The sequence below is a fragment of the Pyrus communis genome, chromosome 4 (assembly GCF_041283825.1).
Source record: "Pyrus communis isolate YQ-2024b chromosome 4, ASM4128382v1, whole genome shotgun sequence".
In the NCBI taxonomy this organism is placed as follows: Eukaryota; Viridiplantae; Streptophyta; class Magnoliopsida; order Rosales; family Rosaceae; genus Pyrus; species Pyrus communis.
In genome coordinates, this window is record NC_142568.1 from 11,760,487 (window position 1) to 11,832,575 (window position 72,089).

A 72,089-nucleotide genomic window follows, 5' to 3' on the forward strand; every position below is an offset into this window, starting at 1 on the left:
CAGGTTATACATAGTCTCCAGAGGAGTCCTCTGGGGAGGGCGCATCACTGTTTGAAGGGCTGTGGCAATCACTTCCCCCAACTGAGTAAGATCAGGAAAACTAGACTCATCTGAGCGACGTGGTTCCCGACGAGGCGGCATGATTCTGACAGAAGACACCAACTATTAGAATACTCACAAAGACACAGGACTGCCAAAACTAGGCTCTGATACCAAGCTGACACACCCCGACCGAGATCAGGGCGTGCTGGCCGTCACTCGAAGGTGACGTAGCCATGTGCGCGTGCGGAAGCTAATTAAGAAGGTAATATAAAAGTACGAATAATTAAAAACCTAATAACATACAAAGTACTAGTGTATGTGAGACACAATTCAGAGCAAGTCTACAACAGTCCAAAAGGAAAAGATACGACATATGTACACCCGAAGGTGACCCTACAATGGTGAATGTCTGTCAGAAATTGCCGGGACGCCCTCTGGGATAAACCACCGAACCTTCTAGACCACTAGAACCTGGAGGGGCGCAAAAACAAAAGCGTGAGTGGGCAAAAACAAAGTTCTTTGAAAACTCTTTAGCAAAACACATTCTAACCCCTCGCCGTAAAACCTGTATACTTCCCAGAAAATGAACATATATACGTATGTATAGATATGTCAATCATGTTCCACATATGCCATTCATGCTCACAATATGCCATTCATGCTTGAGAATATGCCACAACAGAATATCATAATCAAATATAAATGCTCAAGCGTAATTCACATCGAATATATATAATCTGGCAGCCGGGAGTCACCTAACGTGACCTGTACGGCTGAATCTAGAGCTCCACTCTCAACTCAATAACTGAATCTGCACACGAGTCGGAACCACCTAACGTGGTCTGTACGACAAGCTGGGTGTATTATATATATGTATGCTCTAGTGCTACGATCACGTGAAGCTGTGCGATAATCGCGGGTCACCTACAAGTCGGAACCACCTAATGTGGTCTGTACGACAGGGTTGCACCTATCTTGGATCCAAGGCGAGCATGCGGTGCTGGTGAACATACACGTGAAGGCTGTGCCCTGGCCCTGGGCGGGAGCACTAACACCGGGGGTGCAGATTATGAGCTCTCTAAACCTCTCAAACTACCATTGCATAATAAACAGGAATGTATAACCACATGAATACCGCTTACCTGGCACTTACCTGTGCGTCCACAGCACCAATTACACATATATATATATGTATGCCAATTACCAATGCACGTGATGATGCGTAAACAATATTCAAATGATGCATGGCATAAAACATATAACCTTTTCTATTCTATTTCTGGGAATTTAGAGGTATATAGGTATATACGGAAAACAAAAGCCCACTCACTGATAATTAGAAGGGTCGTAGCCCCCCTGCCTCGAGTGTGTACGCTCGTCCTCGGAAAACGAATCACCTATACGCGACAAAGTTACGAAAACATTAATTTAAAAGCACCTAAGCAACTTCTCGTAATAACTTCTCATACATTGCTCAAATTGGACAATTGAATATACCAACGTGACCTACACAACCTCAGGATCACGCCCATATTTTTAGAAAATTTTTTGGACCACGCACGCGCCCCCACGCGCCGGCCAAGGCACGGACCTACGCGCCCCCCACGCGCGGCCACGTGCCAGGCACACTGACGGTGTCAACAGACGCCGTCAGGAATATTCCATTAACTGACGGAATATTCCGTCAAATCTAACCGGATTCCGTCACTGCCGTTAGGAATATTCCGTTAGACTTAACGGAATATTCTCCTTTCTTCTCCGGCGAGACGCCGGCGCCGGCGACGGCGCCGGAAAACTGGGTAAATTTCTAACTTTGTTTTCTCCTTCGTTTTTCAACCATTTTTCACGTTCTTTATACCAAAATGAAGCTTAGGACTAGTAGAATCACGTTAGACTAGTTTTAAGGCCTAAAAATTAAGGAATCTCACCTGCAACAACGATCCAAGTTCGGCCAACTTTGCACAGGACGATCCCGACGTCCAAACTCACCCAACGAACCACTCCGAGGCTCCTTGGGACCTCACAAACACATCTACAAGCTTAGAATCTCCTAAAACAAGCTAGATTAGGTTTGCATGAATAGTGCAATAATCGGACCTCGTTGAAACGACGTGAAAACATCTATATTCTTACCTGAAAATGGCACCTTTGAACTCCTCTCAGCTCCACGAACACGATGGCGGTCTTAGTTTCTTGATTGGTGAAGGTTTGATTATGCTTGTATGTGTGTCCGTGTGTAGAGGAAGAAGAAGAGAGGACTCGGAAAGGAAGAGAGAGAGAGAGAGAGAGAGTAGACAGAGTGAGGGAATGAGGGAGGGAATCCCGGGAGAGTGAGGGTGATGTGTGAGTGTGTGTGGTCCTACAACACCACACTACACAAAACTAATCTGATAAAAACGAATTAGGGGGTAAAATCGTAATTCCCATGTACGTTAAAATGAAATTTGGGACGGGATGTTACACAATACCCCTCTCACGTGTGGGGAATTTTCAAGCCTAACACGTGGACAACATAACAAGGTGACATGGAGCACATGTGGCCATTTGGCTTCACACATAAGACAACCTGCTTTGATACTATAAAGAAGTTGAGATTTCACTATAAAACTATTTGACAATATAAAAAATAATTCAACTTACATATAAGCACGTAGAAAGTCTATCTTCCCGTCAACATGGAATTCATTTTGAACAGATAGAGCTATTGTGTTGTAGCCAAATGGTGGGATGACTTCCAGTTTACCATACAATGATCAATGATGGTGCCCCTCACCATCCCCATCTGTTTCCCGTCACGCATCACATTCACAATTTCCCCCTCTTTTTGACCCATTTCTCGACCACACACCTACTTCCTACTAGAAAATTCCGATTATTATAATGTCTTATATTTCCCCTTCTGGAATTTCAGATAGATAAGAATCCGGATTCACCCGATTCTGAGAATCCCGTGAAAATCTTGGAGATTCGTAAATAGTATATTATGCGATTAGAAATCATTTTAAATATTTTTATTTAAAATTAAATATAAATAATACGTGACAAAAACTAATTGCATGATGTACAATGAACAAACACGATTTATAAATTTCTAAGATTCTTACTAAAATGATTCGAAAAGGATCTGTTGGGATAGATAATAATCATACTACAATTCAACTAGTCATTCTGCTATATCTTCTCTTTCAAGTGACCCAGATTCAATTTGAAATTGTTTAGAATTCTTCAGCTCGCATTCAACAATTATATTTAGTAACACGTTGTAAATTGATGTACTATAGTATTTTTGACGCTAAACCACATGGGCATGGCGTTTGTATTAAACATGTATCTGCCCGTTTCATACATCACTCGATCTAGAAGCTCCACCGTGTTGAAAAGATTGTACGTGCAACCAGTTGTACATATTTTATTTCACGTATAATTACATATTGCTAGTCATTTTTGTTCTTTTTATTTACGTCTCTACGGTATAAAAATTTAAAGTGTAACCGAATGTAGAATCATGGGTGTCGTGTCAGCTTATCTGACAAAGTGTGGTGTGTGTCAAAAGAATCGATTCCTGTCGTACCAATGTGGGACAAAGCTTTACTGCACAGAAAGAAAGAGTTGAGACAAACAGAACCCTCCTAATATGGAACATAAAAAAGATTAAGAAACAATAAAAAACAACAAAGAAAAGGAAAAAGGAAAGAGAGAAAAGAAAAGAATAAATACGTTGGTAGTTGTCTGGCAATGGAGTTCAGGTATAATAGCCGTTTTTCTTTAGCTTTTTCTCCTCTCTTTCTTCACCTCCTTCCTTCCTTCGCCTTCCGACTCCAAAAAAAAGATATAGCTGCATTGATTCTCTCCATTGCCATTACCACCTTTCCTTCTCTCTCTCCTCCCTTATATACGTTTCTTTCTCTCTTCTTTTTAGAGAGAGAAAGAGAGAGAGATTGACAGTTCAGAGAGCAAAAGCAGCCATCATCACCCCAGAGAGGAAGAGGGAGAGAGAGAGAGTGATCTGAAATGGGTTCTTCAGGGCAGAGCAGCAGCAACTACGATCTGTCGTTCAAGATCTTGCTGATAGGAGACTCCGCCGTCGGCAAAAGTAGTCTGCTTGTTAGCTTCATCTCCAACTCTGTTGACGATCTTGCCCCCACCATTGGTATTATCAATCTTTTGAACCCCATCTTTTACATTTCATTTGGGAGGTGATAAAAATGTCATTTTGTTAATTCTTGTGTTACCGGTCTAATGAGATCAAATGTTATATATACATTTGTATACTGTTGGATCTATATTTGTACAAGGTAATGCTAGGGAGACCACTGTTTAGCCTAAATTTCGTAAATTATATATATGTCGTGGTTTGTTGACAATTAGATTATTACTCAAATGTTGATTAATGTGCTTATTTTCTATTGGTAATCCCATCACATTGTTTACAAATTTGGTCTGAAAAGTTGGTATAAATAGCGTTGTGATTAAGAAGAGAATATTGCAGATGCGGGCTAGGCAAGTTCGCCAGTGTGCCCACACTTGCACACAAGTTCCAATTCATCTTCATGTAGATTAGAGTAGTTTAGAAGCTCCAATTCATCTTCTTGTAGACTAGAGTAGTTTAGAATATCGTATTCAAGAATTTTCCAAGGAATGGGCTCAAAGAAGTTAGTAGCTTGAAGAACTTTGGGCATCTTGTGCAGAATTTGGTTTGATTGGGACAACCGGACAACCATTTGTAGTATATTTGATGAGTTTTGTTGCATTGTTCATAGGTGTGGATTTTAAAATCAAGCTGCTCACTGTAGCTGGGAAGAAAATCAAGATGACTATTTGGGACACAGGTAGAGAGAGCTTCACACCCAAATTTTCTTATCAATTTATATGATAAAATTTTAAATGATAAATTGGGAACAAATAACATTGTGTGTTGCAGCTGGACAGGAGAGGTTCAGAACATTAACAAGCTCTTACTACAGAAATGCCCAAGGAATCATCCTTGGTACGTTATCAAAGCTTTCGCCATTTTGATCTCGAAATCTTTATGTTTTCTGTAAGGAAAATGTGGCATTGCTTTCACCTCGGAAATATGAAGCTACTTCTCCTGCTTCTCTTAGTAGCGTCTGTTTTCGTATCATGGAACTATTACCTAATCTTAAGTTCTTAGAATACCTTGCATCCAACAGTTGCCTGATTTCAGCTAACGGATGACTCCTCCGCTTTGTTTTAGTGTATGATGTGACTCGGAGAGACACCTTTACGAACTTATCGGATGTGTGGGCTAAAGAAGTGGAACTGTACTCGACTAACCAGGACTGTGTCAAGATGCTTGTTGGGAATAAAGTTGATAGAGTAAGTTTCGTATTCGCTGTCTTATATTTTAAAACTTGATCCCAGAGAATGAACAAGAAGTGATTGATAGTTGTGGGGTGTTGTCTCTCGTAGTAAGCATACAGCCCGAAAAGGTCTTATTAACTTAGCTCCGTGTTCGTCCTATATTATCACAACCAAAGCAAGAAACGGATGAAATAGCTTGCGGTCCTCATCTCTATTTTGATCTCTATCTTTGAGAGATTCCATGTTTTTAGAAATCTGGTGAATCCTCTTCTTATTATCTCAACTTCTTGAATGAGTTACGAATCAATTCTTTGCAATTCCAGGAATCAGAAAGGGCTGTAAGTAGAGAAGAGGGGATTTCTCTTGCAAAAGATCTTGGATGTTTGTTTCTTGAATGTAGCGCTAAAACTCGAGAGAATGTGGAGCACTGCTTCAAAGAGCTAGCGTTGAAGGTACTTCCTAGAATGTTTTTCTTTTAAACACACTCGATAGAATTAGAACTGAAGTTCTCGTGCCAGATGGAACTGTATTTTACTTAAATGACAGATGCATATCCCTAAAAACTTGTTGACATAATTTTAGCAGTACAATTTTCTAATCATATTGCTAATTACTCAAGCTCAACGCAGTCGCCCTACGATTTTATTCCACACAGTATGTTTTTTTCTGTTCCTAATTCTAATCAACTGGGACTGTGCAACAGATAATGGAGGTTCCTAGTCTCTTGGAAGAAGGTTCGACCATGGCAAAGAGAAATATATTGAAGCAGAAACAGGAAAATCAAGCACCTCCTATCGGTAGTTGTTGCTCATAAAATGCCACCTTGTGCACCTCGTATGAAGCTCAACTCACATCAAGAACAGATCTTGTATATGTAATTTCGATGTTTTTTTCCGTCTTACTGCATAATTGTTTGTTTCAATCGTATAATGCACAAATTGGCACTCATACAACTTATGTATTAGCTTGTGTAAATGTAATTTCCTTGTTTTTCAGCCATGTTATGGAAAAAGAATTGCTTGTATTTTTATATAAACAGAGAAGAAAAAGAAAACAAAAAAAAAATCATTAGCAACATTTAATCCATAAACATGCCCATAAGTTTTCTGTCATTAGCAACACTTAATCCATATACATGTCCATAAGTTTTCTGTAGATCTCCACATGCTGAGTTCTGCAAGATCATTGCTATAAGAGAACTTTCTTACACCCGCGGCACGAAACGGATGTTTCACATTTATGGTCATATGCTCACACGACGTAGCAAATGTGAGACATCCGTTTTATGCACGTGGTGCAGGGAACATTTCTTTTCTGCCTTTGTTAACTATAAACGGTTTGGTCAGAAACTCAATAACCAAACTTGTTAAGATTGAGAGCTCCTCCTCCATGTTTGAAATTGATGCTATTGCTCAATGGTCCTTCCATGCTTTTGAGAAACTCCAGGAAGGTTTTCTTTCGCATCACGTGGAGCGATTCAAGTGAGATCCAATGATAGAAGCATATTTATGTGACTTAGTTAGCTTGTTTTCTTACATTTATGTTGTTAGTTCCTAGTTATTTTAGTATTTTAAGCTATTTTCGTGTGTTTGTAGGTCCAAATGGTTAAAGTGGCAAGAAAGTGCAATTTGGAGCAATTTGGAGCAGTTTTGGGCTTGGAATGGTTAGCACATGCTTGGAGCAAGGTGGATGGATGAAATTGAAGACCAAAGGAGGCTAGGAATCTGCTAAAGAGGTGGACGAAATTGGTTCAAGACTTGGAAGAAAAGGAATCAATCACAAAGAAGGAAACATAAGTCAAACTTTCTTATTTTGACTTAGTCAATCCTAATCTTTTCCTACTTATGTTCCAGCTATCAAAGGGGTTCCTAATCAATTTAAGACACCTAAATATAAATTCTAGAAGCCTTAATCCCAGCCAAAGAGGGATGGCGCACCTCCTTGCCCTTTCTCTTTTCCTTGCCGTGCAAGGCTTCACCTTGCCCTTTCCTATTTCCTATTTTCTGTCCTTGCCGCAAGTTTCCTATCCCTTTTCCCTTGGGATTCTGACTTCAATTCTCCTTTTCCTTGTGGATTTGGGGTCTAATTCTTTCCCAAAACATTTAATTAAAGTCATGATCCTTGCCCTAAAAGATATACATCCTGCCGCACCCATTCACACATAGATACAATCATATACATAATTCAGCCATCATTCATCCTTCTCTACACACACAGTCGCATCCTTCCATTCAACCATCATCCATACACACTTCCGCACCCTATCATCCATTATACTTCCCTGTCATTCATCAATCCTTCACCATAACACACCACAACCCAATTTCACACCCTTACACCCTTGTGCCGCAGCCTAGCAAGGAAAAAGGAGAGGAGAAGTAGCCTTGGACGTTTTTGCATTCAAGTTGGATTGTTGGAACGTTTTTAGGTGTAATCTATCTTTTGTTTTCAATGTCTAATTTAAATTCTCTTTGTTTTGCTGTGAACATGAGAGGCTAAACTTGTTTTAGCTAGAGGAGACTTTGAAACCATAATTATATTTGCAATATGAAGTGATTAATTCCAGTTGTGATTTCATAAATTGTGAATGCAATTTACTTAACCGTTTGATTAAGAACTTATTCTTGTATGTTGATTAAGGAGGCCTACTTAGTTTGCATGCATGAATTTGATGCTAGAATATAAGGGAGTTTCACATAATCGTTACAAACTTATATTTACAAGTACTAAAGGTTGCGTATCACAATCATGTTAAGTTAAATTCCTGGCATGAGTATCATGATGTCATAGTTACGAATGCCTTGTCAATGCTTATGATCTTTGCTTGTGTCTCTATTATGCAGTTCATGTAGGGAACTTGGAAAGAATAATTTGGTTGCCGATGTGTTGTCCATCCAATTCAATGACTTAAGGAAAATCTGAGGGTTAATTAGTGATGTCACGGTTAATCTGGGGTGTTGAGGTTCATGGTTTATTGAAAAAGCAACTGGAAATCAATTTGTATGCAAGTGTGTCATGTGTGGAAAAGGACCCTCTAGCTAGCTTATCACCCATCCATTCACTCAATTTCGTGCTAAACTTTGTTTAAATCTTTAAGTTACTTGTTTTTTACTTTAAATTCGTCAAAAACCCAATCCCTTTTACTTTGTTGTGTCAAATTAGCTAGAATCTGTCCAATTTGTGTTTTTAAGTGTTTTGAGTCAAGTTAAAGTTAGAATTCGTCCAAATTAAGTCCTAGTGTCTAATTTGAGTCTATTTGATTGTTTTATGCTGTTTTGAGTCTTTTTAATATGTTTTCAGTTCTTTGAGTTTAGTTAAGTGTTTTTAAGCCTAGTTTTATGTTTTTGAGTCAGTTTTGAGTAGATTACCAATCCCTCCTAATCCCCGGCCTAAAACGATCCCTACTTACATCTTTACTACAATTGTCAATAAGAAGGTTTAATTTGAGTGCTATCTTTTATCACATCATCCAACATAGATCCAACTTTCTATTGACTCATGAGATCCAACCGGTCCAAAAGGGACAACCATGACTCCTCTCTTCTTGAGAATCCCTACATCCTTTATCAATATATGGACAGCTCTCCCTCGAGCACAAGTTTAGGTTTGGCCTCAATGGGAAAATAAAACGGAGCACCTAACAACATTTCTTCACAGACCAAAAACTACAAGATCGCCCCCGTCTCAACACAAATGTACCCGACGGAATCATTCTTCAAGCCTAAGTAAGAATCCAGTTAAGACAAAGTTCTTCATGCTGTTCCCTCCCAATCCTTAGCAATAGGCATTAACAAGATTATGATCCCCCTTTCTACCTAACCCTCTTGGTCACGAAAAACCCATCAAAGATCAGGATTCAAGAATACATCCACTTTCTTTGATCATATGGCTGAAAGAGAATCTAAACTTGCATAACAGCGAACCTGAGTTTTTACAACAATCCAACTTGTTCCCGAAGGCTGTTCCAGTCTTTTGGGTTTGGAACTGTTTTGGGTGTGGAAGGTGGTGTTTCAAGGTTTAGGTTGACATGCCATAGCAGAGCTCCCTTCACATTTGGCAGGAAATCTGGGATGATGTTATTTATTTTGTTGACAGTTGGATCGAATGAAGTACAAAAATTAATAAGGGCGTGAGAGGTAAAAAAAGGCGTGAATAACACTATTTTTTTGTTTTTGTAACGTTATCATTTTTATTTCAAGTAAGTTGTCTTTTTGTCTTACTTTTCTCAACTTCCGTCTTCTGAAATGAGCAAATTACATGGGACGTGTTGGCTTCAACGTGCCATTTGAAAACAATAATGCATTGCCATGAGAGAACAAAATACACAACAATGTATTGTTGGATGGGAATGCAACTCGTTTTATGTAAGTCATTCTCCTTTACAAGATAACCAATATTAATCACAATACATGAATTAGTTGATGATGAGAAGCTCGCAGAATTGTATATTATACAAACTAATAGAAAAGCAAATGGCTCGTCTTCGTCAAGGATCTTCTTTGGTGTTACGATCATTTACACTAAACACAGGGCTTTACACCAATACTTCGTGGAAGAGTTCGGGCGTAATTGTGCAGGAAGCTTTTTGTTGAACTACAAGATTACGAAATTGTGTTCTGATGACTCTCGCTCAACTAATGACCAACAAAAGCAAAGAACATTGGGATCCTTGAAAAAAAATTCCGATAATAAAGCCTACTGGCACGCCATACCAGCAGAGGCAGTGTCCAAAAGTCTTCTAGCTTCTGGTAGGTCACTTGGGATCTGCCCGAATTTTCAATGAGAAAATCCACAACAGAGACTATAGCAAAATCAATTAATAAGTATAAAATTTCAAACACAAACCTTTCCATATAGGTTCGCCTTGGTAGGCAAAGCTCCAGATGCCAACAACAGTCTTATAACATCAGCATGTTCACCTCTTGCTGCATGATGAAGAGGCTGCAGAAGGTTTTTCAAAAAAATGACCACAAACATTTATGAAAATCAAGCCCCGTTACAACATTTAATACACAGTTCCCATTTGAAAGCAAGAATTCATTTTACCATCTAATTGTAAGAGTATATAACTGAATTAGTTAGATTGTGCCATCTGTCAGTAATACAGTGGCTAGATTGAAGACTATGGTTAGGACAGTTCAGATATGATAAGGTCAAGGCAGTATATAATATAGCTTGTGTAAGAAGATTGTAACAATGCAAAAATAATAAAGAAAAGAAGATTTCTTTCTCTCTCTCTCTAAGCTTCTCTGATTCTTTCTCTTCTCCCTTAACTCTTTTGTCTTTCTGGATTCTATGTATGGTATGGTTAACATGGTATCAGAGCAAGGTTTTACTTCTGGGGCTTCGTCATCTTCAGATCAAGGTTCTTTCTCAAATGGATTTCACAATTCTAATGGTTTTCATGGGAACTCTGGTCAATCTTCATTCTATAATGGGGGTCACAAGTCCAAATTTAAGGGTAAAGGCAAAGCTACGTATAATCAAGGTCAGAGATTTGGTTCGAATCAGGGACAAAAGTTTTATCATTCTAAACCTACCGTTCGGGATTTTGCTCCTGGTATACTTGGTAGTCCTTCTCAGGCTCACAATGGTAATTCTCTTTCCAATGTCATATGTCAAATATGTTCTCAACATGGACATTCTGCTGCTACATGTGTGTATAGATGTGCTGAATCTTCTGAGAATTGTCAAATCTGTGATAGAAGTAATCACACGGCTAAGACATGTTTTTACAGAAACAAAGAAAGGAATTATCCATCACAAATGACTGCTATGTATACTGTGTTTCCTGGTTCAATGCAATCTCAGTATATGAGTGCTATGCCTCCTGTGTCTAATATGTCCTCTGTGAATATGGTTCCTTCCATGAATGCATCTTCTTCCTATGCCATGAATGCATCTTCTGCCATGCCTAATCCAGTTTCTTCTCAAGTCTGGCTCACTGATTCCGGGGCAACCAATCACATGACGAATGAATTGAGTAATTTGTCCGTTGCTTCACCATATTCTCAAACTAACACAGTTCAAACAGCTGCTGGTGAAGGTTTGCAAGTCTCTCATATTGGCGATTCCCTTTTAAGGACTTCTCCACAGTCTATAAAATTGAATTCTGTTCTTTATGTTCCAAAGCTATCCCATAATCTGTTGTCAGTTCATCGTATTTGCCTTGACAATAACTGTTGGCTAATTTTTGATGCTGCTTGTTTTTGGATTCAGGACAAAGCCACAAGGAGAATCTTGTTTAAGGGCCTCTGCAACAATGGATTGTATCCCATTTCTTCATATCCTGTCATTCCTCATATTCCTCAAAAACAAGCCAATCAAGTTGTTGCTTGTCTTGGACACACTGTCACCTCAAACTTGTGGCACTCCAGACTAGGTCATCCCTCCAATCCTATTGTCTCTCTTATACTTAGGAAATCTAATGTTGCTATTAACAAGGATGTGTCTTCTATAGTTTGTCAAAGTTGTCTAGAAGGCAAATTTAGTAAACTTCCTTTCTGTTCATCTACTTCCAAATCTGTAATTCCTTTTCAAGTTGTACATAGTGACCTATGGGGTCCTGCACCTTGTGTATCTGTGGATGGATTCAAATACTATGTCATATTTGTTGATGAATGTACACGGTTTTGCTGGCTGTTTCCTTTGCGAAATAAATCAGATTTTGTCTCAGTGTTTGTTTCCTTCTATCAATATGTTTTTACCCAATTTTCAGCTCGAATTAAGATCTTGTAGAGTGATGGGGGGGGGGGGGAGAATACATTAGTAAATCTGTTCAATCTTTTCTTGCTCAACAAGGCATTCTTCATCACAAATCTTGTCCTTATACCCCTGAACAAAACGGGTTGGCTGAGAGAAAGCATAAACATATTGTTCAAACTGCCCTTACTATGTTACAAACTGCACATTTGCCTTCTAAATTTTGGACATTTGCCTGTCAAACAGCAATTTACTTAATAAACAGAATGCCATCGCCTGTTATTCATAATAATTCTCCCTTTGAACAATTATATTCTGTTATTCCAGATATTCATCATCTTCGAGTCTTCGGGTGTGCTTGTTTTCCATTGTTAAAACCTTATAATAGCAACAAGTTTCAACCTAGATCTACTAAGTGTATATTTTTGGGATATGCTTTGAATTACAAGGGGTACACTTGTTATGATCCCTGTCATGAGAAGACCTATATATCAAGACATGTTATTTTTAATGAGATAGACTTTCCATATGCCACAATGGTTGTCAAACCCAAGCTTTCTGTGTTACAATCATCTACTGCCTCTACAGTTCCCTGTTCCTCTGTGCTTCCTAATCTTGCTAATATCCTGGTTACCCCTTTCACATCCTGTTCTTCACCTCACTCCTCCAATCTGCACCATTCTCAGCCTAATATCCAATCTTCCTCTCAACCCTCCCCTGCTCCTCAATCCATTATTGTGCAAGATTCTTCTGTGGTACCTGAGTATAGCTCAGACACTTTGCATGTGGTTCATGACATTCCATCAATGAATCTGCACCCTATGCAGACACGTTCTAAAAGTGGGATTATCAAGAAGAAAGTTTTCTTGGCTTCTGTTAACAGTGCAGCTGAGGTTGATTTAACTACAATTGAACCAGCCTCTTATAAGTCAGCTTTGAAAGTTCCAGTCTGGTATTGTGCAATGCAAGAGGAGATTGCAGCTTTGCATTCACAGAATACATGGAGTTTGGTTGATCTGCCACCTAATAAGAATTTAGTTGGCTGTAAATGGGTGTTTAAAGTAAAAAGGAATGCTGATGGAAGCATTGCCAGACATAAGGCTCGGTTGGTAGCAAAGGGGTTTAGCCAGGAACAAGGTTTGGATTATGGGGAAACGTTTAGTCCTGTGGTCAAGCCTACCACAGTTCGATTAGTTCTTGCTCTTGCTGCTCAGTTTAATTGGCCCTTAAGACAACTTGATGTTAAAAATGCCTTCCTTCCTGGCATTTTAAATGAAGAGGTATACATGTCACAACCTCCCGGGTTTGAAGATTCTAGATATTCATACTTAGTATGCAAGTTACACAAGTCTCTTTATGGCTTAAAACAGGCTCCGAGGGCTTGGAATGATCGATTTACTCAGTTTTTACCATAGTTGGGTTTCAGCAATACATATTCTGATTCTTCACTGTTTGTTAAGTATGTTGGTGCTGACATTGTGATTCTTCTGTTGTATGTTGATGATATAATCATCACTGGAAGTGCAGCTGCAACAATTCAACAAGTCATTGCACAGTTAACCAAAGAATTTGAGCTTAAGGATCTTGGTCCTTTACATTTTTTCTTGGGTATTCAGATCACTAGAACTGCCTCTGGTTTGTTTCTATCTCAGGAAAAGTACATTCAAGATTTGTTGAAGAAATCTGATATGCTGGACTCCAAACCTGCTGCCACTCCTTGTTTGCCTTACCATAGGCTTAATAAGGATGATGGCCAACCGTTTAATAATCCAGCTCTATACAGAAGTATAGTTGGGGCTTTGCAGTATCTTGTATTTACCAGGCCTGACATAGCCTTTTCGGTTCATCAAGTTAGTCAGTTTATGCAGGTTCCCATGCTATCTCACTTCACTGCTGTCAAACGAATCTTAAGATATCTTAAAGGTTCTCTCAGTCATGGAATTAGTTACACCAGTGGAGAGTTGATCCTCAAGGCTTTTAGTGATGCTGACTGGGCAGGGGATCCTAATGATCGACGGTCCACTACTGGCTTGGTGGTATTCCTTGGCAATAATCCCATTGCTTGGTCCTCTAAGAAGCAACAGACTGTGTCTCGATCGTCCACTGAGGCGGAGTACAGGGCTTTATCAACTACTACTGCCGAGTTAGATTGGGTGCAGCAACTTCTTGCCTTTTTGAAGATCCCCCTCGAGTCTACTCCTGTTTTATTCTGTGACAATATGTCTGCTATTGCTCTCTCTTTTAATCCTGTCCAACATCAGCCTACAAAACACATTGAAGTCGATGTTCATTTTGTTCGAGAGCGTGTGGCTCACAAGCAGCTTCTCGTGCAGTTTGTCTCCTCCTCAGAACAGTTTGCTGATATTCTCACTAAAGGCCTCAGTTTCCCATTGTTTGCTACTCACTGTTCCAACCTCCAGCTTGGGTCCTCCCAACCTGAGCTTGAGGGGGGATGTAAGAGTATATAACTGAATTAGTTAGATTGTGCCATCTGTCAGTAATACAGTGGCTAGATTGAAGACTATGGTTAGGACAGTTCAGATATGATAAGGTCAAGGCAGTATATAATATAGCTTGCGTAAGAAGATTGTAACAATGCAAAAATAATAAAGAAAAGAAGATTTCTTTCTCTCTCTCTCTCTAAGCTTCTCTGATTCTTTCTCTTCTCCCTTAACTCTTCTGTCTTTCTGGATTCTATGTATGGTATGGTTAACACTAATCATCTATCTAAACTCCCACGTAAAACACAATAAAGATGGGATTCGAGTAATACTCACAGTATCACCTTCGGCATCAGCTGTTTCTAGCATTCTCTTTACACGGTCAGCATCATTAGCACTGTTACTCAAAAGTAGAACCACTTCGGTGTATCCTACATCAATCATTTAGGAAAAATAAAAAAATTGCATAGAAAGATAATTCACACATCGTAATAGTTAGAAAGTTTTTATAGCCTACCCATCATGCAAAGGAATTGCTCCATCTTCATCCTTAGCCTCCAAATTTGCTCCTCTCTCCAAAAGTAACTACATCCGAAGAATTATTCTCAGCTCAAAGTATTACTCAACAAAATGAAAACAAAACCACATACTAAGCAGACGACTGATCTGGACACAAGAAAGATTACCATATAGACAGGCCAGATGGAGAGCTATGTCTCCATCCTCCACTGCGTCATCGATGCTACCGACTAAGTTATCTGTATACAAATAAGAAAGAAGGGGATTGGGGAATACATCGGTAGAAATTAGATAACGCCGAGATATCAAAATGGAGCAATTAAATACCCCAAGAAAACAAATTTAATAAATCATGAATATTAGTACAATGAAATAAATAAAATGGGCAGGTATTTAAACGCATAAAAATCAAACGGCCCTTACGATAAACATTTTGCTTTTAGTCTTTGGTTACGATTTTTATATTAAATATTTGAAATTTAGAATAGAGGGGAAGTGCATAGAAGAGTAGAAGAATGATGGTCGGATAGATGTAGAAGAAATGTATCAAAAAATGATGGGAAAAGTGAAAATTCAAAATGTGTTGGGTATCCCACATTGGTGGCAAAAAGAAAAAAATAATGAGTTTAAATATGATTACCCCACTCTAACTAATATTGAGGTCTTTTGTAATAAAACTCCACTCTTTATTTAACAAATTTATTTATTTATTCTTTTAAGTTGCCCACCACCATCATCGTGGTCAACCTATTCCGAATAGGAGCAACCCACTCTATGACAACCCTTAGAGCAGTTCCACCGTGGTGTTTAGCCCGGTGGATAGGTGATGGAACAGTGCTAGATAGCCTGGCCTTGATGCTCCAGCGTGTGCCAGCTCGAGAGCCCGAATGCAACCTGACGCATGGCTGACGTCGCCTAGACATCAGCCACTTTTTTTATTTTTTCTGTCAGGTCTCAAACTCCTCCAACATCGCATTGATCTCGTCCACTATCCCCATCCTCTCCACCTACAGCGATGGTCACGGCGGAGGAGGATAAGGAGCTGACGGAGGATTCGGAGCATGCGATTCCGGTGTATGCGATGCGAGAGACGAAGACTGCGCAGCGGAGGACATGGCGGTGGAGGAGAAGAAGGGAAAGGAATGATAGGTAGCAGAGTAGTGGTTGGCAAGTAGGAAGAGGGAGAGGGAGATGAGGGCAATGGCCGTAATTTTGATGCAAGTTGGAGTCTTTAGCATGTCGGTGGCGGTGGCCACGACAGCCGTCATGATCGGATTTGATTTTCTCGGGAATGCGAAGTAAACAACTGGAAAATTTTGAAGGGAAAATAGAGGATGGGTGTTAATGGAAATTAAGTAATTTAATTAATTAAAAATTAAATGGAAAATTAAATAATCGCGGAGTAGACTTTGCAAAATTACAAATCTTATCCGAAATTACAAATAAAATTATTTTGTATTATTTTATAAATAAAAAAATAGTAATATTTTATTGTTAATTGTCAGGGCTATTCAGTGTAGGGGTGGAGATGCAAAAGGCGATTCCTGTTCATTAAGGGCAGTTACTGTTCACTGGGTGGATAACATAGTGGATAGCCCTAGGGGGCCTCCACCACGCTGGAACTGCTTTTAGGAAAGATCGAGTTAGATTTGTCCCGAATCATCAGTCCCTTGTCTTAGGTCAGACTTTTTTGTTTTTTATTTGAACAAACAATATTATCTACACTAAAAGAGAGGGAGGTGAGTATAGCTTTAAAATGAGCTAACAATGATATAGTTCAGGCGAGAATTGAACTTAACACCTCTTACTTAGAAATAAAGAGGAATACCACAATCAATATTCACACTCTCCAATTTTGGGTTGGTTTTCAGATTGTTGCACGAAATTTTTTATATTTTTGTATTGCACTACAAGGTATTGAATTTATATAAATTTATGTCTTTGGTCTGATCAACTATTTGATCTTTTATTAAAAGAAAAACTAATGAAAATGAGTAAATTGAATAGTACCAGAATTGACTTTTTAGTGTAAAAATATAATTTTTCGTTAAAGCGAACAATACCGATAACTTTTCATTAAAGTTCCATTTATTAAATTGATGGTATAATAAGCATGAGACCTGTATATAAGCTGACATATAAGCCATATTCATGCCACATAGACAAAGTAAAAACCTCAACACTTTGATGGAGGATTAGACATTCAAATAGACTAAGGGCTGGTTTGGTATTGCAGTGCTTTGAAAAAAAAAAGCTGCTTCTGCTGTGCTGTGAGAATAAGCTCATTTTTGTTGCTTTACATTTTCATTTTTTTTTTTCACCCAAAAATATGAAAATAAGCTGTTTTTAAGTGTTTACCAAACACCTTTTCGAGCTCAGCTTTTTTTGATATCCACTTTTTATAAAAGCACCTCAGTATCAAATCAGTACCAAATGTCTAAATTGATACAAATTCAAAATCACATGTGCAATGTGAAAAAATTAAGATATCATGGCTCATATTGAAGAACACATCAAACCTCGAGAATGTAAAATGTAGTTTGCCCTAAATGCTTCCTATCCACATTCTTGATCTATTATCTGATCTCAGTGGGGAGATGATGGCCACCGACGATGTTGAGAAGTGTCGTCGGTGCTTGGGTTGGATTTTGGGTTCTAATATTTTGTTATTATTTGGTAAATTTGAGAGTATGCTGGAGAAGTTTATTAGTTAAATCTTGAGGTACAAAAAGTTGAATTAAAACAAAATTTACTTAATTTTTTTTTTAGTCAACATTTACTTAATAATTAATATAGTCATAATTAACATAGCTGAGAAGTTTTATTAGTTGAGTGTTTGGTATTTAAGCGGGTACTTATGTATCATAAAATAAAAGAAGAAATACCGAAAATATATATATATATATTTTACTTTTTTAATAACATGTGAAACACCCGTGAATACCAAGTAACTTAATATCAAGTGGCTGGCCTCCGAGTTTCAGAATATTAGTTAGAACTTGGAATCATATTTTCAGAGAGGCGAATTTTGTAGCTGATGCTTTAGCCCATGTGGGCCTTACTTTAAATAATCCTTGCTTATGGGATTATTGCCTTGCTAGTTTTAGCTATGGAAGCTTTTAGATTTTGATCATTTGGATTATTGTTGTACTAGAGGCTTTCAGCTTTAATAATTTTTCTTTACAGATTAAAAAAGAAAAAACCGAGTACCCAAAAAAATCTCTCTCTCTATAATGGCGGTGAGCGAAATCCGAAGGAAAACTAGCTAGATAAACCTTGTGACTGGCAAGCATCTATCTTTCAACCAAGGTTTGAGAAAGCCTAGGTATGAACTCTTTTGTCCATGTCAAGCGTGAACTGATGTTTCAACACAAGCAAAGGCTTGTGTCAAACGTGAGTCAAAACACTATTAAATTAACATGAAAACGCATCTCGTGCGTAAGTTACAAACATGTACATCAAGTTAATTGAAACCTTTTGAACTAGTTCTAGAGTACTTTTTATCCATTCAAGTCCCACAAACAAGAAATGCATTTTGCATGCCACACAACCACATGGTTATGCCTAATTACCTAGTATGCGATGTACCAATGGTACATTAAAAAATATTCTGGCTCGCTAATGAGTCGTTTGATAACCATTTCATTTTTAGGTTTTGTTTTCACTCCCTTCAAAAATGAATAGCTTTTTGTAACTACTTTTAGTTTTAAAAATATGAAATTTAAAAACAAAAAACTGAAAACTACTTTGTTGAGTTTTCATAAATTAGCATTTAGCTTACAGCTTTCATTTTTTTTATAATTAAAAAATGAAAATGGTTACCAAATAAGATTTCGGTTTTTACTTTTTAGTTTTCAAAAAAGTAAAAAAAAAAAAGCAAAATGGTTAATTATGAAACGGCTTCTAAATATATGTAGTATTATGATATATCTTTTTCGTAGCAGTTACATATTAGTGTTCAAATTTGATCGTTCATTTTTAAGGGGGATTCAATGCTCTATTGCATAGTAGAAAAAAAACAAAAAAAGAAATATACGATGTAAGACTTGAATGTATTACATATAATATATATATATATATATATATATATATATATATATCACATTTTTGATGATATCGCTAATCATTCTTAAAGATGCATCACATTTGCAAATAAATATCACCTCTTAAAAATGTGTTGTGTATACACATACAAACTTTAAGGGTGTTCTATCCACACATTCTTTTTTACTTCTCACACATTTCTTGTTAATTTCTGTTATTTGATTTTCTTTAATTCATTTGATCGGACAATCGAAAATTAAAAGGATGTGTAAGAAGTTACTTAAAAAAGGATGTGTGGATACCATACCTCATAACTTTAGTGTTATGATTTGAAAGTACAGTTTAAACTTTGCAACCGTTGTAACCGTTGCATGCTTACCAATTAATTGCGTTTCAGCGGTACTGTTTACAAATAAATGAGTAATATTAGGGAGACTAAATTGTAGACCAGATTTTGTAAATTAAATGACATGAAAGTTGATGATTGGATTATTACTTAAGTGTTGATTAACATGTTTATTTCCTATTGGTGACATATTATTCAATTTACAAATTTAGTTTTCTTAGCATTACTCATAAATATACGAGTAATGTTATTCATACCATATTTTTATACCACTTTAGGTAGCATTTGATGTGGACATGCACATCATTTAAAAAATTTACAAAACCCAAGGAAATGAAGGAAAAGACTCCTCGTATACCACAATCATCATTTAATTAACTAGTTTTTCTTAATTATTAGTTTATTAAATAATGAACTAAATTTAAAAATCTAATTAATTCAAATGATGTGGTTGTCCACATCAAATACCACCTAAGATAGTATGAAAATATAATACAAAAACATGGTATGAATGTATTTCTCTAAATATAGCATCATGCTCGATAGTTTTAATTGGATAAAGTAACAAACGGCCACGGAAGGGGATTTTCTTATATATTACCATTATTGCCGCCATGAACGGCCATGGAGATGATAGCTCTCCCCTGGGTCCAATAATCAACGACATCTGTGCGTTTCTCAGTGACCTTTCGCAAACAAAGCTCCACTATGTCAGACGGGAGGAAAGCCAGGTGGCTCACAGGCTTGCTCGCACTGGAGTTGGAAGTTTTCAGGAGTTAACATGGCTGACGGAACCTCCAGACTTAATTTTGGATGCTTTATTTGAAGATGCATTAAGTTAATTTGTATTTGCGATGTGAGGATAGTAAAAATTTGTTTATTTGTGCGAGATGCTCTTTTTCCTTTTGACCGGATTGAAAGTCATGGCAAAGTTTTTATCGAGATCCATGTTAGCAGACTATCCACACTTTGTACGAATTCCCCTCTTGTCAATGAATATTGTACTTTCTATAAAAATAAATAAATAAATAAATAACAAACGGAATAAAAGAGCACGCGTGTGGTATACCACTTTCTTATATAAATGGATGGAAAATGCAAAGGTAGATCGATCCATAAAAGATGGGCGGTTAGCTTAGAGCTACTGGCTTTGCTTCCCATCCGTTTAAACTTTTATTTGCATTTTGTCAGTTATATGAAACAGACAGACAGAGACAAATGCTTTTAGTTTTCTTGTAAACCAAACAAGCGAACCTAATCCCTACTTTCGGTTCAGGTTTTGGTGGTGCCAAACTCATTCCAATTGCCATGCCTTATACCCTTCTTAAAACTCTAAGGTGCTCTGAAGTGTAGAATACGCCGGAGTATATATTCAGTACAAAAACAACGTAGCCAAAAATTTAATACACAAGTCAGTTAATTCCCCAAAAGAATTGATCAATTTCAACTATATGATTAAATTTTGGGCATGTATAAAGAATCAACAATGAATATTGAATAAGTAACAAATAATGTTAACTATTAATTGGGCCACATTGATTTTGGGGGTTTCTAGTTAGCTAGCTGTGTTTTAGTAATGGCAACCCATCAAAGGACAGGCAGAGAAGATGATGACTTGTTCCTTCTTGGGGCCAAGGGGAAACTTATTGGTTTCCTGCAGGCGCTCTTCTTCTGGCGCAGGAAGATTAAGATCCAACTGCAAAACATTTCGTGGTCTCTTTGATCCCGATTGAGACTGAGGAGGACTACTCATGGTTGCTACTGCTGTTGTTGTTGCAGCTGTGTTTATGAATGTTCTATGCCTCCTCATATGACCCCCTAAAGCTTGACCAGATGTGAACTCCGCGCCACACACCGAACACTCATGAACCTTATTGGCTTTGTTGTTGTTGTTGTTGTTATAACAAGGACTAGTAGCACTGCTCAATGCCCTGAAAGCCGTATTCGAAATTTGTAATGACAACATGGTGCTTGTGTTGTTAAACCGATCAAATTCCTCCGCTTCTTCCACAAACGACAACGCTTTCTTATTTTCTTGCGTTGTGCTGTTAATATTAACCTGCTTACCAGGTTTCTTGTGACTGGCTCTATGTCCACCAAGCGCTTGAAATGATGGGAAGCACCGGTCACATGTCTTGCACTGATACAAACATAACCCGGTCGAAGCTGCAGCTGAAGCCGCCTTATTGTTGTTAACCAAACTAGGGTTTTGGGGTTTGGGGATGGAATTGCCTTGCGCCAAAAGAATCAAACAGTTCGCCATGTCCTCCTCTTCCTCCGTACTGATCTCTGTGAATTGATCAGCTGAGCTGGCTGGTGAGGCTGTGGGACCAACAACATCAGTACTATCTCTTCTGGGACCTACAAGGCCTTCATTGTTAAAATGCTTGAAATAAACATGTTGGAATAATGGTAGGCTAGTCAATTTTCTTGTTCAAAGTTAGGCAAGTTACCATAGTCAAGCAAGTTAGGTAAGTTAGGCAAAATTAGGTTTATGTTCTTTTTCTTCCCTATATATATGTTTCATCTTGTAATTGTTTCATTAAGCAATTCATCTTGTAATTGTTTCATCAAGCAAATATACAAAACCATCTTCAACACTTCTCTCTCATGGCTTAGGGTTTTGTATTTTATCATGGTATCAGAGCACCGTTTCTGGTGACTCTGAATACCCCACCTATCTTCAACGCTTCCGCACCACAACCAACAACATCGTCATCATGAGTGATTCAGGAACCAACACAAAACCATTAGAGATGGCTACTGATCTCTCGAACCCGTTTTTTATTACACCCCTCTGATCAACCTGGGAACATCTTGGTCTCCAAAACCCTTCAAGGAGACAACTACAACACATGGGTTTAATCCATGAGTATGGCCTTAACGGTCAAGAACAAACTTGGTTTTGTTGACGGGACGATCAACAAACCAAGTGAGGATAATTTTGAGGAGCTGCAGCAAGGGAATCTACTGCACAACGAGGTATCTCCTCTATCTATCTCCACCACTCGGATCAACCTAGTGCAATCCTCGTACCACAACCATTGGTGGAAGACAACTACAACACATGGGTTTAATCCATGAGTATGGCCTTAACGGTCAAGAACAAACTTGGTTTTGTTGACGGGACGATCAACAAACCAAGTGAGGATAATTTTGAGGAGCTGCAGCAAGGGAATCTACTGCACAACGAGGTATCTCTCACTCGTCATAACAACAGTTTGCAAGTGATGCATTTGACAAGCCATAGGCTGCACAACGAGGTAACTCCTCTATTAAATGCTCATATTGTGATAAAAAAAAAAAATATCATACCGGAGATCGGTATTTCTATCTCAATGGTTTTCCACCGGGGCACAAATACCATGGCAAAAAGACGATTCTTCCTAACAAGAAGATACCTGCGGCTAATCAAACAAAGACTAGCAGTGAAGTCGCCACAGTCACGGATCAGCACCGTCATGAAACCAACGGTGACAGCCCCAAGTTCACTCCTGAAAAGTACAACCAAATCATGGCCATGCTCAAGGAAAACAACTTGGATGGTAATCCTCACCATTTTGCAAACGTCACAGGACATGGCTACGAGGAGGACGATTGGCCTGGGCAAGCGATATAATGGGCTCTATTACTTGTCGTCAACACAAAATCCTCATTTAGCTCACAATGTCAACCGTCATTCAAACCTTTGGCACCCACTAAGCTCGGCACAATTTGAGGTCTTAATTAGCAAGTTGAGTGTCATCGACATTCACACTCCAACTTGAGGGGGAGTGTTAAAATGCTTGAAATAAACATGTTGGAATAATGGTAGGCTAGTCAATTTTCTTGTTCAAAGTTAGGCAAGTTACCATAGTCAAGCAAGTTAGGTAAGTTAGGCAAAATTAGGTTTATGTTCTTTTTCTTCCCTATATATATGTTTCATCTTGTAATTGTTTCATTAAGCAATTCATCTTGTAATTGTTTCATCAAGCAAATATACAAAACCATCTTCAACACTTCTCTCTCATGGCTTAGGGTTTTGTATTTTATCATTCATGTTGAAGATGATCATGATCATAGCCTACACTTGATGAGCTTGAAGCTGTTGTAGCTATGGCAGAAAGCGGGGAAGCCAAACGTTGCCGTTTTGTGCGTTTTCCCTTGATGATCATCATCTGAGCCTGATCCTTATAACCCAAAACAGCTTCATCCTGATCTTGGTGATCTGAAGCTTCCATCATCATCATCATCGATCTCGATCTGTTGCAGCACCACACCAGCAACCCTACCAATAAAAACGTTTCGAAAATTTGAAACCAGAGAGAGAGAGAGAGAGAGAGAGAGAGAGAGAGAGAGAGAGATGGAATTGAAGAAGCAACGTTAAGAAAGTGGGGAGGGTGCAATTATAGTGGTGAGATAGAGCGAGTTTTAAGTAGTAGAGGAGTCTAAAAAAAAGTCGCCCAGGTGATGAATAGTATAGTAACCTTGAGTTTTTGTGCCAAGGTTGGCGCTTTTAATTTCCAACCTTGGAAGTTATATATAGAAATATATAAAACAAGGCATATATATATAAATGTATTTGTGTGTGTGAGTGATCGAATATATCTATCTTTGAAGCATTTATACAGAAACAATACAGGTGTGTATTGAGGGAGGGAGGGAGAGAGAGAGAGAGAGATTAGCTAGATGCAATGTAAGTGTGAGGAAGCGAGGCAACGAGTGAGATTCGGTTGGCTTTGAAGCAAACCCATTACTTTTTTCAAACGATTCCTGTCTGGAGAGGAAGAAAATTGGTTTGCAAGCCTGTGACTGCCACAGAATTTGTGCTTCTCCTCCCACCCTTTTTTTTACTCTTTTTTGGTAAATTTGCTTTTCTTGCTTGTGTGTGTTTGTTAAATTATTGCCTGTTTGAACTATTTTTGGGTTTTTACAGTGTAGTTTAACAAATCTGACACACTGACCATTTGTACCATATTTATCGACCATCTTACTGACTATATTATAGGTGAGAGAGATAACAATGAGCAATGCTGTATTACTTACTCTTAACTAATTAACTAATTTAAAAACTTATCACCCAAATGTTTGAAATTTGGTGGTTGGAGATCTTTGTGACTTTGTGAGGATGGGATTTTGATAAGTTTTAACTATTAATAGATTGGAAATTCATGACTGACTTAATCAAACTGGCTTAAACAATTCATGATGCAGTTGACCCACCCACTTCATATTATACACTAATCTCACTTCTTGGATGGACAATAACCCAAGAATCACGCTGGGCCTATGCTATGATCCAATTATTCGATTGACATTTCATGCTCCCTCGAATCATTAGGGCAGCTGCACCAGGGTAATAAAATAAATAATTAACACTTTCTTAGTATAACTTAGCAGCAGAATTACATGAAGGCTTATAATTTTACGAGGCAATCAAAGTGCAAGCATTCCTCTGCTAAATTTCTATCTCTGGGGACACAGTTAGATTTACTACCACCATGTATCCGCATTCTGACCGAGTATCGAACATATCTCAGTCTCCATACATCATCTTACAAAGCACGCAAAAAAAAAAATTAGAAATATCCAACTAATTTTTAAGATTTGGGAAGAAAAAAAATGTAAAAGTTATAGCTATCAGCTAATCTGGTTCATGAGATTTAATTAGTTAACCCTAGTGGCACTGGAATGAAGAGAGCAAATGGTACCTAGATTGTAAGTCAGCGTTGTCTAATTAGATAATTATCTTATTAGATGAGCTGCTAATTATTGATGACTTGTATATTATGAATTAATGTGACATAAAAAAAAAACAACAAGATGACTGGTGCATGCATATTCTATGTCCAATGATTGACAATAACAGCAAGAGTACAAGTACAACCAATGCCAAATATTAGAGAGAATGCTAATATTAATATATTCTGGAAAAAGGAATGTTGGAAAGAAAACTTTTAAGTTTTTCCTTCCAATACATAACTATCATCCCATTATTTATTAATTAACAATTAACACCTCTCCGTTCCTTCCTTCGACAAACTGTAATACCTCTCTCAAGTTAGTAAACACCATAATCTCGTTTTAATTTTTTATACTGAACTTATTACAAACTTTCATATACGTCGGTTATGTATAACAACTAGTGAGACCATACCATACATATATATTTATAGTATATTATATATTTAAGAAAAAGAGTTTATATATTTTGGGTCATAGTTATGGGTGATTACGTGTCACTTTGTTACTTGACAAAGCCAAGATATATACCAAAAAAAAAAAAAAAATTTAAATACTTTGGACGGTGACCAAAAGTAGAGGGTAGAGTATTGTGGAGTAGAGGGTAGAGAGAGGAATGGGTGTGTAGGGAGAGATTCTTGGCGTAAGGAATTGTAGGGTGAGGAGGGGCTGTGTTGTGAGGGGCACGTAAATGCCAAGGCCAGCATCAGCAGTAGTTAGTGACCCAAAGTAAAGCATCAAATTCAATTATTTTTTATTATTTTTTAGGGATTGGTGATACTTAACATGGGGTTTGCTTCATTAATTTTCCTTTGCCCTACTCTTTTCTTGTATGCATGATCATGTCCAACACACTCACATATAAATATTATATACTAGGCATTTTCGTGTCCTTGAGATTAATATAACTACTCACTTTGGTTCCTGGGTTTAAAAGTGATAGATATGGTCTCTGAATTTATCTACCGTCAATCATTTTGGTAATTCCATTAAAAATTTCTGTTAAATAAGGATAAAATGACAATAATACTCTCAATTTTGTCAAATCATTTTGACTCATTGTTTATTAATTAAGGTTTTTTTTGTCATTTTGGTCTTTATTTAACAGAGATTTTCATGAAAGGACCAAAATGATAAACAATGGACAAACTCAGTGACCACTTTTATCGATTGCAAATCTCAAGGACCAAGTGTAAAGTTATGCTAGTCTTACGGATCATTTTGTGGCTAAAATGCCTTTTATATACTACTACTTCTCATCCACTCCTTATCCTCAAAAGCTTTTATGCATCTAAAATATTAGAGTATTTGTTAGAACTAAAATAGAGAGAGAGAGAGAGAGAGAGAGAGAGAGAGAGAGAGAGAGAGAGAGAGAGAGAGAGATTGGGAAGGAGAAATCAAAGTAAATAAAGCTTGTGAGAATGACTTTAATTCAATGCCATTTCACATAAATATCAAAGCTTAAAGCAAAGCCCATTGTAAATAAATTGCTTAAAATAAATAAAACTTAAAGATAACTACTATTATTATGGGAAGGGCTACAGTGTTGCACAATTCATATTATAATAATGTATAGTATATAGTATAGGATGTGCTATTATACTGCACCAATCATATTAATACCAAAATTAATGATAATAAGGAAAAATTAAATATTAAGTTATTATACTTCCTCTCCCCTTTCTAACGTGGTCATGTACAAAACCATAATATCTGTAAGATCCTATTAGTTGCTCAGGAAGTAGCAGTAATGGATCCATCAAGTTTTGGAGTCAAGAGTAGAGATTGAGAATTATGGGATGACCAAACCGTTGGATCTGACCCAAAATTTTATTTCGGATTTTATCCATTGTATTGGGTACGGATGAAAGGATAATGAACAACTTCAATGAAGGAAGCATTTCCATCCAAGATAAGGAAATTGGACTTTGAAAAATGCAATGATTTTACCGTTGGATCTTTATGAGATTTTAACATATTATGGGAGAGAATACATGAAACAACTTTTATGAAGGAAAAGTTTCTATTTGAGTACTAGAGGTTGGAGTTTCAAAGTTCGTAACACGACTGTTGAATTTTCTGCGATTTCAAGTCTGTATTTCTTTTTTGCTTCTACCAATAATAATATAGTCATACAACAAGATATATACTTCCTTTAAGAAAATTAGTCGTACTGAGGTAAGAGTAGGGATGGGCAATTGGTATGGCGGGCGGGTAACCAAGGTTATTTACCCATAACCGTTTATGTTCATACCCACGTAACCGTTTACCCAGTGGGTAAATGAAGGAAAATTTGTGAAAAACAAGTTCATTTGAGCAACATCAACAACATGCAATTAACAATTAAAAGGCGGAATCATGTTTATATGCACTCAAAAACAAAACTTAACCCATGAACTTCAAAGCCTAGTAGATAGGTGAACCAAGACTCAACTCAAAACAAAGTGAGTTGAGAAATCAATACCTTTGTAGATTCCTCTTTGCATAAGCAAAGGCTAATCACCCAAAGAGAGGGCCTTCATTCCTTGCATCTTAGATCCATGGATTTGGATGGATGAAAAGGTTTCTCCAAGTTCCCAAAATTGAAAACCTCTAAGTCTCCACACCAAGGCATATTGTAGAAGAAATGAGTGACCTTGGAGGAGTTTGATTGCTAGATGATCCCTCCAAGGTGGCTGAAATTTTAGAGAGAAAGGAGAGCTTGTGTTCTCATCATTTCCCCAAAAATAACCCTTAATGAATTTTGGCTATAAAGTCATACTTATTCCTTAATTCATTTGAGTGGCAAACTTGTAAATAAGTCCAAAACCACTCCTTCTTTAACATGGGATTTATTGGGCTATTTGGGCCTTTGTGAATCATTATTCATTAAGTTGTCACACAACTTAAGTCAATGGACTTGACGTTCGAAGCCCATTGGGCCTTAAGGTCCAAAACTATCCCGAGGTCTTTTAACGAACTTATTCGTTTGATTAATAATCATATTAATTAATCCTTGCCATAAATAATTAAACCATTTAATTATTCTTACTCATCTCCGTTGAATCTTCAATCTCTACCTTACACGGTGTACGATCCATTAGGTTCCTTTTAGCGAGGCAGTGGGCGATTCAAACTCTTTCAAATCGATTGTGAATTGGAACTTACTTTCAATTCTCCCGTTAGTGATAATACACTTTTAGGGCTTCCACAAACCATGGTTGACGCCTAGCAGCATGTCATGGTTACCCAAGCTAATCAGAAGAGGTGGAGAACCTATTCAGTTTTAGGATTACAAATGCAATACGGTCTTTCTCTAATACAATACTCTTGACCACATTGTTTGGTTTGATAGTTTATTCATGTCTACTATCCAATGTGAGTCTTGTGCTTATATGATTACCTTGAATGTGATTTGGAACACATTCCTAAATCTCATTCATACTTTGGCCAAAGATTCTTAATCATATCATAGAGTATTCTCCCTCAAACAGTTTGAAGGTTAGAGATCCCTTGTTGCGCATTCACTTGCCTCCATGGCTAAGTGGCTTAACCCCAACGATGCCGTGGACACCCTCCTGATGGAGTGACTTTGACATAATCAAAGATTAAGGACCTAACCACAAGACAACTGTGATGCCTCAGGTCAAAAGACTAATTTGCATTATCCCAATCATGAGTTCTCATGTGACATGAATATGAGAACTCTTCGTTGATCGTGTTCAGTGAACTCATTCTCTATTGAGCACCTACGTACTTGTCTTGATGTCACACACACCAATGACTCGAGACTAGTCACTCTCCCTGAGAGAAGACATAGCACGTACTGATCTTAACGGACTGTCAATGCCCAATTGACAATCCTATGATCATGAACGTTTAGGATGTGTCAACGAAAGAATGGTCTCATGAATCTAACTTCTTTAGATCGCATTCTTCCAATCACATATTCCTTGGACTTATCGTTTAAGCATATAACATTTATATGAGATGGCTCAAACAATAATCTTTGCCCTTTACATTTAAACTACATTAGTTTAACATTGTGAAATGTCCGTAAAGTATCATCATATGATTGGTTTTAGGGCACATTTCCAACAGTAAATGCATAAACGGTTATACCCATACCCATAACCATTTATAAACGGTTAATCATATCCATAATCGTGTACCATTTACCCATTTAACCATAACCATACCCGTTTATCCTTTTTTTTACCCATTTACCCCTTTTTCACCCGTCTATATACTTTTTTTTTAACAACTTGAAAATTACAAAAGAAAATTTTGTCATAATTTTCGTTTTCTGACAATTAAACAAGTTTGCTTATCCGGGTGCAACGAGGAAGTACATCCGTTCTAGTCAATGTGGCTACGCTCATGCCAGCATGTAGTAACATATCTTAAAAATTGACAAACACACAAATTATGAAAATTCTCACTTGAAATACTTAAACTTTACTGACTCAAATGTAATTAAATTAAGGAGGAAACAAGTGATTGATCAAAGCAAGTTGATGATATTCATGGGGTTTGCACGTTTCAGGCAGGGAATCAAAACGCATCGCATCAAGCAATAATCAATAACTAAACACGACATAGACAAACTCGTGTTCACCTGAGCTCTGATCAGCTGTGTTGGTCCACTCGGAATCCTTGCTGAAGTCATCTGCTTTGCTTGTTGTTGAGATAGAGAGTGAGCTCTAGAGAGGGGAAAGGGTAGCGAGGAGGGAGAGATGAGCGGGGACGGGGCGTTTGAGACTCTGAGTTTGGTGGAGAGATTGAAAATTTAGGGTTTTTAATTTTTTTTTTTAATTTTACATATATTAAATTAAATGGGTAAATAGATACCGGTTATAACTGCGGGTAATACCCATAACCAATGGATACCCGTTATAATCACGGGTAATACCCATAACCACCCATTTAAATTTCATGGATAAACGGTTATACCCATAATTGTTTGTTCATCTAAATGGTTACCCATAATCGTAACAGTGAACTTTAAATGGGCGGGTAACCGTGGTTACCCAAACCCATGAGTATTTTGCCCATTCCTAGGTATGAGGATAAAATGAAAGAATTTTCTTATTTTTGATATTCCAATCAATAGAGGTGAGAGGTAGGTAGTGCTTTACGGGCTTCATAGCGTGCTTTTCATTGACATGAAAGCTTATTGTGCTAACAACGTGGTGTGAAATAGACGATCCATATAGTGGTAAATAAAGTAAATAAGAAGCAATATTAATGAGGTTCGCAAATGTGCCTAAATCCTCGGAACAACATCAGTAGTTCTTTTCGTCATTTCAAATGCTAAGAGTACAAATATAACTCTCCCTATTATTATCTCTTCTCTCTAGCCTTAGCATAGCCGTCTTGCTCTCAAATATAGATATGATAATTGATGGTATTTACAAATAAGCTCTCCCCACGTATTTATAGTAAATAGTGTCGAGTACAAATGACTTTTGCTAAAGCAAATTATACACCCATACATAAATATTTACATCAGTGTTTTGGCATGAAATGAATACAGTATTACTATACTCGGCCATTCACATTTCCATCCACATTTGCAAATGCAATTACATTTTTTAATCAAAGAGTTGCAATAATTACGTTGGTTAGATTTAGATAGGCAAATGCTGCCGTGTCGCCTCGTCATCAGTTTCATTTTCTTATCGGACGCTTTCCTCAGCAGCTTCGCTTTCACGAAGGCTCTGCAAACCGCAAGGGGTAGGCCTTCTCCTTTGGGCCTTCCTCTTCCCTCGCCATTTTTACACCTTCAAGCTTCAGTTATCTCTTCTGGTTTACGTAGTTTTTAGTTAATCTAGGAGAATGAACCGCGGATTCGAGCCCCAGGTGTCCATTGACGACCACCATTCCCACCAGAAAGTCAACTGTCTCACCGATATGGAATCTGGGAATTTCGGGTATTTCTCCTTTTTCAAAAATTTTGAATTTTTGAGCTGAATTTTGTGATTAATTGTTGTTGGTATTGATGTATTTTTGAAGGTGCGCGCATTACAGACGGAGGTGTAAGATCAGAGCACCATGCTGTGATGGGATATTCGATTGCAGGCATTGCCATAAAGAAGCTAAGGCCAGTTTTTATTTATTTTTCTTCCGGGTTTTTATTGATTTCGTGATCGTTGTGAAATTCAGCTTCTGATGATTTGGATGTTTTTGTTCTTGGAGCAGAACTCATTGGAGTTTGATCCTTTAGATCGCCATGATGTTCCTCGCCACGATGTGAAATGGGTTAGTTGCTTTTACTTCCTCTGATTAATCTTGTAAATGTGAGTTTGATATCAATTTGTTTGTACCATACTTGACCAATCCCGAAACTACTCAGCACCAGTCAACAGCATACTGTTAAGGACCCACAAGACTTTTCCTCCAACAAGAGGCCAATCACAACACGACACATGTTGGTATCAAAGGCCAATCACAGCGCAACACGTGTCGATATCAGATGCCAATCACAATACGACACATGTCAATGTCAGAACAAAGCTAGAAACTCTCTTCTATAAAAGGGGATTATTCTCCCACAATAATCCCTAATATCATTTGTACTAAACTATTCACTAGAACTCACTAAAAGAGAGCTTGAACCTATGTATTTGTGTAAACCCTTCACAACTAATGAGAACTCCTCTACTTCGTGGACGTAGCCAATCTGGGTGAACCATGTACATCTTGTGTTGTTTGCTTCCTTATCTCTATTCATTTACATACTTATCCACACTAATGACCAGAGTAATCTAGCGAAGGTCACAAACTTGACACTTTTTGTTGTACCAAAGTCCTCGCCGATTTTGTGCATCAACATTTGGCGCCGTCTGTGGGAATCGCACTTATTCCTACTCTCTCCAGCTTTGTCAAGCTAGTTTCCACCATTCGCACACTTTCTTTCAACCAGACACCCCTCTCCAACATAGGAAGTGAAGGGAGCCACAACATGTAGAACGACACCCCCCTCGCACTTAGTGCAAAGCAACGAAACAATGAATGAAAGAGGTTTGCTCTTCAGGCTAAAGTCGATGAGCTAGAGGCTCAGAACAACAAGATAGCGATAAAGAATGAGATCCTCTAGGAGCAGTATGAGAAGCTCTTCGGAATGATCTATGAAGCTAGGCATACTCAAACACACGAACTCATCGCCCTCGGGGAAGTCAACCACCACCTGGGTGCCCCCCAACACAGGGGATCACCTGCCTTCAACATGGATATCCCTAATGGGGAGCGAGTTACTCATCAAGGTATTGATCAACATGAGACCTTTCTCGACCTAGTTGCTTCGACCCGAAGCAGGAGAAGTGGAGGAAGGCACATTCTTGCAGAAGAAGTAGAAGGATCAAAAGCCGTTTATCGCGACTGTCGGGACTTCCTGAGGCAACGTCGAGAAAACCCCATTCACATAAGCTCGAAGGTCAATGATCCAAGGGTTTCTAAAAGGTTCGGTGCTCTTCCATGCCCTAAGCCAATTGCCAATTTAGGGAATGAACGACATGTCCTAGAGGAATATGAAGGTATGGGGGACTTGAGGGCGTTTTGACAGGCTCGCCCTGGAAGTCAGTATGGTGAGTCCAAAGAAAAATCCCATGCCCTTGACCAAGCTTTCCTACTTCTAAGAGGAGATGGAGACTTACGGAAGAAGGATCCAGCAGTACCTGACTCCACTCAGGACCCCCTTGTCCTACAACTCCTTGAGGAAGTAAACAAGTTGAAGGCCGAACGACAGGCCGAAATACCTGACTGGAACCAACCTAGGCCTGGCCCTCTTACAAGGAGGATCCTCGACACCCCCTCCAAGCAAAGACAAAGCAGAAGCTTGGCTTACAACTCTACACTGGAAGGGAGGACCCGGTTGAACACCTTAACCTCTTTGAGTCCACCATTGCATACCGGATGCACACCGACGAAGAACGACGTCTTCTCTTCCCCTCTATCCTCTCTAGCGGAGCTCTGAATTGGTATTGCCGTCTTACACCTGAGACAGTAGACTCATTTGAGGAACTGAGGAAATTGTTTGTCTCTCAAGACATCTTCCAGACAGATCCCTTGCATTCCGCAGATGACTTGTACACTAGTAGCCAGAAGCCGAACGAGTCACTACGAAAGTATGCCGGCCGTTTTAGCCATAAGTATTCTCGCTGCACTGAGGTAGATGACAAGACCGCCATCAAAGCCTTCACGGTAGGCCTACGTGATTGTTTCTTCAAGTACATGATCAACGCCAACACTTGAAAGACTTACTCTGGAGTGATGGCACAGGCTTACAACCACACCTCCGCCGAAGCAAGGATATACCAAGGGAACCCTCATATGGTTAACCCCTATCAACAAGTGGGAAGTGGAAGTCAAGTTCTACCAAGTGAGGAGATCTTGGCCATTCAGACACCCATTGCATCATCTCCTGCCTCATTTAGCTACTCGCTAAGTCACCAAACGTATTTGTCTCTTGGTAAGAGGAATAATTTTTACTCTCAGCAAGCATATTACAACAAGAGGGATAAAAGTTCGTATTAAGACAACCAGGGGTGAACATACCGTTGACTATTATGACTATGGGGCCAAGCCTCACTTTTTCAAAGTGGATGACTGGGTACTGAAGGAAATGCCATTATAAGAAGGCATACAAATTACAAATGTTTTGACTCTCAACCACTTGAGATCTTTTGTCACACAAGCCATTCGGCAAATGTTTAAAGAAGAGAGAATTCAGACAACTTATTCTGAGTCTTTTGCATTCCTAGCACTAGAACACTTGGTCTGCGCTGACCTACCCTTATACTCCAACTCAGAGCATCAACATGCGTACTTTGACACAAAGTATGTGATACTAAGTGTTACAACCAACATGGTTCACATATCGAAAGCATGGATCCCATCATGCATAGCAAAATATTTATAAGCATCACTTATGCCAATCAACATAAACATCATATATTCTAACACATTCATATATAAACATCATACATTCCAACACATCCATACATAAGCTAACTGTGCTTCGAAAGGGTTCAACATACATTGTGTCATTCGACACTTGCTATAATGTGGCTCGACACCTTGCCCTTATTCTCATCAACCAAGTGATGAAATGTGAAGAAAGAACTCATCGTCATGCCACCATCAAGGTGATGAAATGTATAACCCGTACTCTCCTTCATGCCACCAACCAGGTGATAAAATGTACAACCTGTACTCTAATATCATTTGGCAACTTGCCACTCATGGCACCAACCAGGTGAAGAAGGAACTCATTTTCATGCCACCAAACAGGTGATGAAATGTACAACTCGTAATCTCCTTCATGCCACCAACTAGGTGATGAAATGTACAACCCGTACTCTAATATCATTTGGCAACTTGCCACTCATGCTACCAACCAAGTGAAGAATGAACTCATCTTCGTGCCACCAACTAGGTGATGAAATGTACAACCCGTACTCTAACATCATTTGGCAACTTGCCACTCATGCCACCAACCAGGTGAAGAAGGAACTCATCTTCGTGCCACCAACCAGGTGATGAAATGTGATGAAAGGTGATAAAGGAACTCATGTTCGTACCACTAACCAAGTGATGAAAGCAACTCACCATTCATTCCACCAACCAGAAGACGAGTAGTACAACTTGTACATGTGACTCCTAGCATTCACAAATAATAAAAAACCCTCAAGCTTTACAACTCAACTAGGGGAGCACTTATGCTTAACAAGAGTTATAGTCACCAACAAAGTCTTATTGCAAGCCAACAACGGCTTCAGTGCATGGTATACGAAGATCAAGCTCTTCAGCCCTCTTACATCTGCTTCAGACATTTCTCGTCTGTAACAATGCAAACACTACAGCTCGTAGAAAGCTTCACATACTTTTGATCAAGACCGTTCGAAGCAAATTCAATTTATATGGTTCATCCAAACCTTCGACTACTACAAGGTATGGCTTGCATCACAATCTCTTGCTCAACAGTGTGGAAGGAAAATTTGTATATGTTGTCTCTCCCACATTTTCAAATCTCTAATTTTCCCAAAAAAAAAAAAAAAAATTGGGAAATTCAACAACTTCAACAAATGGAGGGTAACTACAACTCTCAAAAGCTTCACACACTCTTAATCAAGATAGTGTGAAGGAAAATCAATTCATGGTGCCCAACAAAGCTTCAACCTCAAAGCTTCACCTACAAAGTTTCAACATCAAAGCTTCACCACAAGAGCTTCAACAAATGGAGGGCAACAACAAATGTCAAAAGCCTCACACACTCTTGATCAAGATAGTATGAAGCAAAATCAATTTATGGTGCCAACAAAAGCTTCACAAGTGAAGGGCAACAACAATTCTCAAAAGCTTCACACACTTTTGATCAAGGTAGTGTGAAGCAAAATCAATTTATGGTGCCAACAAAAGCTTTAACAAGTGAAGGGCAACAACAATTCTTAAAAAGCTTCACACACTCTTGATCAAGATAGTGTGAAGCAAAACCAGCTTATGGTGCCAACAAAAACTTCAACAAGTGAAGGGCAACAACAAATGTCAAAAGCCTCACACACTCTTGATCAAGATAGTGTGAAACAAAATCAATTTATGGTGCCAACAAAAGCTTCAACAAGTGAAGGGCAACTACAATTCTCAAAAGCTTCACACACTCTTGATCAAGATAGTGTGAAGCAAAATCAATTTATGGTGCCCAACAAAGCTTCAACACAAAAGCTTCACCTACAAAGTTTCAACATCAAAGCTTCACCTACAAAGTTTCAACATCAAAGCTTCACTACAAGAGCTTTAACAAATGAATGGCAACAACAAATGTCAAAAACCTCACACACTATTTATCAAGATAGTATGCAGCAAAATCAATTTATGGTGCCAACAAAAGCTTCAACAAGTGAAGGGCAACGACAATTCTCAAAAGCTTCACACACTCTTGATCAAGATAGTGTGAAGCAAAATCAATTTATGGTGTTAACAAAAGCTTCAACAAGTGAAGGGCAACAACAATTCTCAAAAAGCTTTACACACTCTTGATCAAGATAGTGTGAAGCAAAACCAACTTATGGTGCCAACAAAAGCTTCAACAAGTGAAGGGCAACAACAAATGTCAAAAGCCTCACACACTCTTGATCAAGATAGTATGAAGCAAAATCAATTTATGGTGCCAACAAAAGCTTCAACAAGTGAAGGGCAACAACAATTCTCAAAAGCTTCACACACTCTTGATCAAGATAGTGTGAAGCAAAATCAATTTATGGTGCCAACAAAAGCTTCAACACAAAATCTTTACCTACAAAGTTTCAACATCAAACAAAGTTTCATCAATGGAGAGCAACGACAATTCTCAAAAGCTTCACATACTCTTGATCAAGATAGTGTGAAGCAAAATCAATTTATGGTGCCCAACAAAGCTTCAACACAAAAGCTTCACCTAAAAAGTTTCAACACAAGAGCTTCACCTACAAAGCTTCAATACAAAAACTTCAACTATAAAGCTTCAACACCAAAGTTTCACCTACAAAGGTTCAACTCTTAACTACAAAGCCTCAACACCAAAGCTTTAACACAAAAGCTTCAACACCAAAAACTTCACCTACAAAGGTTCAACTCTCAACTACAAAGCTTCAACACCAAAGCTTCAACACAAAAGTTTCAACATCAAAACTTCAACATCAAAGCTTCACCAAAAAAAAAAAACATTTTCGAAAATTCAAAAATTCGAAAATTCAAAAAAAAAAAAAAAGAAAAAAAAAAAAAGAAAGAAAGAAATGAGCCTAGGCCTCCCTTTCTTTGGGCCTAACAACTTTCATACCAAATATATATGAAGGAGGAGTTTTGGGCAACCACTTAGAAAGGAAAATGGTGAAGTTATGTTTGGAAAATTGCCTACTAGCAAGACACCTCCCTCGACCGGAGACTTGGGGGACTCCTACCATATACCACTACACCTTGGTACTCAGAAATTTCACGACTACTTAGTGCCTTGGATTTTTCAAGTCCCCAACCGAGAAGTTTTCCTCACTCAAGAAATTAAGAGAGCACTACTTCAACATGCAAACTTCAACAAAAAAAAAAATCCAAGCTCGGCATCATTGCTCTAATTGAAGAGATCGAGAAGCCTCAACAACCTTTTGCTAACACTGTTGTCAAAGAACAAAGTTTCGTCATACCACATCTACTACTTTGTCAAACAGCAAAAGTATCCCATATTATCAGGATCGAACATACTCCAGGTTTGACGGACTTGTTTTGACCCTCAAATTCTAGAGTTGGCTCGCTCCTTTGGAGGAAACTAGAAAACCCTCCGGCCCAGTTCAAGAATACACCTGTGGAAAGTCAAGTACAACAAAGCACATGCCGATTCGTCCGTCTTCTCCAAAAACAAGAGTACCTCATATCATCTCTTCTCCTTATTTCTTCTCTTTATCCTTGTTGCTGAATGAGAGACAGGGAGAATGAGTACAATCAGCCGGAACCCAAGATCAACCTACCGATTTGAGACTGATTGCTTGGAACCCTGATTGCTTACCTTGTCTGTCACCTCCTTCAGCAGATCTCCTCGCTTAGAGACTTGGGGGACTCCTACTATATGGTCTGTATCGCACTTGACCAAACCCGAAACTACAAGTAAGCTTCAAATGAAAATGATACATTACCTTGTGCGTCAACGCTAACTAAAGATACCACTCTTGGATGAAGGAAAAGTACTTCTAAGAGAAGATGCCACATCTACTTACAGGACAGAGAAGGCAAGTGAAGGCGACACCACACTTCGGTACTTGGAAGTTTCGTGATTACTCAATGGCTTGGATCTTGCAAGTCCCCAACCGAGGAGCTTCCCTCACTCGGGAACTTAGGGGAGCACTGTTTGTACCATACTTAACCAATCCCGAAACTACTAAGCACCGGTCAACAGCATACCGTCAAGGACCCACAAGACTTCTCCTCCAACCAGGAGGCCAATCACAACATGACACATGTCGGTATCAGAGGCCAATCACAGCGCAACATGTGTCGATATCAGAGGCCAATCACAACACGACACGTGTCAATGTCAGAACAAAGCTAGAAACTCTCTTCTATAAAAGGGGATCATTCTCCCACAATAATCCCTAATGTCATTTGTACTAAACTATTCACTAGAACTCACTAAAAGAGAGCTTGAACCTATGTATTTGTGTAAACCCTTCACAACTAATAAGAACTCCTCTACTCTGTGGACGTAGCCAATCTGGGTGAATCATGTACATCTTGTGTTGTTTGCTTCCCTATCTCTATTCATTTACATACTTATCCACACTAATGACCAGAGCAATCTAGCGAAGGTCACAAACTTGACACTTTCTGTTGTAACAAAGTCCTCGCCGATTTTGTGCATCAACATAATTCATCCTCCCACCTATCAGTGTAAAAATATCGGTCTATATATATAAGTTGAGAAGGAAAGAACGGAATTTGGAAAATGGAATAGAATAGAAACTATTGTTGGATATTTTTCATAACGGAGATTTGATTTCATCAGGGTTTTGCTGGATATGAATGTACTTTCCATTTATTTTTCTGCAAATCATGTGTAGCATAAACTGGTTAACATCAGAGGATGTGTTTCTCTACGGACTGTGGAATAATAATTACTTGGGACATATTAAGTTGAATTGGTCCTTTTCTTTCCTTTTTGTTTCCCTCTAGCTCTTCATGCCGTTATCGTTTAAAGATTTTTTCAATGGTTGAAATGCTACTGATTCATTTTTAATTTGTGTGCCTTGTGCCTTTCAGATCATTTGCTCCTTGTGCAACACCGAACAAGATGTAAGATCTCTTGTAGACAATTCCGATGATGGTAATTATGACAAAAAAAAAAAAATCTAAGGACTGAGGTTAATGGATTCTCAATTTCTGATATCTGTTTCAGGTTCAGCAGCACTGTGTCCAGTGTGGGGTTTGCATGGGAAACTATTTTTGCTCCAAATGCAAGTTCTTTGATGATGATGTAAGCCTTGAATTCTAGTCTGATGAAAAAGAGAGACTCCTTAGTTCATAATGTCATAATTATTGAACCCTACTTTGAAAACACTTGTATCATTGATAAATCCAATTTACATATTTTTTGCCAGGTTTCAAAGAAACAGTATCATTGTGACGGATGTGGTATTTGCAGGTTGGACTCTTTTCTACACTTCTCTGTTGTTCGATTTGTCGTTTGAGCATTCAATTTTGTCGTTTGCATTCTTGTTGTTGCATTCTTAAATTTTTATAATTACATGTTACCTATCATTATCTTACTTCTCAAAAAATGTCTTCATCGATAAGACATTTGCACGTGTCTAAGTCTGTTCTAATTGTTGTTACAGAATGTTTTCCACTGTAACAAGTGTGGTAAGATGTTAACCCGATCTTTTTATTTCTATTAAATTCTTTTAATCAGACTTGTACAAATAGCCTGAATTGGAATATCTCTATCTGTGTTAGGATGTTGTTACTCAAAGGCGATGAAGGATTCAAACAATTGTGTGGAAAAAGCGATGCATCATAATTGCCCTGTGTGCTTTGAGGTAAAGTTTGGAGAATACTGTGTCTAATGACTAAGGGAAATTCAGAAAGTTAACCTTCCTTCCGACAAATTAAGGATTTTTGGCCTCTTTTTCCAACAAATTAGTGCACCAACTCACATCGGTTATTTCTGCAGTTTCTTTTGGATACAAGGGAAGACATTACTGTCTTGCGATGTGGACACAATATTCATTTGGAATGTGTAAAAGAGATGGAGCAGCATTACCAGTAATTCATCTGACATAGGTGATTGTTATAAATGGTAAAGAAACTGTAGCCATATTAATTGTATATAACTGTGCAGGTATTCATGCCCAGGTTGCAAAATCATTCCGCGATATGTCCCGTGTATGGGAAAAACTTGATGAGGAGGTAAATCAAGGATTCAATGTCTCCAATTAATGAGTCGTATGACTACCTCTTAGTTACCTGTCTTTTCTAGTTTACTGATCTCTTTCAAATCAATTTTAGGTGGCAGGGACTCCCATGCCTCAGAAGTATCAAAATAAGATGGTAAGTGTACGCAGATGGTCACTTTCTGTTGCTTCTGCAACTATTGGGTAATTAAAGTTTGCACACTTTTGGTTAGGTTTGGATCCTCTGCAACTACTGTGGTGAAACATCTCAGGTTAATTTTCACATTGTGGCACACAAGTGCCTCAAGTGCAAATCCTACAATACAAGGAAAACACGAGAAGGGCCAGCGTCATTCTCGTCTAGGATTACTGCAAGGTGAATAACCTCCAGATCAAAATTTATGATGTATTTCTTCCCAAATTATTTAAAAATGATCAGCTTTTAGTAGTGAGATAGGGAAAATTGGTATTGCCAGTCCCTTTGTGCTTAGGCCAGTAAGTTTCTCGATAGGTTTTGTCATGGAAATTTTGCTTATACTTGAGCCAATTTCTGTCAGCTACTGGGTAGGGGAATCATTTTGCATTTGACAGTATGGGAATGTATTGTATGCGGCTTCATCAATGGAAAATGATACAAAGTTTCAGAAAACTATCATGAAATAAATTTTCTGAAGTACATATGAATTTATTTAAGAGAATGAATGAATTTTAGCGGAGCAAAACCGAAAACAACCATATACCTTCTGAGATAGACTCGAAACACACAGCTTCTGGAGAACATATAGAATTTTCCATGCATCTTAATCAAAATGTGCAAGCGCTAGTTTATTACAGCCGAAAAGTAAAGTTTATTTTCCTCAAATTTTCAGAGGTCGTTAGTTTCACCCGTCTCACTTGACGAACGATGAGCCGTGGAGCTTGACCTCCCGGTAATTGAGAGGTTGTACCGGTCTTGAATTCATCTCCGCATACTGCATTCAAGTTAACCAAGAGGAGTTAATATTTGTTAAAGGATATTTACTGTGGTGTAGCCAGTTATCTAGAACTATTTCACACGGACAGGGTAGTCACCTTGTAAACGGCCTTGTGAAGCAACTCCACTTGTGATGGTGAAACAGTATGTACCTGTGGACAGTTTGTAATCAGCTTGGTTTTCATTTTCGGGTAAGTTTCGAGGGCTGATGAAGAAGCTGTACCTGTTTGTTTATGGTCCAAGTAACTCCTTCGGTGCAAGGTGGGGTTGTGTATGATCCTGTGTATCTGTAAAATTTCGAGGTCTTCTTCTTCATCTTCCTCTTCGCTGCATCCTGATGCGCTTTCTGAGCCTTCTTCATTTTCCTTGGATCGATTACTCCCAACGGTACCTCCTTCGGTTTCTTAATCATAGACGATATCGCCTTTTTCACCTGTAAGTATGAATAACACCATTGATCTCCTATATTTTGCCTTTTTTAATTTAACCGAAACGAGTTTTTACCGTGCAATGGTTGAGGCTTTTACCTCTGAGATAAAGGGATTGGGTTTGCCAATTTTGTAGAGGAATCCAACGACAGCTACACGATTTTTCTTGTCTTTGTGAATCATGTGCAGCTCCGCATCATACCTTATGCCATTCATGGTGTGCTCGGAGGGGGCGTGCCAATGGCATTGGTGGAGAATGTATTCTGTGCCGTTGATCATGACTCCTCCTGCATCGCCCTCCCATACAACCTGCATTGTCAAATTACAACACAAGCAGTAAAAAGAATCATGCATCTGATGGTAGAAAAACAAGAAAAATAAGGATTTTCTTTCACTTTCTTACCGATATAGCATGACCTTCATTCTTCATCAAGGCTTCGGTAGGCTTGTAACTGATTGAAAGCTCATCAAAGGTTGAGGTAACTTTGAGGGCAATATCATCCCTCAAATCTATTGGTGATTGTAGTTTTCCATACTTACATGTACTCCATTCTTTCTTGAGGTCTCCCCAATGTTCCGGTCCTCTATCCCCGTTACCAAATTCAAACTCTATGGGATGTCCTGCACCAAAAAAAGGGAAACACAATAAGACTGTGACGATGCAGATGTTGGTTAGGTCAGTCAGCCACGTACTATGCCTTTTTAGTACCCAAATCAAATCCCCATCGGTTTCTACAAATTAGAGCAGTTTAGAATGTCACTTTTTAAACAAAGAACATTTAGATGATGATTAAAAAATGCGCCTGTGTGTGCACCCACACATTACACATAATGTTATGTATATGGCATTACCCAGCTCATTGGTAAATTTGGAAGCTGCAATGGGTGATGCATCCCAGAAGAGAAGAAAAAATGTGAAAGCAATGAAGCCAAGGTGGATTTGGTTTGATACAACCATGTTTTGAGAGACAATTGTCACAAATTGTTAGACCCCAAGAGCTCCTCCCTCCCAGGTTTTATAGAAATATATATGTTGCAATTGCCAGTAGAGGGATCTGAATGGGGAAACAATTCACAATTTATCCACGATCAATGTGTCTGTGTGTCTGTGATTTACACCCAATATATGGCTCTTGTAAAACCTCTAGCCAGTACGTAATTAGAATCTCTCTCTCTCTCTCTCTCTCTCTCTCTCTCTCCCTCTCTCTCTCTCTCTCTCAAAATATTCGTGTCCACAAATCATCCTTGTTATAATTAGCTCAGATTTTGGGGAATCTGAGAGGTACGACTAAGAAGTAACGAAACCCGAGCGAAAAATGTCGTTAACCAACAAAATTAGCTATATATGTTTTTAGGTGAGGGATTTGGAATTACTTAAAAAAGATAAACCACAAAAGATAGAGGGTTGGAAATGCTCCTCCTCGTGAGCATTACAAAGACATATGCAGAAAGATATTTATAAATATAACTCGTCCTAAATAGCAAATAATTGAATGAGCTAATCAATGAATGAAAATAACTTGATGGATTACTTTTCTTTTTGTTTTGTGTCTTTCTTAAACTTGCTGAAAAAAGGAATTTTATATGATCTTCACACGCATGCAAAATACTCAATAACTACCCAACTAAGGGATGGAGGCCATGACACACAACTAGACCAGGGCAACATAAATATATTATGGTTACAGTTATAGAGGCCATGGCTTAATGGATGTATTTGATGTATTTCCATATAAGAGTAATCGTTCATGATATTTAAACTTGATGAACAAGCTCTCTCTATGGACACTAGTACCCAGACTGTCAATACATGGGCGAACACGCCTATTACTATGTATATATTGTGGAGATATAAATTAACTACCTCAAATACGAGAACAACATGTGGACTATTAGCTCAATATAATGAATTTACTCTTGACGTCGTAAGCAAACTACACTGCACCTTAAAAGGTTAAAAATGTGTTCGCCCAGTAGGTCCTGTGCCTTCGGGCTCATATACATATCAAGCGTCCTTCGGGCCCATGATATCCCCATTTCTACCGCTGTGCTTTTTCCGGTTCAAGGAGGCAGGGGTTGACTCTTCGGAGTCTCATTTTGGTGTCTTGTGCTCCCATGCATCTAACTGTTAAAGGCCTACCATCAGGGACTTCCCCATAGTTTGTTGAATGTGCCTTGGATTTATCCAATATAAATCAGCCTTTAAGTGGTCTGCTACATGTAATAGGAATGTAATATTGGAGAATAATGTACATTGTGATTTGATCTCTTAAGATATCAATCTTATATCAAGTGTCTTATAATACAATTAGGATTGATGACGTCCTTAATTACTTGTGATTATGATACTTTTCTTGGTAGCTAAGAAAGTGAGATTACGTTTCCTTTATGGACAGAACCCCTAGCCCTTAGTTTGTATAAATACTAAGGTCCCTACAAACCCTAGATACACACAACATAATACTTCCCATAAAATACTTGTATCTGGCTAGGTGTTTGTACAAGACTTTGGTGTTGCCGTAGCCTTCATCTTCCTTGTTCATCTTCCATGGTTACTATGAGAATCAGGTTCGCCATTCCTTCGTTTGTGTTTTAATTATATAACTATGTAAGGTTAACAGTTGGTATCAGAGCCATTGATTATATGATTGAAAACTATTTGCTAGGTTTGACGTATAATATTTTCATGAGCTGCGTTTTTAATCCAAGTTATGATTGCATATACTTGGCAACACCACCGTGTTGTTTCAATCAGTACAATGGACGATTATTAATGGCTTGTATAAATCATGGTATACAACCACCATGTTGTTTCAATCAGTACAATTGATGACTATATATCAATCCTTATATATAAATCATGGTATCATTGCCACTAAGTACTATGGTCTAGTGGTATTCCTCTTCACTTGTAAGTGAGAAGTTTTAGGTTCGATTCTCACCAAAGACGAATTTGAACAACATTATTGTTAGCCCATTGTGAGTCTAAGCTCACCCCCTCCCTGATAATTTCGATGCTATCATAAGTATTTTACGGTGGAAGCCATGGGGCATATTTTCTATTTCTAATATAGTTCAAAGTGATTCCTTTTTTACCAACCATACTAAGCCATGGAAAATAGTTTGCGCCAGGGACACACGAAGTCACAAGTATAAAACTACGAGCAAGGCCTATGTTCCTACATTTCACTCGTGTGTATACTGTTTTGGTACTTTCTCGAGCTTAAGTGGGAAGAAGAGAGAGTACTATACGAACACCTAGTGGTTGTTGTTGAGAAAAATTAGAGTACGCATCTCTTAAAGTGTTGGAGAGACAGAATAAGTAAACAAATTACTTGTATCACACACACAAAATATTAAACCACAACAACTCTCAAAGACACAAGAAGTTATGACACTCTCTCACTTTCTAGAGACAAACTCTAGACCCCTCACACTCCTTACAAGACTACTCATTTACAAGACTGCTCTTACTTCTTGCTTCTCACTTCTCGCTTGGTTGCTTGCCTACTTTCCTCTTGGTTGCTTCACTTACAACAACACACCTATATTTATCATGCACTCTACCAACATAAGCTATGCATAATAGCCTCACATCTTGCTAGCTTCTAGTATATTCTAAGTACAAGCAGACGGATGAGGATCCTCTTTGGAGGATTCTAAGAATTAATTCATCTTAGCCATTTATTGTACATTGTGTGGCCAACTTTCGTTAGGTACTCTTTGTGTTTAATTTTAAATAAAAAATTTACAATGATGTCTAGCCGCATGATGACTGATGAACGGATATGATGGACTAATCCCTAGGATCCTCACAAAAAAGATCTGGATATGATCCTATTCCCAAACAAACATACTTAATCATTGCTAGAAATGTAGAACATCTAGTTCCTTTGTACCGACTGCGTTTAATGGTTTGGTGTGTTGTGCTAGGATAGCACCAAACCAATTGGAAACTAACTCAAACTAACCCATAAGAAATATATCAAATGAAATGCAAGAACAAAAAAAAATAAAAAAATGACACCAAGATTTTAACAAGGTTCTTTAACAGTCAGTGTAACTAGGGTACATCCTCGGAGCAGTAAAAGCTCACCCAATAATCCATTATCAACCAAATGAGAGTTTACAAAGTGTTGGCAATCTCACAACCCAAAACCCCAATACACCAAATAACTCTCACACACCAAAGAAACAAATAGAGAAAGAAATATAATGAAGGGTAAACTGTCAATTTAGTCCCTAAATTATCACCTTAGTGGAAATTAAGTTCCTAAACTATTTTTTTAGGAAAATTAGTCCCTGAATCATAAAAATTTGTCAATTACATCCCTAATGTTATATTCCCAGCTACTATATTCAATTTTCAGGCAATTTAAGTCACGTTACTTGCATGTGATACACATTAAAGGGTAGATTGGTAGTTTTTCATAAAGAAATAGTGTATGAAGTTAACTTTGGAGGAGAAATTGGTAGTTTTTCATAAATAAATAGTGTAAGTTAACTTTTGAGGGTAAATTAGACATTAAATTCGCAACCTATATGAAATGTTAAGGGCTTATAGACGAGAAAATAATGCTATTACACTCTGTCAAGTAACTTAAGTTGACAAAAAAAAGAGAGGATAAAATAGCCTTGAATATAATAGTAGGGATGAAATTAGCAATTTCTAATGAATGGGACTTATTTTACCGAAAAAATAATTTAGGGACCTAATTTTCACTGAAGTGATAGTTTAGGGACTAAATCAGCACTTCACCCTATAATGAATAATTGTCTCTCTATACATCGCTCAAAGCTATTACAACATCAAAGTAACAACAACTACCTTGATGGATGATTGCTAACCAAAGAGAGAAGCACTTTCTTCTTCTCTTCAAGGTGGGGCTACGACACCTTTTTTTCCTTTCTACTGTTCACACAAAACAAAGGTAGCAGTTGCTGCTTTATAAAGAACCCTAGCCACCCGTTGCTTTTCACATGGGCCAAATAAAAAAGGCCCCTTAAATGGGCAGTTGGACCTGCAACCAAAGACCCCTCATAATTTGGTCATATTTCAACAATCTTTACCTTGGTCAAATTCCGAAAGCACCATGACGAGCCAAACTAACATAATTAACAATCGACACAAAATCAATCCTGAAAGTAGCAAGAGAATAATTCATGCCGAGCCAAAATGCTCCAAAGCTCCTACTGCTCAATGCCTTCTTTATATAGGCAAAATGTGAGCCAAGTTCAAGCAATGAACAAACTTGGCTACACCAACAACCTTCGTCAACACATCAGCGGGGTTGTCTTTAGTTGGAATCTCCTGGAGAATGATCTCCCCTTCACCAACAACTTTAGGAACAAAGTGATAACGCACATTTATGTGCTTAATGGCACTCTGACTATCACCATGCACTTCCATCTACTTCTGATTAACCTCCAAATCTATTAAGTCCATGTATCCAAATAACCTCCTTTATAGCTTCAACAACTGCCATATATTTAGCCTTTGTAGTTGACAAGGGAACAGATGATTGCAAAATGGACCTCCAACAAACTGGCCCTTTAGCCCTAGTAAATACATAGCCTGTAGTAGACTTCTTTCTATCCAAGTCACCTACATAATCATAATCAACATAACCAACGACAAATTCCAATACCATAATCATCCCTCTGAAAGCATAAACCAACATCCCGAGTACCATGGAGATACCTTAATATCCATTTAACTGCATGAGAATGCTCTTTACTAGGATTGTGCATATATCGACTCACCATACCAACTGCATGAGCAATATCCGATCTAGAGCATACCATTGTATACATCAAACTACCAACCAAATTTGCATATGGTATATTTTTCATTTGCAGCTTCTCTTTATCAGTTTTAGGACATTGTAGAGAACTCAATTTAAAATGAAGAGCCAAATGGGTACTAACCAGTTTGGTTGAATCATGAACTCCAAATTTCTGAATCAACTTCTCAAGGTATTATTTTTTATTCAAGCATACCAAACCCTTCTCTCTATCTCTAGTGATCTCCATGCCAAGGATCTTCTTCGCTTCACCAAGATCCTTCATCTTGAACTCATTCTTCATTTGCTTCTTCAATTTCTCAATCTCTTCAACATTTTTTTTTCGGCAATCAACATATCCTCAACATATATCAATAAATAAACAAAAGACCCATCTTGCAACTTCTTAAAGTACAGACAATCATCATATTGACTTCTAGAATAATTTTGACCTCTCATAAATTTATCAAACCTCAAATACCATTGTCTTGGAGATTGCTTCAAGCCATAAAGTCATTTCTTCAGCTTGCAAATCAAATTATCATTCCCTTTCACTTTATACTCATCCGGTTAACACATATAGATCTCTTCATTCAAATCACCATGTAGGAAAACTGTCTTCACATCGAGTTGCACAAGCTCAAGATCATATTATGCAACAAGAGCTAACATAATATGAATTGAGGAGTGCTTCACAACCGGAGAAAATATTTCATTGTAGTCAATGCCATCCTTTTGTGCATACCCTTTAGCAACTAATCTTGCTTTGAATCTCACACTGCTTTTCTCATCAACATTTTCCTTCTTGGCATAGACCCATTTAGAATCGATAGCTTTCTTACCCTTAGACAATTTAGCTAACTCTTAAGTCTTGTTCTTCAAAAGAGAATTCATCTCATCACCTATGACAATAGACTCTTGAGGTGAAACTTGCTCTTCATCTTGAAAAGAGTCTTCAACTTCAACTTTTTCAACATCCTCTTGGTCTCCCATTTTTTCACTTATAGTGGGACATCAGCGAAAATAAGATTTGAAGTGCTAGAGGCAACATTCTCAAGCTCCACTTGTTGGACATCTTTCACATTCTTCACAGAGTCTTTAAACATACTTTCTTCGTCAAATGTCACATCTCTACCGATTACAAGTTTCTTCATCTCTAGGCACCACAACCTGTAACCTTTGACACCACTATTAAAACCAAGAAAGATAACTTTTTTGGCTCTAGGATCAAGTTTATTTTTAGTTACATTAAAATAAGCAGGTGCACCAAAAATACAAATATAATCATAATCAGAAGAAGGTTTTCTAGTCCATACCTCCATTGGGGTTTTACACTGAACAACTACTAAGGGTAACCGGCTGATGATATGATATACATAAGTAACTGCCTTTGCCCAAAAATGACTTGCTCAAACCCGACTGACTGAGACAACATACATTTAACCTTCTTAAGCAAGGTTCGATTCAATCTTTCTACAACTCCATTTGTTGTGGAGTTCCCCTGGCATTGAAATGTCTCACAATCCCTTCATTTTTGCAAACTTTAAGGAAAGGGTCGGACGTGTATTCTCCACTATTATCCGATCTCAAAATCTTAATCTTCCTCCTAGTCTGGTTCTCAACCATTTTCTTCCAACTCAAGAAAATGCTCAACACCTTATTCTTGTGCTTCATAGTGTAGACCTAATACCTTCTAGAATAATCATCAACAAAAGTCATGAACCAATGCCCACCACTCAAAGAGGGAGTATTTGTAGGACCCCAAACATCCGAATGCACATAATCTAGAATGCCCTTCGTCTGATGTACTGCAGTACCAAACTTCACTCTAGTTTGCTTCCCCAAGACACATGCTTGTAGAAATCAAGCTTACAAGTTGTGGCACTTTTTAGAATACCTTGTTTCACAAGCCCTTGTAGATCTCTCTCATCAGTATGGCCTAATCTCATATGCCACAATCTAGTAGTATCTGAATCAGATCTACCCATATTTTCTGAGACTACCGCTGCTTCACTTGACACAGTACTTCCTTGCAATAGATACAAATGACCACATTGAGGAGCTTTCATCACAACAAGTGCACCATAAGTAACTTTTAATATATGCCTATCTCAATGAAACATGAAGCCCTTGGATTCTAAATTGCCCAAAGAAATAAGATTTTTCTTCAAATCTGGTACATATCGAACACCTGTCAACTCTTTAACCATGCCATCATGCAACTTCAAACGAACTGCACCAATCCTTTTTGTTGTACAAGGATTCTCATCTCTTATGAAAATGACACCACCATCAAACTCTTTCAAGCTTGAAAACCAATCCTTGTGAAGAGTCATATGATGAGTACAACTCGTATCCAACACCCACTTGGTAGCACAATCAAATGATGGGGAATCGGTTAAAGCAAAATCATAAAAATTAGTTTCAAGCTTAACAACATTAGCTTCAGAACTTACTTTGCCTTTGGTTTTCAACCTAAGACAATCTTTCTTCCAATGGCCCTTATTATGACAAAAAGGACATTCATCTCTTTTCAAGCTTTTTCTACCTTCAGAATTTCCTCTAGGTTAAGACTTATTTTTTCTTACTAGAGAAAGATTTCCTCTCTGATGATCTACCTCTAACAAATAAAGCCTTAGGGGTGCGTTTGTTTGGACTCGTTAACTCTCATTGGACTGGATAAGACTAGACATTTGTGTAGTCTCGTGTTTGTTATGTACACAGACTAAATTAAATGGGATTAAACGGGACTCGCGTAGACTATCTCCTTCACTAGGAGGTCTTAATCAATCCCCCCGAAATCCATGGGATTGCTAAGACCTTCGCTGCATCCCTTCTTTCTTTGCGTCGTGTCCTTTCTTATCTCTCTGCTTTCTACATATGCTTGTGTCGCCGTCGCTTACACTGACAAACCCAGGATCTCTTCATCTGTTCATTTCGAAACTCGAAGCACGCAGAATCAAGTCGTGTCCTCTGGAGGGCATGCGCTCTCAATCATTTACTTTACTCGATTTTATGGGTGAAAACTAACTTATGCAAATGTTGCAAAGCTTCGAATGAAATTTTGGATTTGCAATTTGAGTTTAGGGTTTGCATTTTGAGTCTGGGTTTCATGATTCGAAGTTGGGTTTTGTGATTCAAGTGAATTTGCGATTGAATTTGGGTTTTCTGATTTGAATATGGGTTTTTGCAATTCCAGGGAATCTGGGTTTTGTGATTTGGGCGAATTTATGAAGATGTGCAAAAGATTGAGATGAAGTTGTGGTTGCAAAGGCTCCACATAATGATTATCAGAAGAACCCAATCGAGCAAATGGTGATTATGAGTTGTGAGGATAACTTTTCATGGAAAAAATGGAGAACTTTCTTGAGAGAAAGTGTGCTCTAGAAAATGGTAAAGGTCAGACCAAAAAAATATGAAAATGGTAATGGAAAAAAAAAAGAAAAAAAATTATTTTGTTTATTAGTTCGACACTGGACCAAATGCTTTACTAATTAATCCAACTTAGTCTAGTCTAAGCCAATCTAGCTTAGTCCAGTTCGAGATAATCCAGTGCAACAAACGTACCCTTGAGGTACTATCATGATTTTTATCTCTATACCTCATTTCATAATTCATTAAAGCATTCGACATATCTTCAAATTTCATAGTTTCTTTACCATGCATGATAGTAGTAACAAAATGCTCATAAGACTCCGACAAAGGATTCAACAATATTAAGGCCATATGTTCATCCTTAATATCCTCATCCAAATTCATAAATCGGCAATCAACTTATTAAAAGCATCAAGGTGTCTAATCATTTTTGTACCTTCTTTATATTGAAAGTGGTAGGGTTTTTTCTTTGTCATATACTTGTCTTCTAAATTTTGCCACAACACATTTGACAATGTCTCCTGCATCACAAAATACTTCTGAGTTTTTGCAAGGCACAACCGAATTGTAGAGCAAGCCCATAAATTTAATTTCTCCCATTTAGACTTCGACATATTTTCCGGCTTATCTCTCAAAGTGCCAAGTAGATTACATCCTTGACCTCACATTGCCACATTCCGAAATTGTTTGTGCCATCAAATTTTTTCACTTCAAACTTTGCATTTTGCACCGTAGTTCTTGCAAACCCGGAGTTGCTTCCAAAAGGATTCTCATCTTGCTTGTCTGACATCTTTAACAACTAGATGGCACCCAACAGCAACCAGTGCTCTGATGCCAATTGTTGTGCTACAATATTACCAAATCAATTGGAAACCAACACAAAGTAACCCACATCAAATATATCAAATGAAATGCAAGAACAAAATTAGAAAAAGACACCAAAATTTTAACAAGGTTCTTCAAAAGTCAGTGTAACTGGAGTACGTCCTCGGAGTAGTAAGAGCTCACCCAATAATCCACTACCAACCAAATGGGAGTTTACAAAGTGTTGACAATCTTACAACCCAAAACCCCAATACACCCAATAGTTCTCACGCACCAAAGAAACAAATAGATAAAAAAAATATAATGAATAATTTGCTCTCTATACGTAACTCAAAGCTATTATAACAACAACTATTTTGATGGATGATTGCTAACCAAAGAGAGGAGCGCTTTCTTCTTCTCTTCAAAGTGAGGTTGTGGCACCCCTTTTTTTCCTTTCTCTACTGCTCACACAAAACAAAGGCAGCAGCTGCTGCCTTATAAAGAACCTTAGCCACCCCGCTGCTTTTCACATGGGCCAAATAAAAAAGGCCCTTTAAGTAGGCAACTGGGCTTACAACCAAAGACCCCTTATAATTTGACCATATTTCAACATGCTGTTCATCTTTAACATGGTTGTGGGTTGGTTTTATATATTTCTAGTAACCAATATTAAATGAATTAATATTCATTGGATTAAACTAATTAATTGACCAACATTCTTTAAGTAACCGAAACATTACTTCCAGTTTTAGTTATTAATTTCCTTAATTAATAATCGCATGCCTGTAATATGCACATTATTCTTCTAATTTTTCTAATTTTTATTTTATTTAGTGAGAAGAAACAAAAGAACATTTCTGTAAATAGACATGGACCAATTTTCTTGTTTAAATTCATAAACATAGGAATTTAGAATTTCCACATGGAAAAAAACTTGTAATTTAGGACCTCTAATTCCCAAGTTTAAATTTCATGTATATATGTGTCACTTCTCAATTTCTATGATTGAGAGTATTCAATTTCGTTGTTTTTTTTTTTTTTTTTTGATAAAATTGTTCTTTTAGGTTAACCAAACAAGAAAATTAACAAATTCTAGAAAATAAAATCCTATCATTTCAATTCCCGTCATTTTAAAATTCCTTAGTAATCTTAAATTTCTTCATCCAAACATAATATAAGAGAATATTTCGATAATCTTTTTGTAAAGATAACGAAGACTTCATCGCTGAAGTAAAATGTACGTGAAATTTTGGCTTTCATGATCAATCATCATACTTCTTTTTATTTCATCTGAAAAAAGTTGAAACCGTCGGTTTTGGTTGCAACCTTATTTTCAAACAAGTCTGATGTACAAGGCAGTTTCAACACCACTTGATTATGTGATTGCTGGGTTCAAGCTCATCCGCTATGATTAATTTCAGTCACACCCTCACTGGATCTAATTAAGTTTTCCAGTGTTTTGCATTTTTTGGGTCTATATGTAGATGTAGCTATTGAACCAATATCCAATGTTGCGCTAATATTAAATGAATGGAATTAGAATATGGATGAGATATAATGAAATAGAGCCAAATAATTCCGTTTTACTGGGATTAAAAATATGATTTGGTAAAAATTTTCAACACCATGGATATCAGAAAGTGAAGAAAGCATTCCCAACCCCCCCCCCCCCCCCCCCCCCAAAAAAAAAGAAAAAGAAAAAGAAACTAGAAATAGGCCAATTCATTCCTTAGTTGAAAATCACTACTTATATATCTGGTATTGGCCACAATTTACAGGAACATTCTGTAGCACATAGTGGTCATTATAGCTGACACACCCCGACCGAGATCGGAGCGTGCTGGCCGTCACACCAAGGTGACGTAGCCATGTGCACGTGCGGAAGCTAATAAAGTAGTAATATAAAAGTACGAATAAATTAAAACCAACTAGCATACAAGGTACTAAAACAAGTGCTAGTAAGTGAGATACAATTTCAGAACAGGTCTATAGCAGCCCAAACGAAAACGACAACAGTAGTACGCCCGAAGGCGACCCTACAATGGGAAGTGTATGTCAGAAACGCCGGAAAGCCCTCAGGGAAAACCACCGCAACGGCTAAGCAACTAGAACCTGGAGGGGCGCAAAACAAAAGCGTGAGTGGGCAAAAACAAAGCTTTCGAAAACCATTTTTAAAATACTTTCTAACCCCTCGCCGTAAAACCTGTATACTTCCCAGAAAATAAACATATAAACGTATGTATAAATATGCCAATCATGCTCAAGTGTATGCCAATCATGCTCAAGTTATGCCATGCCAAAGCCTCATAATGAATGTAAGTGCCCAGGTATAAATCATATCAATATCGTAACATCTGGCAGCCGGAGTCACCTAACGTGACCTGTACGGCTGCATCTAGAGCTCAAATCTCAACTCAATATCTAAACCTGCCCACGAGTCGGAACCACCTAAAGTGGTCTGTACGATAAGCCTGGGTGTAAACAAGTGCTACGATCATGTGAAGACTGGGCGAATAATCGCGGGTCACCTACGAGTCGGAACCACCTAAAGTGGTCTGTACGACAGGCCTGTGCACCTACCTTGAGTCCAAGGTGAGCGTAAGGTGCGGGAGGTGAACATCACGTGAAGGGCTGTGCCCTGGCCACAGGCGGGAGCACTAACACCGGGGGTGCAGGTTATGAGCTCTCTAACTATCTCAACCCACTACTGAAACATAAACGTGAATAATGCTTACCTGGCACTTACCTGTGCGTCCACTGCACCCAATATGCATATGTATATGCAAGCCTCTACTAATGCATGCCGTTATGCATAAACGATAATAATAAAGTGCATGGCATAACGTAAATAACCCCTTTTCAAACAATTTATGGGAATATAAAAGTATATAGGTATATACGGAAAACAAAAGCCCATTCACTGGTATGTAGAAGGGTCGTAGCCCCCCTGCCTCGCGTGTGCACGCTCGTCCTCGGGGTACGTGTCACCTATATGCGAAATAGCTATAAGAACGTTAACTTTAAAGCACATAACCAATTTCTCGTAATAACTTCTCATACATTTCTCAAAATGGACAAATGAATATACCAACGTGCTCTACACAACCTCAGGATCACAACCATGTTTTTAAAATAATTTTCCTCCGCCGCACGCGCCCCCACGCGCCGGCCAAGGCACGGCCACACGCGCCGGCCACGCGCAGGCACGTGTGGCGCACACTGACGGCGTCAACTGACGCCGTTAGGAATATTCCGTCAGTTTTGACAGATTCCGTTAACGGCGTCAGGAATATTCCGTCAGATTTGACGGAATATTCCATCACCTTCTCCGGCGAGCCTCCGGCGCTGGAAAAACTTCTAACCTTGTTTTCTCACTCGTTTCTCAACCATTTTTCATGATTCTTGGACCAAAAGAAAGCCCTAGACTAGTAGAATCACGTTAGACCACTTTTAAAGGCTAAAAATTACGCGATCATACCTGTCTCAAACTCGAAATTCGGCCAACTTCGAACCAGGCCTTCCCGACGTCCAACTTCGTCCAACGAGCTACTCCGACGCTCCTTAGGACCTCACTAAGACACCTACGAGCTTAGAAATCCCAAAAACTCAATGTATAATTTTTGCATGAACAGTACTCAAATCGGCCATTGTTGAATCGACGTGAAAACGAAGTATTCCTCACCTGAAAATGGTATGGTTGTGCTCCCCTCGACCTCACGAGTTGAATGGTGTCTTTGGTTTCCACGATCTGCTAAGGTTTGGGTGATTTTGTGTGTTGTCCGTACATTACAGAGAGAAGAGGAAGGAATGGAGCTCGGGGGGAAGAGAGACAGGGAAGAGACAGAGGGAAAAGGAGAGTGACAGTGTCTGTGAGTGTGTGTGTGTGGTCCAACACATGCCACACCACACAAAACAACCCATAACGTGACAAAAACGAACTAGGGGTAATAATGTAATTTCACACGTGCGTTTTAATAATCCCTGGACGGGATGTCACAACCTTCCCACCTTAATAGAATTTCGTCCCGAAAATCAAAACAACCAAGTAACAACCCCTAGTGGTCAAAGAACAACCGAGGATACAAATCCCTCATCCGATCTTCTGTCTCCCACGTGGCTTCCTCGACTGAATGATTCCTCCACAAAACTTTCACTAAATTCACCGTCTTGTTCCTCAGAACCTTCTCCTTCCAATCGATGATCGTCACCGGTTATTCGTCATACGTCAAATCTGGGTTAATCTCTAGTGGCTGTGGAGGTATCACGTGAGATGGATCAGCAACATAGTGTCGGAGCATAGACACGTGAAAAACATTATGCACTCTAGCCAACTCCAGAGGCAACTCCAACCTGTAAGCTACCTCACCAACTCGTTCTGTGACCATGTATGGTCCGATGTACCTGGGACTCAACTTCCCCTTCTTTCCAAACCGCAAGACACCTCTCCACGGTGAAAGCTTCAGAAATACCCAATCTCCGACCTCATACGTTCTGTCCGTAGCATGCCGATCTGCTAAACTCTTCTGCCTGTCCTGAGCTGCTTTCAGGTTAGACTTAATCACCTGAACATTCTGAGTAGTCTCCTCGACAATCTCTGGACCTACTAAAACTCTTTCTCCAACCTCTGACCAACACAACGGTGTGCGACAAGCTCTGCCATACAAGGCCTCAAATGGCGCCATGCCAATGCTCGAATGAAAACTGTTGTTGTAGGCAAATTCCATCAAATCCAACCGCTGGTGCCAAGCGTCACCAAACTGCAACACCGAAGCTCATAGCATATCCTCCAAAGTCTGAATAGTTCTCTCTGACTGTCCGTCTGTCTGTGGATGATATGCCGTACTGTAAAGTAATCTCGTGCCCAAAGCTTCCTGGAAAGCTACCCAAAACTTCAATGTAAATCGTGGATCTCGATCCGAAACAATACTCACCGGAACACCATGGTACTTCACAACCTTCGAGATAAACAACTCCGCTAACCGGCTCAAAGAATACTTCTCTCTCACTGGAATAAAATGTGCCGATTTAGTGAGCCGATCGACGATCACCCAAATGCCGTCACAGCCATTATGTGTATGCGGGAGCTTGTACACAAAATCCATAGCGATATTTTCCCATTTCCACTCTGGAACGGGAAGCGGCTGCAACAACCCAAACGGCTTCTTCCTCTCTGCTTTAACTTGCTGGCAAACAGCACACCTGCTCACATACTCGGCTATCTCCCTCTTCATACCCGGCCAATAATAAAATGGTCGAATGGTATGATACATTTTAGTAGCTCCTGGATGCATGGCATAAGCCGAGATATGTGCTTCATCGAGAATTTCTTTCTTTAACTCCACACTATTAGGCACGAACATTCTACCCTCTAGCATCAACATGCCATCCGAATCACGAACTCTGAGGTCTCGCCTCCTTCCTTGCTCTCGAGCTTGAATAAGTTCTTGAGTCTCCTGATCAGCTACTTGGGCTTCAAGTACCCGATCAACAAGTATCGGCCTAACTTGAAAATTAGCAAGTAACGCCACTTCTCGAACTTCTGCTTCTAAACTCACTCCCGTAGCACGCAAGTCAGCCAAAAGAGGAACACGACTAGCGTACAACGCATTAATGCGGCCCTGTGACTTCCTCCTAAGTGCATCAGCCACTACGTTCGCACGACTAGGATGATAATCAATCGTGCAATCGTAATCGCTGAGCAACTCCAACCACCTTTGCTGACGAAGATTGAGCTCCTTCTGAGTAAAAAGATATTGGAGACTCTTGTGATCTGTAAAGATCCTGCACTTCTCTCCGTAAAGGTAGTGTCTCCACAACTTCAACGCAAAGATGATAGCAGCCAACTCCAAATCATGTGTAGGGTAATTCATCTCATGAGGTTTCAACTGCCGCGAAGCATAAGCAATCACCCTACCATGCTGCATCAATACACATCCCAGACCATTCAAGGAAGCATCACTATAAGCCTCGAAATCACCACTATCGTCTGGGAGTGCCAAAACAGGTGCATGAGTGAGACAATGCTTCAACCGCTGGAAACTCTGCTCACACCTATCATCCCACTCAAATTTAACATCCTTCCTCGTTAACCTCGTCAACGGCAAGGCAATCACCGAAAAATCCTTAACGAATCTCCAATAATACCCCGCCAAACCAAGGAAACTTCTCACCTCGGTGACGGTTCGCGGTTGCTCCCAACTCTCTACAGCTGTAACCTTCTGAGGGTCCACCAAAATACCCTGAGCAGAAATGATGTGCCCCAAGAACGCAACTTGATCTAACCAGAACTGGCACTTGCTAAACTTAGCATATAGCTGGTGTTCCCTCAACCTCTTCAACACTAAAGTAAGATGTCGAACATGCTCCGCCTTCGACTTAGAATACACCAGAATATCGTCAATGAAGACAATAACAAATCTATCCAGATAAGGCTGAAACACCCGGTTCATCAAATCCATGAAGGCGGCTGGTGCATTTGTCAACCCAAAAGGCATAACCAGAAACTCGTAATGACCGTAACGAGTCCTGAACGCCATCTTAGGGACCTCATCCCTACTGATCTTCAGCTGATAGTAACCAGACCTCAAGTCTATCTTAGAAAACACATAAGCACCTCTCAACTGATTGAACAAATCATCGATACGAGGCAATGGATAACGGTTTTTAATCGTCACCCGATTCAATTGCCTGTAGTCGATGCACAGCCTCAAAGTTCCATCCTTCTTCCTCACAAACAGAACTGGAGCGCCCCAAGGCGAAGTACTAGGCTGAATAAATCCCTTGTCCACTAACTCCTGCAACTGAACCTTCAATTCCCTCAACTCCGCGGGAGCCATACGATAAGGAGTTAAAGAAATAGGATTTGTACCTGGAATCAACTCAATAGTGAACTCCACATCTCGCTCTGGGGGTAAACCAGGTAAATCCTCGGGAAAAACATCAGGGAAGTGTCTGACCATTCTCACATCCTCAACTCTGTTAGGAACAGCCTCATCTAGCACCACATGAGTTAGATACCCCTGACAACCCTTAGACAACAACTTTGTCGCTCGCAGCGTCGAAATAACGCCGTGTCTCACCCCACTCTGCTCACCTACGAAAGTAACCACAGGTAGTCCAGGTCGGTGAAACGTAACTACTTTCCCGTAACAGTCAATGTTGGCACGATAGAAGTGCAACCAGTCCGTGCCCAGAATCACATCAAAGTCCACAATATCCAACGGGATAAGATCGGCTGACAAAGCAACACCCTCTACGATCACTGGACATCCTGGGTACACACAATCTACGACACAACTCTCTCCTCTAGGCATAACAACCTCTAAATCATACCCTAGAGGTGTGGGGCGAGGTTGCGTCACTTGAGCAAATGTATGAGAAATTACGGAATGTGTAGCTCCACAATCAATTAAGACTCTAGCAAAACAACCAAGAATGTTCAACGTACCCATAATCAAGTCTGGGTTGTTCTGAGCGTCCTGCAGAGAAATATTGTGAAGACGCCCTTGTCCCTGCTGACGCTCGCCGCGGCCTCTGCTCGCCTGAACGCCGCGTCCCTGAGCACCACGCCCCTGGCTGGGCTGACCCGACTGTCTCGAAGACCCTGCACTTCTAGTGGCAATCTCCCCCTGCTGATACTGTCCTCCCTGATACCACTGTGAACCACCCGCTGGAGCTGGAGGATACGGCATATAGCCTGAATACTGAGGATAGCCACCCTGGGAATAGGGATCCTGGGGATACTGATACTGCCCCGGAGCATAAGGGACAGCATCACCCTGATAGTGGTAAGCACCACCTCGACCCGTCTGGCCGTAGCTACTAGTACCCTGGATCTGCTGGAGCGGTGCAGGCGGTGGCATAAAGGTCTGCTGCGGTTTCTGCTGCTGCTGACCCTGGGGACAATTCGCCGCTCTATGTCCCATCTGTCCACACGTGAAGCAACCACTGCTACCACGTCTACACTCGCCGAAATGCCGGTTGTTACACCTGCGGCAAATAGGGGCTCTGCCTCGACCACCATCGCCCTGCCTCTGGCCTCTAGCGCCACTAGAAAATCTACCTCCACGACCCTGTCCAGTGGCACTGAAGCCACCACTCGAAGAACTAGAACTAGCTCCACCTCTCTTGAAGTTCTGAGTCTGACGGGGCCCGAGCGATGCCTGACCTTTGCCTTTGTCATCTTTCTTCTGGTTGCTGTCCTTCTCTTCATCAGTGTCGCTCGACATATTCTCAGAGTCCTCGATCCTCAACAGTATCTCATAGAAGTCCCGGTAAGTCTCGCTGTGGACAGTAGACGCCATAGAACGCCACTTCTTCCTGGTGCCCAAACGGAAAAGACGGAGCATCTCCGCCGGATTACCAGCGACATCAGGATGGTAACGAGACAAGTCCGTAAACTTGCGATAGTACTCATTCGCCGACATCTTCCGCTGTTTCAGTTCAGTAAACTCCTGCTTCTTTCGGTCAATGTACTCAGGGGGCACATATCTCCTCTTGAACAAATCCGTAAAAACATTCCAATCCGTCCTCTGGTCTGGAGTCAACCTATCGAGCTCCTGCTCCCACCAAGCTGCCGACTCCGTATCCAAAAACCACGAGGTCGTCTCGACCCACCTCTCCATAGGTAAGTTCCCCTGATTATGCAGTACACGGAAAGTCTTCTCTAAGTGTTCTAGCCAGCGCTCTGCGCCCTCATGCCCCTCACTGCCCTTAAACTTATCCAACTTCAGATTGTACATAGTCTCCAGAGGAGTCCTCTGGGGAGGGTGCATCACTGACTGAAGGGCTGTAGCAAAAGCTTCCCCCAACTGAGTAATATCGGGGAAATTAGGCTCAGAAGAGCGACGGGGTTCCCGACGAGGCGGCATAGTTCTGACAGAAGACACCAAAATCATTAGAATACTCACAAGGACACAGGACTGCCAAACCTAAGCTCTGATACCAAACTGACACACCCCGACCGAGATAGGAGCGTGCTGGCCGTCACACCAAGGTGACGTAGCCATGTGCACGTGCGGAAGCTAATAAAGTAGTAATATAAAAGTACGAATAAATTAAAACCAACTAGCATACAAGGTACTAAAACAAGTGCTAGTAAGTGAGATACAATTTCAGAACAGGTCTATAGCAGCCCAAACGAAAACGACAACAGTAGTACGCCCTACAATGGGAAGTGTCTGTCAGAAACGCCGGAAAGCCCTCAGGGAAAACCACCGCAACGGCTAAGCAACTAGAACCTGGAGGGACGCAAAACAAAAGCGTGAGTGGGAAAAAACAAAGCTTTCGAAAACCATTTTTAAAATACTTTCTAACCCCTCGCCGTAAAACCTGTATACTTCCCAGAAAATAAACATATAAACGTATGTATAAATATGCCAATCATGCTCAAGTGTATGCCAATCATGCTCAAGTTATGCCATGCCAAAGCCTCATAATGAATGTAAGTGCCCAAGGTGAGCGTAAGATGCGGGAGGTGAACATCACGCGAAGGGCTGTGCCCTGGCCACGGGCAGGAGCACTAACACCGGGGGTGCAGGTTATGAGCTCTCTAACTATCTCAACCCACTACTGAAACATAAACGCGAATAATGCTTACCTGGCACTTACCTGTGCGTCCACTGCACCCAATATGCATATGTATATGCAAACCTCTACTAATGCATGCCGTTATGCATAAACGATAATAATAAAGTGCATGGCATAACGTAAATAACCCCTTTTCAAACAATTTCTGGGAATATAAAAGTATATAGGTATATACGGAAAACAAAAGCCCACTCACTAGTATGTAGAAGGGTCGTAGCCCCCCAGCCTCGCGTGTGCACGCTCGTCCTCGGGGTACGTGTCACCTATATGCGAAATAGCTATAAGAACGTTAACTTTAAAGCACATAACCAATTTCTCGTAATAACTTCTCATACATTGCTCAAAATGGACAAATGAATATACCAACGTGCTTTACACAACCTCAGGATCACAACCATGTTTTTAAAATAATTTTCTTCGGCCGCACGCGCCCCCACGCGCCGGCCAAGGCACGGCCACGCGCAGGCACGTGTGGCGCACACTGACGGCGTCAACTGACGCCGTTAGGAATATTCCGTCAGTTTTGACAGATTCCGTTAATGGCGTCAGGAATATTCCGTCAGATTTGACGGAATATTCCATCACCTTCTCCGGCGAGCCTCCGGCGACGTCGCCGGCACCGGAAAACTGGAAAAACTTGTAACCTTGTTTTCTCACTCGTTTCTCAACCATTTTTCATGATTCTTGGACCAAAAGAAAGCCCTAGACTAGTAGAATCACGTTAGACCACTTTTAAAGGCTAAAAATTACGCGATCATACCTGTCTCAAACTCGAAATTCGGCCAACTTCGAACCAGGCCTTCCCGACGTCCAACTTCGTCCAACGAGCTACTCCGACGCTCCTTAGGACCTCACTAAGACACCTACGAGCTTAGAAATCCCAAAAACTCAATGTATAATTTTTGCATGAACAGTACTCAAATCGGCCATTGTTGAATCGACGTGAAAACGAAGTATTCCTCACCTGAAAATGGTATGGTTGTGCTCCCATCGACCTCACGAGTTGAATGGTGTCTTTGGTTTCCACGATCTGCTAAGGTTTGGGTGATTTTGTGTGTTGTCCGTACGTTACAGAGAGAAGAGGAAGGAATGGAGCTCGGGGGGAAGAGAGACATGGAAGAGACAGAGGGAAAAGGAGAGTGACAGTGTCTGTGAGTGTGTGTGTGTGGTCCAACACATGCCACACCACACAAAACAACCCATAACGTGACAAAAACGAACTAGGGGTAATAATGTAATTTCACACGTGCGTTTTAATAATCCCGAGAAGGGATGTCACAATAGCAGTTCCTTCTGATCCTAGAAAATGTCCAGGGGTCTTTGATTTAGACTCAGTCAATGGAGCTATTTAGGCCTGTTCAAAGAAGGTTATTAGTATCACTTAATATTATGGTTTAGTGATATTTCTCTTTACTTGTAAGTGGGAGGTAGGTTCGATTCTTGCCAAAGATGAATTTGAACCACATAATTGCTAGTCCATTGTGAGACATTGTTCAATTAAAAAAACAAAAGTTCCTAGGTGGTATTAATAGTCAAAGGGGTTCGATTCTTGCTCAAAGCAAATTTGAACCACATTATTGCTATTCCATTGTAAGGCATTGTTCAATTAAAATAAAATAAAATAAAGGTTCCTAGGTGGTATAATAGTCTAAGGGTTTAAATCGAATAAATTTTAGTTGGGCTTAACCTAAAACTTAAAAAATTGGGTGCAAACTTAATCGTCAACTTTTTTAATCGGCCATTTTGAGTTTAGATATGCATCGATGTACAGTTATAAAATGCATTTCTTTGCCATGGAATTCTTGATATTCAGTTCTCCATTGTTCGGTACATGCTATACAAATTTTTGCTTGTATTTTACACAAAGGCAAATAATGCACTATTTTTAAATATTGAATATCTTGGAAGGCACTAAAGAAAGAAGAAAAGGCTAGGAAAGTTCTTGTCCACCATTTTGTTTACACAGGCATGCTGCCTCTGCAAGACAGTTGTGTAAATACATTCATTCCAACTTGATATGGTTATGATTACCGGCCAACAATTATTTATCGATTGCCTCCTGTCGTAGCAGCGCCGTCTGTGGAGCTAAAAATAATCAAGAGGCGACACGTGGATTTTTAGGTGAAAAGGATAAAATTACCCTCGAGGCACACCGGGATTTCTATGCGCGAGTAGCAGACAATCATCCCACAACCAAGTCAAAAGTGCCCAAAATAGGTATTTATTCAAAACCTATTTCATCCAATCTCATCAAATCTTCTCCACAAGGTAACCCCCAAATCATTCCTTTTTAATTATATTAATTAGCTAATTAATTGATTTATTATTCAATTAATTTGCTAATTAGCTACAAATCAAGAATCTAGCCCAAAAAGCCATCTAAATGGCCGGCCACACCCCTATATAAACACCCTCATTCTATCCAAAACTCAATTCCAATTCTCTTGCTAAATTTTCCAGATTCTCCAAACACTTTTCCCTCAAAATTCTAACTTTGGCATCGGAGGTTCTTCGGCCAAAGCCCCCTATTCATCGTGGGCGCGTGAGGCTTTTGGCCTTGATCTAAGGTGTTATTTGTTTTGTAGGTGCAATTTTGTCCAAGAACAAGGAGGAAGAAATTTACATCCACAAATTTCATTGAGAGTTGAGTCACACGCTCACACAAGACTCTCGCATCTAAGGTTTCTTGTTTCTTTGCCTATTAGTAGATTCTTCGTACGTTCTTATTCTAGGAATTTTTATTTCTAAAAATCCTTTGATAAAACGTAAAAAAAAAAGTACAATGGCAAGAGATTCGGAAACCTTGACGAACGGAAACCCCAACATTCAAGGATTAGGACCATGGCGATCTACAAGGCTCAACATAGCGGTGAGTGTAGCACCACCGTGTCAACCACCACGGTGGCCACCCATGGAAAAGTTCACGGCTCCAAAGCGACGACCCAAGCTATGCCATTTCAACCTTCAAGGGCCTAAACCCTAGTTGAGTCGGCCCATGCAGCCCAAACCCAACGCGAGCCCAATGCGTTGCTAAACTGAGCCCAAGCCTCGCACCCGCGTGCGCCACACGCTGAGCAGCCCACTCCGGTGCCCCGGCCTACTCCCTTGGTTTCCCAAGCAGCCCAAATCGGTCTAAGATTAGTTCAACCGTCCCGGCTTCAAATTTCTGGGCCTATATTCGAATCGGGGGCATTTTCACCATATTTCTCCACAGATTTGACATTTCCCAACTCAAATCTTGCACATGAAGTCTACCACACTTCCACTACTCAAGAAGACACATTCATTCCAAGCTCTTCCAACCCAAATAGAGAGAAACACTTGACTCGACAAGTCATAGAGTTGACGAGCGCCCTCGCGCAATAGAAACCTTGGTGAATTAGCTCTTGCAATGCAATGAGATACAACGTGGCCCAGACGAGGTGTACCAAAGTAGGACAAGGGCAGACAAGGATCCTCTCCAATAACGTCCTGGTAAATAGCCACTCGAGAAGCCACGAACCAAGCGTTCGGGTAGTGTACACTCCAGATTGGGCCCCTAAGATAGCGTATACTCCCGTCTTAGCTCACGAAGGAGCATGCACTCTCGACTAGGCCCACAGATGATCATACACTCATGGTTGGGGCCACACTTTGATAATCAACATGAGCAGCCGTCCAGGCGAAGTGTTTATTCGTGGTTAGGCCCGCAAGGAGCATCATCCACATTACATCAGAGTAGGTAGCATGACGGACGGAGAGAAGCAATCACTCAATCCAGCTCAAGCTCAACCAGCAGCTTGCGAAGAATTCCCTTGCCTGTTAGGAATGAACCACATGCGTCGCAGTCGCGACATAGACCAGCCGAGCACATAGAAGAGCAACCTAGACTAATGAATCACGATTGGGGGCAACTGAGAGCTCTGCTACCCCCAACAAAGACAGATTCAGGAAGAAGTAGAGAGACTATTGATTAAGTGATTGCACGATTTCCAACACAACGACGTCACTGATGAGGTACTACGACGGGACATGACCAATAAGCAGGTCACCCTTCACAGACAAGATTGAGCAGGCAGAGCCTCTATGCGAGTTTAGCATGCCACATTTCACATCCTTCAAAAGAGATAGAGACCCGGAGAGACAATTGAAGCATTACCAAAGCGCAATAACCCTCTATCGAAACAACAACGATTTCATGTGCAAGATATTCGCCACCACTTTACAAGGCGAGGCTCAAGATTAGTTCTACACCCTGCCGCCACAATTTATCCGGAGTTTCGACGAATTTTCTTTTTGGTTTTCACCAAAGAATATTCATCCTATTGTTCGATTAAGAAAAGGTCCTACCACTTGTTCAACATTCAGAAGAACCCAAAGGAGTCGCTTCACGACTATGTGAAGAGATTCAAAGCAGAAAAGGCAAAGATAGTCGGATGCAATAACTCGATAGCTATAACAGCCTTCCAAAAAGAACTCCTAACAAACCACCTACAGTTCGGAGAATTGATCATGAAAGAAGATCTAATTCTGGTAGACTCTTTCGCTCTGGGAGTAAAGCATGCACTTTGGGACGAAGCTCGCCAATCTAGATTTCAGGACTTAAAGGAGTATCTGATATCACCTCCCTACTATCCAAACCGGAAGCAGCAAAAGACCTATTCGCATGTTTGACAGTATTTGAAGCAGTAATAAGCTCTACCATTATACGAGAAGAGCTGGGGGCCCGACTACCTGTATTCCATAGTTCAAAAGCTCTCATCGATGCGGAAACCAGCTACTAGAAATTCAAAAGCTAAATTTGGCGACAGTTGTTGCAAACCAAAAGCTCAAGTTATACCTTCAAACACACACAGTCATCCTCATGACGATCTATTCCGCCTAATCCACATGCGCGACGATAAAGGCCCAGACATTGACGCTGCAAAGTTTTTTGACGAACACAACAACTTAGCCCTAAAGGCATGCCAAGGGCAGATGAACACTAGAAGGACACTCAAAGGCAAGTTTTGTCCTCGTCACCCTAGAAGATTCTACATAGAAGCAACATGTACTGGCAGTTGAGCACCACCTCTTGTTGTGCGTCACGCGACCTCAGCCCTTGCTCCATAATTCAACTCTAGAGTGACCCAATACTGGCAATTGAGCATCTCCTGCTGCGTGTAACATGGCCCCAGCTCCACGACTTCCTACCATGCATTCACAACGTAATACGACGACCCAACGACGGCTCCACGGCTCCCTACTGCACCTTCTCACATAGCCCAGGTGACGTAACAGAACGGCCCAACGATGCCCTAGAAGTAGCAAAGCATGCCTTGCTGCGCCTGTTCCACCCGATGGAGACTTCTGGCATTTGCATGTTGATAGCGCATCCAACTACAAAGGTACAGGAGAAAGTGTGGTCTTTGTTACCCTAGATGGTTCGATGTCTGAGCATGCGATCACTCTAGGCTTCAAAGCATTTAACAATGAAGCAGAGTATGAGGACCTACTGGCAAGCCTTCGAATGGCAAAAGACTTGGCGGTGAAAAAGCTCGCATTTCATTCTGATTCCCAGCTAATCACTAAGCCAAACTACTTGAGGCGTTTCAGACTTACACCCTTACTCAAGTTCCACGAGTGGACAACGCTTATGTGGACACACTAGCCGACCTAGGCTCCACCCTCAACCACCAACTCAAACGCTCTATTCTAGTGGAGTATCTAGATATGCCAAACATAGAGGCAGAGCCAACAACCAAGGTGTCACAAGTAAGTACAACTCCAAACTGGCAAGATTCCATTATAGACTACCTAGTCAATGGCACACTCCATATGGAAAGATTGTCTAGAAAGCTCTAAATAAAAGCAGCTCGCTACTACATGTATAACGGTTCTAAAGGTTCTAAGCTAAATCCACGAAGGCATTTGTGGAAATCACTCCGGAGGCCAATCCTTAGCATAGAAGGCTCTAAATGCAGGCTACTACTAGCCTACCTTGCATGAAGACGCTAAGGAGTTAGTACAAAAGTGCGACCGCTGCCAACGCTACAAGCGGGTAACAGCACTGCCTGCTAGCAAATTACACCCGTTGACGAGTCCTTGGTCGTTCATGCAATGAGCGATCAACCTGGTAGGGTTAATACCACCTGCTACTGGGGGCAAAGACATGATGATCGTGACAACCGATTACATCAACAAATAGGTAGAAGCAAAGTCTATGACTACCATAACACATATGAATATAAAGTGCTTCATATGGAGGAACATCAGTTGCGGATTTGGCATCCCTCAATCCATTGTCACAGACAATGCCCTGCAATTCGTAGGCAAAGATTTGGCGAAGTTCTTCCAAAAGTATGGCATCAAGCAGCAACCGAGATATCCTTAAGGCAATGTGCAAACTGAAGCATCCCATAAGACGATCCTCTATTGCCTCAAGAAGTCCCTGTCCGACAAGAAGGGAAAATGGCCAAATGAACTTTCTGGATGTCTATAGGCATATCACACCACCAAATGATGAGCCACCGATGAGACTTTTTTTTGTTTGGCATTTGGTTCAGAAGCGATCATTCCTCCCAATGTCATCGTGCCAAGTATCAACACTTAACTGCCAAGCATCGAGCAAAACAATAAGGAGATGGCCACAAGCTTAGATTTGGCAGAGGAAAAGCGCGGACAGACCATCACTCGCATCGCAACTTACCAGTAGCAGCTCCTCTCCAGCTACAATAAAAGAGCCAAGATCTAGCAGTTCTAACCAGGAGATCTAATCCTAAGAAAAGCCTTCATCACTACCCGTAGAGAAGGCTTTAAAAAGATGGATCCCATATAGGAAGGTCCGTACAAGGTCAGCAGAGTAGGTGGTAAGGGTAATTACACCCTCACCACCATGAACGACAAAGAGATTGAGAAGCAACAGAACGCCTATAACCTGAGGAAGTACCATGTGTGACCTCTCACTATATCAAGACCTGAAGACTCAAGCAGCTCGACGGGCACAACCTCACAAGCTGAGGACTATCCACTTGTTATGCAGTTCCTACCTTACAACTAAGTTCTCGTTTGTTTCACTCGTTTTTCTATGAGGAATTCAGAAATTAACAACTTGGCTGGACGCGCCTCCCGAGGGACCAACCATGCTCTTTAGTGCAAGAGGGTAAACTAATTCCCCGACACCCATCTGGGTCTGCTCTCTAGTGCGAGAGGATAAACTAATTGCTCTCCAGTGTGAAAGAGTAAACAAATTCCCCGACACCCACATGGGTTTGCTTTCCAAGGCGGGAGGATAAACTTACACTCCAAATATCTAGACGTGGATAAGCCAGGTTGCCCTGGTATAATTAAGTGCACGATGACTTGTGCCGAGATTCTTAGAAGTAGCCATAATGGTCTTTTTCAAGGCTTAGTTAACTGAAGGATTTTGGGTCTCTTGGCCTAATCCGTGGGATATCGAGCCTCAGAGACAGAGGAGGCACATTACGCAGTATGCCCTATAGACAGCTACCCTGGAACCCTAAAGCTGTTACCGAGTGCACTAAGGCAGCCTACGGTTTCTAGAAGACTGCCTACCGCTTGCCTTTCGAGTAATAAAGCCGCGCTAGACTTATACAACCGCACATTCTTGGGAAAGGTTAAACAATCTAGCATGCATATACGAAGCTTTATCCACTGTCGACATGTTACGTAGTCGATAAGCTTAACCTCTGCTAAGCACGGAACGACCTACACCAAGTGCTAAAGTGTTGTGATACTTGCTACACAGCCTACGAAATTGGAGAAAACCAAGGTTAACAGCCTAGTGGTCACATGAACTTGTCTACTTCTGTAAGTAAGGCGTTCGATTGCCGACCCTATGGCTAATAACTTTGCAAGGTTCTACACTAACACCTACAGCAGCATAGGCTATACGACCTTTCTACTTATAAAAAAATAGCATATCTGCCACTGGTCTATAAAGTCTAATCAACTAGCAAAGATTGAAGAAATCAAGTTTATTAAATTTTCTAGCAAAATTGATAAATAACTAACAAAGACCGAATAAGTTCAAGCAAGGCAAAAACAACAAGGGAGAAAATCCTAAAGACTACCTAGAAGACTACTCTTTAGCAGCTTGGGCACTCTACAACTACTCAGTCACCACACCTTCAGTAGCTGTGACATTCTCAGCAGTGGTACCATCCGGCGCTTCACCCCTGGCTGCTCCAGCTTGGGCACCAACATCTCTAACTATTTCACCAATGGAAGCCTTAAAAGTAAAAACAAACAAGTCTTCCAGAGCAATAGAGAAGGTCTCAAAACCTCGAGCCCAGCCTTCTCACCCTTCAGCTGCTCGTTCTCCTCGAGCAGACCAACACGGACGCATTGTAGCTCATCCACTTCCTTCTTCAGACTTTCGTTGATCTTCAGTACACCTTGAAGTTCCAATACTTAGGGTTCAAGCCTATCGATGATTCTCTTGAAGTGGATCGCTTGATTATAAGTACTAATTAACTCTTCATCATTTGCATAAGCAGCAAAATGAAGCTCAGAAACTGCAAACTCAAGATCTTGAATCTGAGGTATGTAACATCGAATCTCATTCTTTGCACTTTCATACTTAACTTGGATCGCATTAAGCCTAGTTTTCAAGTCAACGATCTCTTGGTGAGCGGTCTTAAGCTGCAGAGAAGTGGGGGTAGAAATATTAAACCACTTCAAAGCAATGAGCTCAGAATCCAACCTCTTGATCTCCTCGGCCGAGAAATAAACTTTAGCTACCATAGTCTTCACCACCTCCTTGGCAGCCTTACTATATCTGCATCATTGCAAGTATAGCAATCATTTTATATTAGGTCGTATGCTTTGCAAATGAACTTGGGCAAACAACCTTTCTAACGCCATCGAGAAACTTGGCACAAACGTCCATGTCTTCAAGCAGATATGGTTTCAAAAGAACAAAGATCTCAACAGCTTCCCCAAAAGCAAGCTTAGTGAATTTCTCATAGCTACCCATATGAGCATTCTCCTATTTCCCAGCAGCGAATCAGTCTCAACAGTAAAGGGAGTGAGCCTTAGCACCACTTTAGTGGTAGAGTCCACCTAATCGTCTTCATAATAGAAAGCCTCTCCAAAGGAGAACTGGACTTAGCTCCCAATAGATGTCTTGGTACACTCTTCAGCATTAGGGGCATGACAAGGCCTTTACGCTGAGCAATCCTATCACCAATCGTACTAGTCATTCTTGACATGGCAGATGCCATAGGTTCAGATCTAGCAGTCTCATTTTCCTTCCCATTAAAAGAAGTCATATTAATCACAGGCTCTTAACAGCAAGCAGACCCTCACGAGCAGCGGAGGAAGTCTTCAGTTTTTCTCAATCGGCATCTCTTCAGCAGGCGGGCAAGATCTCTTATTTCTACCTTCATTCATAGTAGGCTTCACGACAGGGTTCAAAAGAGCCAATGCATCCACCTTGATCCTCTTTACCTTCTTTCTCGGGAGCAGCCTATTTTTTTCCCGACGAAGAGGACTGAGCAGCTAACGTCATTCACGATACTCAGCAGGAAGGCTCAACCTATTCTGGCTTTTCCCCTTATTTTTTCTCTCGGACCAGCAGATAGGAGGCGTACATACCCAGCATTCCAGCAGCCCATAAGGCTCGCGACCTTCTCATTTCTCTTAATCATCGGCCTGGCCCGCATCAGGTCCAAGAGCCCAAAGGACATGAGCCATGCGACTCGCCTAGCACTGTGCCCCAGCAACTCAATCTGCGACCCCAGTCGCACAAAAGACCCTCAGCTCTAGCCAAGCCAAGCAACCCAAGCGGTGGTCCCTGCCATAACACCTCGTTGGCCCATGCCGAGCCAACTCCTAGCCCTTATCAGCCGACCTGCCACACCACCCCGACGACTGCCCCGCGACAACATTATCCAAGAAGAAGACAAGGAAAATTAAAATTTTCTTACATCGGTGCGGCGCAGAGAAGACGAAGAAAGCAACGAAGGACGGTCTTTTGCATGGGCAAGTGTAAAAGATTGCTAGAGGATGGGGAACAAATATCCTCTAACTTTCTCTCTCTTGTAGGGTAGAATAAATTCTATAAAGTTGATTTTATCATCTACTTAAGGTAGACTTAAATAGACTTTAGAAGTGATTTATTTCCCTTTCCTAGAAGGATCTAATTTCTAATTAAAGAGGGAATCTACATCAAAATAGGAAACAATCCTACGTTTCCTTAAGCAATAAGATCTCTACACCTGCTGCCCTTTCCTGCGAGCAGCCTAATAGGTGTAGGGGCATTTGTGGAGCCAACATAATCAAGAGGCGACACGTGGATTTTCGGGTAAAATTGACAAAATTACGCTCCAGGCACACTGAGATTTCTACGCGTGAGCAACAGGCAATCATCCCACAACCAAATTTTGTCAATTTTATCCGAAAATCCACGTGTCGCCTCTTGATTATGTTGGCTCCACAAATGCCCCTACACCTATTAGGCTGCTCGCAGGAAAGGGCAGCAGGTGTAGAGATCTTCTTGCTTAAGGAAACGTAGGATTGTTTCCTATTTTGATGTAGATTCCCTCTTTAATTAGAAATTAGATCCTTCTAGGAAAGGGAAATAAATCACTTCTAAAGTCTATTTAAGTCTACCTTAAGTAGATGATAAAATCAACTTTATAGAATTTTAGAGTTAGAATTTTCGGGTAAAATTGACAAAATTACGCGTGAGCAACAGGCACACTGATTTCATCCATCCTCACCAAATCTTCTCCACAAGGTAAAAAGCCATCTAATGGGCGGTCCATCTCCTCCCAAGGTGGCCGACCACACCCCTATATAAACACCCTCATTATCTCCCAAAATCAATTCCAATTCTCTTGCTAAATTCTCTAGATTTTCCAAACACTTTTCCCTCAAAATTCTAACCCCCCCCCAACTCATCGTGGGCGCGTGAGGCTCTTGTCCTTGACCTAAGGTGTTATTTGTTTTGTAGGTGCAATTTTGTCCAAGAACAAGGAAGAAGAAATTTGCACCCACACCGTCGTTATAAGGTGTTTGTTTTTGAAATTTCTTAGCTAGTGTGACAATTTTGATAATTTGTATCGAAGTTGCTTCAATTATTTATTGTAACAAAAATAATGAAATGTCATTTATTATTTATTTAAAA

The 72,089-nt window shown here is 39.9% G+C and overlaps 3 protein-coding genes and 2 pseudogenes across 4 annotated transcripts; 2 read left to right on the plus strand and 3 right to left on the minus strand.

The window, feature by feature from the left end:
- Window positions 1–3,779: 3,779 nt before the first annotated feature.
- LOC148697433 (ras-related protein RABC2a-like) lies at window positions 3,780–6,363 on the plus strand. The gene is made up of 6 exons (XM_088692469.1): window positions 3,780–4,192; window positions 4,803–4,871; window positions 4,964–5,029; window positions 5,258–5,379; window positions 5,688–5,816; window positions 6,068–6,363. Exons 1-6 carry the CDS (start codon window positions 4,054–4,056, stop codon window positions 6,176–6,178), a joined length of 636 nt encoding a protein of 211 aa, XP_088548595.1. The 5' UTR covers window positions 3,780–4,053; the 3' UTR covers window positions 6,179–6,363.
- Window positions 6,364–9,874: 3,511 nt separating this feature from the next.
- On the minus strand, window positions 9,875–16,089 carry LOC148697434 (uncharacterized; annotated as a pseudogene).
- A 4,747-nt stretch (window positions 16,090–20,836) lies between these two features.
- LOC137744046 (zinc finger protein ZAT5) lies at window positions 20,837–24,112 on the minus strand. The gene is made up of 2 exons (XM_088692470.1): window positions 23,457–24,112; window positions 20,837–21,793 (listed from the first exon to the last, which is right to left on the minus strand). Exons 1-2 carry the CDS (start codon window positions 23,646–23,648, stop codon window positions 20,987–20,989), a joined length of 999 nt encoding a protein of 332 aa, XP_088548596.1. The 5' UTR covers window positions 23,649–24,112; the 3' UTR covers window positions 20,837–20,986.
- A 6,689-nt stretch (window positions 24,113–30,801) lies between these two features.
- LOC148697435 (E3 ubiquitin-protein ligase RZFP34-like) lies at window positions 30,802–40,674 on the plus strand (annotated as a pseudogene). The gene is made up of 12 exons (XR_015961575.1): window positions 30,802–31,049; window positions 31,132–31,219; window positions 31,318–31,377; window positions 38,896–38,928; window positions 39,032–39,109; window positions 39,234–39,302; window positions 39,471–39,495; window positions 39,589–39,671; window positions 39,806–39,897; window positions 39,974–40,041; window positions 40,141–40,182; window positions 40,259–40,674. The product of XR_015961575.1 is annotated as an E3 ubiquitin-protein ligase RZFP34-like (transcript).
- Window positions 40,675–40,680: 6 nt separating this feature from the next.
- LOC148697436 (alpha carbonic anhydrase 7-like) lies at window positions 40,681–42,542 on the minus strand. Its single transcript, XM_088692471.1, has 6 exons — window positions 42,279–42,542; window positions 41,830–42,047; window positions 41,526–41,735; window positions 41,222–41,431; window positions 41,097–41,150; window positions 40,681–40,996 (listed from the first exon to the last, which is right to left on the minus strand). The coding sequence occupies exons 1-6, from the start codon at window positions 42,382–42,384 to the stop codon at window positions 40,916–40,918; spliced, it is 879 nt and encodes a 292-aa protein (XP_088548597.1). The 5' UTR covers window positions 42,385–42,542; the 3' UTR covers window positions 40,681–40,915.
- Between the last annotated feature and the right edge of the window lie 29,547 nt (window positions 42,543–72,089).

Coding starts and splice junctions, on each gene's coding strand:
- LOC148697433 (XM_088692469.1), top strand. CDS start 4,054: ATGGGTTCTTCAGGGCAGAGCAGCAGCAACTACGATCTGTCGTTCAAG. Junction 4,193..4,802: donor CGATCTTGCCCCCACCATTG/GTATTATCAATC, acceptor CATTGTTCATAG/GTGTGGATTTTAAAATCAAG. Junction 4,872..4,963: donor GATGACTATTTGGGACACAG/GTAGAGAGAGCT, acceptor TGTGTGTTGCAG/CTGGACAGGAGAGGTTCAGA.
- LOC137744046 (XM_088692470.1), bottom strand. CDS start 23,648: ATGATGATGATGATGGAAGCTTCAGATCACCAAGATCAGGATGAAGCT. Junction 21,794..23,456: donor ATGATCATGATCATCTTCAA/CATGAATGATAA, acceptor AAGCATTTTAAC/AATGAAGGCCTTGTAGGTCC.
- LOC148697436 (XM_088692471.1), bottom strand. CDS start 42,384: ATGGTTGTATCAAACCAAATCCACCTTGGCTTCATTGCTTTCACATTT. Junction 42,048..42,278: donor CAAATTTACCAATGAGCTGG/GTAATGCCATAT, acceptor TTTTTGGTGCAG/GACATCCCATAGAGTTTGAA. Junction 41,432..41,525: donor CCAATCCCTTTATCTCAGAG/GTAAAAGCCTCA, acceptor TCATACTTACAG/GTGAAAAAGGCGATATCGTC.